This window comes from Passer domesticus, chromosome Z (assembly GCF_036417665.1).
Source record: "Passer domesticus isolate bPasDom1 chromosome Z, bPasDom1.hap1, whole genome shotgun sequence".
Classification (NCBI taxonomy): Eukaryota; Metazoa; Chordata; class Aves; order Passeriformes; family Passeridae; genus Passer; species Passer domesticus.
In genome coordinates this window covers 14,351,485-14,423,335 of record NC_087512.1, presented here as the reverse complement: position 1 = coordinate 14,423,335, position 71,851 = coordinate 14,351,485, and the positions used below count along the sequence as shown (strand labels likewise).

Sequence of the window (71,851 nt, the reverse complement as noted above, 5' to 3'; positions counted from 1 at the left end):
ATTCAAAAAGACTGATGAACTGCGTAAGAAAAAAGTTTAGAATCATAACATGTCTTGAAGTATTTTAAGAAATTTGTAAAAGTTAAAAATTGTTAATAAGTAATTCTGGTTAAGTCGTCCCAACTTAGTACCAAAGACCCCAGGTTAATCTTCTCCAGAGTGCTCCCCTAGGAGAGACCAAATTAGCAGGGACAGATCAAGAGAGGTTTAACCAGAGGAGCAAGAGACTCTAAAGAGCTTGGAGACTTCTTCTCAGTAAAATCCTCAAGAGGCAAGGCTGGGTGGGCAGGCTGTGCAAGATGACCCATACCAGACTCTTGGGAAGGGTAGTAGTTATGGCTCTGGTTGCTGGTGGTGCTCTGGAGAGCCCAGGAGAGCTATGCAATGACTACTACCAACCTCTCTATTGAGAAAGAAGTAAGTTCCTTGCTGAGAGTCTACAACAATTATGTTAACCTCTCCCAATTGATCCTTTATCAAGAGAATAAGAAAATATATTGGATGGCCCGGAACACTGCCACCTTTAGGCAGCCACTCCTGGGAGAGCACCCTGTAGGAGAAGCCTGGTGGAGCTTTGAACGTGATACTACTAAAGCAAGCCAGGTAAATCTGGTCAAAGGAAAAAGTATTTCTAAATATTGGGAGGGCACGAAAAAAACTAATATCTTTCAGGAAACCCCTAAACACCTGTTTTGGGTCAATGGTACCACAACATCCACTGAATTGCCAAGAGACTGGTCTAGTGGTGGCATCATTAGAATTATAAAACAAACTGTCTTTATAATACACAAAGAATCTGGATCAAGTTTAAGAGTTCCTATATATGAGGATTTGAGAAAAACAAAACTGAAGAAGCAATATATGTTAAACAAAATTTTGAAACTACAATCAGAATTAGAAGTAATATCTAATCAGACCGCATTAGCTCTTAATCATATTAATGACCAACTCAACCAAACCAAAACAGTAATTTATCAAATCAAATTAATTGTAGCAGTCATTAGAAACACTTTAAACGAAATAAGAAAACTAGCATATTTAAAATCTATGGACTTTCAAAAAAAGTTGGAAAACTATAACCTTCACTGTGGGTACACTTGTTAGTCTGTTCTTATTTCCCTGTTTAACAAAAATAGTGATATCTGCTGTACAGAATAACCTAAAGATCTCTAAAGAAATTAACCTGAAAAAACCAAAAAAGGTAATGAAGTTTGGTAAATATGATCACCAGAGTGCTCAGGACATGTATAATCAATACAAAAAATATGTTATTCTGTGTTAATGAGCCAAAAATTAGAAGTTGATGCAAGCTTAAGCTTAAGCCTGATCAAAGGAAAAAAAGGGGGGACTGTTATGAATAGAAAGTTGTAATTTTTTTTGAGTTTCAGAGTTAAAAAAAACCAAGTCAGACTTCTTTGGTTTCGCTGCCAAAGAAAAGATCCTTAATTACCCGTTAATGGCTGCTGATTAACTATTGTTTCCCTGATGCTGGCCGCTTGCCAAGAAGACACCAGGACAGACCCTCCAAGGTAAAGAGGAGTGACATCAGAGCCAGTATGCAGATGAGAAATGCATTGCGCCCGGAATTTTTGCAGTTTTTACAAGAAAAACCCCTAAAATCACGAGCCAACAAGTGACTTAAGTGACGTCTAAGGATGGGAGCGTAGTCCCGTACATGCTTGGACCCTTTTGCTTCTCACCCTAACCTGAAAAGATACTGATTAAAGAGACACCCCGGGGTGTTAGACAAACAAGCCAGGAATCTGCGACTCTCCCGTGAGGACGGAATCCTCAGCTCTGTCTGCAGACCAGCGGACAAAGCTGCATCATCCTCCTTCTCCATGCCACGCCTGGGAGCAGCGGCGGCGTGGGCGCAACCCGTCGATTTCTCCCCACCTGAGCTGATTCTTCTTAATAAAGGCATTAAAAAGGAGAAAGATCTCCTGCCCATTTATTTCATTGGTTAGTACCTTTCCACCAAGAAGAACAGGACAAATATTTTTGACTTTTCTTTTATTCAAAGTTTGTAACCAGAGACATATTAATACCTACTTGAATGAAAGGACAAATTAGGTTAATCCATGTTCTGAAAAATATATATTTATCAAATAACCTATTCTGCAAATTAAATACAATAAATAAAATACTCCTACAAATAAAAGTGGACAGTAAGGCCCAGAGAAGTATATAATAATTTTGTAATACCTATATTATCAAAATACAAATTGTCAGAAATTTTCCCTTTTCTTAACAGAACTGTTGCCTTCACACTCATCTGTGAAAAAAAACTTAAATGGAAAATCTAAATCAAGACCAACCTCCATTTTTTTTGTATATAAATTTCAGTTAACAGCTTGGAAACATTTCAGCTCACAGGCTGAAGGAAAAATGCAGGGGAATTTGCTTTTTAAAATTAAGTGACTCAAATTCCCAGATTTTTGTACTTTCTGTTTGTGCAGACACAGTACAATGATCTTTTTTATTGAAACAAGTTCATTTGTGCTACCCACACAACAAAGAAAAGTTAGTTATATGCAGCAAGTAAGTTGAAAGTAAAGAGACATGAGCCAGGCTCTGAAGATGAAAATTTGCTATGGAAACTTTCCAGCCTGACCATTCCCGAGGCTCCGGCAGCCTCACTCCCAAGGTCAGAGACTTTCACTGCTGGGACCAAAGCCCCTCCACCATCAGCAGCTCCGGTGCCCCGAGGGGTCCCTGCTGGGCTCCTGCTCACCCCCTCGGTCAGACCAGGCTTCCTCACTGGCTCCACCCTGCATGTCCTCGGGCAGAGTCTCGGATGTCTCATTCCATGTACATTTATTCACAGCACAGAAACAGCTCAAGCTGGTGCTGCCAAGGAGGACCCCAAACAGAGGAACTCCTGGGCTTTTGCACAATCTACTCAAGTGCAAGTCTTGCTCTTCCTCCTGAATCTTCGACTCCTACCCACCTGTCCATATTCATCCTCCTTGCTGGCAGCTCCCATCTTCATCTCCTTGGTTATCCAAAAGGTCAGTGATTCCCAGCTCCTGCTGTCTCAGTGCCCACTCACCCGGCTGGCCTCATCCATCTTCAAGCCCTTTGTTGTCCCAAAGGCTGGCAATTCAGGGCCTCTTGTCTTGGGCTTCCACCCAGGGTTCAGTCTGCATTTCAGTCTTGATCTCAACCTGCAGCTTGTGGGTCCTGCTACCCAGATCAGATGTAGGCCTCCACCAGTTTAATAGAATAATAAGATTTTTATAGGCTGAGATTCAAAAGGAAAATTCTCAATGATTTCTAATTAATCCTGTTCACTTCTTTAGTGAGTCACCCTCAGATCTCCTCAAATGCATTGCACTTGAAAGGCAAGAGGTTCCTGTCTTCCTTTCATTAGCTCAAGTCACTCATAAGGGAACAAAAAGCTGTTGCCATGAGCTTGCAGAGATGTGATCGGACAAACTGACAGATTTCATGTATTCTGTTATTTATGCAGCAGTGATATCACTTGTTCAAATTCCAATTTCTGTTACACTGACAAGTACAAAGAGATTTTGTATAGATAAAAAGGTTTCTTATGATTTACAAGTACAAAAATGAGAAAAATATCTGCCCCAACAGAGAACTAAAAGTAAGAAAAGAATGCTGATAAATGTTTAAAGGCAAAAGGAAATTTTAAAAGACACAAAAACATCTCAGTCTCAGGGGCCTCAGATTAAGGTGTGGTGTCCTAATTAAGACATTAGTGGTCATTCAGTCTTCCGACAAGCTTTCAAACAAAACTGAACAGCAACATATAGGTGTACTAACATTTGCCCACAGTGTGGCAATACAAGAACTATAAAGACTGAAGAGCAATTGAAAAAGCTTTGGAAAGAGAATTTCTGTGCCTGGAGAAATGGAGATGTATAGCATATAACACAAAATGATGAATTCCATTTAGGCAGCAAACATAATCAATACTATTTTTAAATTTATTTTTTTAAATTTAACTCAGGTGCCAACAAAAGCTGCCCAGCTCTTCTTTCACAGTGGAAAAAATATACCTTTCATCTATAAACACTCTTGTTGCATCCTAATTTAGGTAAGGACATAAATATTACAATCCCCGCAGGAAGATTAAACTTAGAAGGAAAGAGAAAATTTATCTCAGTTGGATTTTGTGTTTCTTTTTTCCACTTTTCTGAAAAAAAAAACCACACTGAAAGAAGCATCTTCCTTTGTTATGAAAATGCAGATTTCTTCAGCAATCTTGACTTTGGCAATAAACAGCTATTCTTCAGACGGTGTTTTCTAAAGGATAGATATTAGCAATATCATCTGCTGCTGCCTGTTCTAGTTGGAAATTCAGTTTATGTACCCAATTCTGTTCCCAACAGATTTTTTTAATGACTCATTAATCTAAGTGTTTGAAAAAGCTAAATTTCATATGAGTCATACCTCTTCCTTTCAGAACAGATTAATACTCATGTTTATCCACACAGCATATGCCACCCCATCAACAGGAGAAGGGCTTTCCTGGACTTGAATACATAACATTACACTGCCATCAGCCTTTTTGATTTATCCTTTCAGTAGGAAAACACAAAAATGCAAACTGGGAGATGCAGGTCTGCTGATTGACCATTTCTGTAGTCCCCAACTAGCTCACTCTGTGTTTCTCTTGCATCCAGAAAAGGACAGGTGATTCAAATTATATAATCATAGACTCATAGAATTATTTGTAGGCTGTCTTCAAGCACTGGACAGCCACAATCAGCTCACCCTGGCACATTTTCTTCTCCATGCTGAACAATCCCAATAATCTCAGCCTTTCCTCACAGGAGAGGTTCTCCAGACCTCTGATCATCTTGGTGGCCTTCTCTAAACTTGTTCAAATGGGTGCACTCCTTTTCATGCTGGGAGCCCAGAGCTGGATGCAGTGCTCCAGGTGGGTCTCAGCAGAGCAGAGCAGAGGAGCAGAATCCCCTCCCTGCCCTGCTGCCCACAGGGGCTCTGGATGCAGCCCAGGACACGTTTGGCTCTCTGGGCTGGCAGTGCCATGGCCGGGGCATGTGCAGCCTCTCACCCACAGCACCCCCAAGCCCTTCTGGGCAGGGCTGCTCTGGGGCTGTTCATGCCCAGCCTGGGCTGGTACCAGGGGTTGTTCCTACCCAGGTGCAGCGCCAGACCTTGGCCTTGTTAAATCTCATCAGATTCCCATGGACACACTTCTCGAGTTGTCCAGGTCCCTCTGGATGGCATCCTATCCTTCAGGTGTGTCAACAGCACCACTCAGCTTGGTGTCATCTGCTAATTTGCTGAGGGTGCACTCGATTCCTTCATGGATTCCATTATTGAAGATATCCAATAACACAGTTGCAATACAGACCCCTGAGAGACATCATTGGCACTGATGTCCATCAGGATCCAGAGCCATTGACCACTACCCTATGTCCAACTGCTTTCTCATCCATCTAACAGTCCATCCATCAAATCCATGTCTCTCCAGTTTAGACAGAAGAATGTTGTGGGGGACACTGTTGAAGACTTTACAGAAGTGCAGATAAATCTGCAGCCCTTTCTTGCCCACTGATGTGGTCACTCCATCATGGAAGGTCACTGGGTTGGTCAAACAGGACTTGGTGAAGCCATGCTGGCTGTCTCAGATCACCTCCCTATCCTCTAAAGTTTAGCACAGCTTCTATGAGGATCTCTTATATGATTTTCCCAGGCACAGACATGAGGCTGGAAGGTCAGTCATTCCCAGGGTCACCTTTCAAAGCCTTATAAAGATAGGTCCAGTGCTTGGGACTTCACGTGACTACCATGACTTCTCCTATATCATGGCAAGTGGCCTGGTAACTACATCAGCTAACTCTCTCAAGGTATCAGCTTCCTGGGGCTTATTTATGTTCAGAATCTTCAGGTCACAAACCTGATCTTTACTGACATTGATGTTGTGGTTAAAGCCCAGTGTGAAATTAAACAATATGCAGCTACTCATTCAAGCCCCCTCTCTCCCCTGCCAACCTGATGGCATATAGAGAAGAGTCAAAGCAAAACTTGTAGGTCACGATAAGAACAGTTTAATAATTGAAAAAAAAGTAAAAAATACAGTAATAGTGAAAATAATAATTATAATAACAAGGGAAAAACAAGTGATACCCAATGTAATTGCTCACCACCCATTGACAGATGCCAGATCCCCTTCCCTAACCCAGGCTTGCCACTCTTCGGGGTAATTGGCCCCAGTTAATACAGAGGGCATGACATTTTATGGTGTGGAATATCCTTTTGGTCAGTTCAGATCACCAGTCCCAGCTAGGCTTCCTCCCAGTTTCTTTTGTGTACCTCCTCACTGGCTGAGAAAAAAAGTCCTTGACCTAGCATAAACACAATTAGCAAAAACCCAAAACATCCGTGTGTTATCAAGACCATTTTCATTCCAAATCCAAAACACAGCACCGTAATGGCTACTGAGAATAAATTAACTCTCTTCTAACCTGAAATCAAGACAAGTGGGAAGTACTTTGCTTGGCCCCATCCCCATAATGGTCAGCAGCCCTCTAAAAGAGAACCAGCAAAATTTGATCTATGCAACAGGTCCTCATCATCTGCAGGCATACAAGGGAAAAGCAATTCAGTTCATGAAGCTTGTTCTTATCTTTGGGAAAAGGGCATTTCTCCATAAGCCTTTGGAGGGTCTTAAATCCTTTGGTGGGTGGGAAAACAACAGAGCATTTTAAAAGAGCAATCCCTGTCCCACTGGGAGAAAAGGGGTTTTAAACTTCTGCTTTTAGGCTAATACTCTGAATTTCACACCTTAAACGGAGATGGAAAGTAATACCTGTCTAACTATATCATATGATAAATTCTGAACAGAGATGTATGCAGAAATTTGGCACAGATCTTCATTATACTGGACTCTGGATCCAAGTTAACTGTATAAAAATCACATACTGCAACACACAAGGTTGTTTTTTGGAAATCTATCCCCAGATTTATACATTTAATTGTTTCTAATACGGTTTACTCTGTTTACAAAATAAATTGCCCCACAGAAAGTTCTTCAGCACATTTTAGATGTGGTCAGTCCTCTCGGGACAGATGCAGCCAGCAGCTAAAGCACTTAATTGTCCTTGTCCTTATTAAGCAGAAAGACTCCACACTTAAACACATACACAACATTAAAATATTGCATAACTGTTAGGAAGCTATGACTAGAGCCTGTCCTTTGCAAGCTGTTTCTCTTCCCAATAACGTGGACCTCTACCTCCCCAGGCAGAAACTCTACTTTGCAGGTAGAAACCACCTTCTCTCTTAACAGAACCTGCTGCCCTGGCACAGTGTATACATTAGAAAAGAGATGGAAAACAACAGCCTAACACACGTCTGAGGATGGGACACAAATGCCCCAGTTCCTGATTATTGAAAGTCATGGGAACCACGGGACATAGAATTTATCACGTGTACTAGACGGCAATTCAAACCCCAGGAGAGTTATGAGTGAGACCTGGAGGAGTCTTCTTACAGGATCAGTGGTGCTCAGTATATACACATCTACCAGTTCTGCAGAAAATGCTCTTATTTTTGGTAACATGTGGGCATTATTTAGCAAGATATCTTCATTTCTTAATATGTATGCTCTGGAAAGAGACTGCTGAAGGGGCTTAGGCAACTATACAGGAAGAAATTAAAATCAACATAAGGAACAAAAAAATTTGTTGGTTGTCACAGAATGATAGAACGCTTTGAGTTGGAAGGAACTCAAAGGTCATTTAGTTCCAATCACCCTGCCATCCTTCCACTAGAAAAGTCTGCTCAAAGATGGTCATGACCCTGATCTTCATTTACCATCTGTTATTATTACCTTTGAGATGTGATGCAATTGTTTCTGTTTAATTCTTGAGTTTGCAGTAGCCATACCAGCCAAAGTGGTACAGCTCATACATACAGCCCACTCACTGCTTTCACAGACAGACCTCTGGATGTATGAATGCTCAAGACTTGTTAGCTATTAAAACCAGTCACAGGTACCACCTTATTGAGAAGAGAAATTTTCTAGATAAGGTTTGAACATTCTTGGTATTGCCACTACTTTTACAATCCCGTAGTTTTCCTCTCTTCCTTTTGTGGTACAATTTAGCCTACATTCACATCTTTAACTGTACCATTTTATTATGCTCAGCATTTTCTTTATTTATCCCATACTTCTGAATGCATGCCAGTTAATCAGAACCATGCACTGAACTTTGAAAACTATTCTGGAGGATGCATCTATTCCATTTCCTGTATGCTTCATAAAAAAAACCCAGTCTGCAGACATATGCAGAACACACAAAAAATCCCCCCAAACAGCCACTACAAACAACCCCCCTCACCCCCTCCCAGCTCAGCATCAGACACAAACCAGATTGGTTTTAGGCAAGTTTTCACAATACCCCAATACCACAAAACCCAATATAAGATAACACAGGAAAAAGAACTTAACATTCACAAAGAACTCTTTTCAACATATTTGTGAAGTGGAAAATTTTGCAGCACTGAGCAAGAAAATGGACTACTTGAACACATCAGTTGAGAGACACCCAACTGGGAAAGGCTGAAAAATGGAAGAAATAAAGGTACTGATGCTTTGAAAATTAAAATATGTTCAATATTGGAAAGGGCATGAACAGGCAATGTATTTGCAGCAACTTGGATAATAGCTATAGATGTTCATTATCCCTATAGATGTTCATTATCCCTTTGCACAACCATAGCCCGTGGTAAGTGATATTAAATTTTTATGTGTTAGGTGAAATAGCATGAATAAAAACTGAGCTGCATAACAAATATATTTGTTAACACCTTAACTCAAACTTTAGCCACATGATGGTGAACAAGACATCTTTGGGATGTGCCTCAGCTACTTGCTCTCCTCACAAAAGCTTTGAAAATTCTTTACTTTCTGGGAACACAGCAGAGATCAGACAAAATAATGTGTGTGAATGGGGAACTGCTATTGAATATTTCTTAAAATAGAAGAAATAAATAATGCTGTTCTCTGAAGTTTCACTTCAGGATGTTTGATACAGGCTATAGAAATAAATTCTAATTACACTGAAACAGCTGATAGAATTCACCCTTCCAGCTCATTGAGGAGGCCAAAGAGATTGGACCAATTCAAGGAATACAAATCACTTACCCCTACTAACCCCCAGTTTGGAGTGTCCCTAAGCCACTGACTGCATAAAGCCAGGGAACACAGCACGGAAAAGACCATCCATGGCTGATCTTAAGTTCTCTAATAACTTGCTGCTAATGGAGACCAGGATAATTTACAACTGCTCGTTAACCAGATCAAAATGAGATTATATAGTAACAAAAACTTCAAAAGGGAGAAACACATAAAATTCAGAAATCCAACACAGAGCAAACTATCTGTTTGCTAGCGCTCCCTCAGCAGAATAGCTTTCCGAAGTTCTGCTTTCAAGGTTTACTGTCATTCCCAGTTCATAGACTTGGACTGAGAAAACAAAATGAGCACAAGTCTTTCTACAGTCTGAAACCACCTACTTGCATTCAGCATTTTGGATTTAAATCTGTAAAGCAGAAACTGAACCACCACACATGAAAATTAAAATGCTTTATGTGCATTAAATACTATGAAGTAGTCAAAATGGAAAAATTCTTCAACCTTTTTGCACTTTGCTTAGCTTGAGTTAACATCTTATAAATTCTTTGAGCCTCTCCAATTGAGACTGAGCCAAGGTCCAGCATAATTTTGCAATGGCCACAGGTTGGCTGAAAAAGCACATTCCAATCCAGATATTCAAAGATGGTATTTTTATTTTTACAGTTTAACTACAGGAAGTGTGCAGTGGCTTCCCCATTTATAACCATGTGGAGGTCATCTTGGTTGCAGTAGTAAGGAGTATATCCCATCTGATTGCCACTCTCTAAAACTATAGTTGGACAAAGTGATGTGTCTCTACTATCAAGTTCTCTATAAAACTCAGTGTAAAAAGCTATTGTTTAAGTACTTATAGAAAGGAACTTGAGCCAAATAGTCTTGAAATTAGTTACTTTTAGTATATGTGATTTTGCTATAGAAACACCTGGGAAGATTTCCTCCAAAATTAAAACCAATAAATATTCAAAACTTTATATGCTTTCAAAATAGACAGGGAAGTAACAGCTCTGCAAAGAGTAGAGTTCAGAGATGTCAAGCAATTGGTAATATCTTTTTTCTATTATCCAATCAAGGAGTAGAAGAATACTCCACAGTACTGAATATCTTGCTTATTTTAAAGTTGCACATTATGCTGCAAACAAAGCATCATCTCTCTTGCCCTCAGCTTCCTGCCTACTCACAAGACAAAACTACAACAACCATATAACCCAAATTGTATGTAATATGAAAGAAAAGAGCAGTTACTGAGATGGTTTTGCCTTTGTCATCACGAGCTTTATTAAGATACCCTGGTCTGATGAGAAAAATCAGAAATTGAAGTTCTAAACTGCAAAGAGATCCTCAGAAATTAACATAATCTACATGTTGCAACACCTAGGTTTTTAAAATTTTCTCTTCAGGTCTCATTCATACTTTTAACACTGCTCATTTCAATAAAGGGTAAGATTTTTTTTAATAATTATTTACTTCAAGATGTGTTTAATATTACAAACTTCGGAAAAACTCAGCCATTAGGGCCACATACTTCCCATGCTTGGTATGCAGAGTAATAACTGGTACATCCAAAAAAAGACAGCTAAGGGTCTAAGAAGAGAGTATAGAGGCAGCTGAGGCTAGGTTGGGAAGCCCAGAAATCTGTGCATAACTGAAATGTAGTCATGAACTTTAATCTTTTCCACATGGAATTCCAAAAGCCTACTCATATTTTATTTAAAAAGTATGAAATATGTTTGCTCAGTACATCAATAAGCTCAATTACAAAAGCCATAATAAATACACCAGAAATTGTATATTCATGATGTGCTGCAAACCTGGTTTAACTGGCTCTGAGTAGGCTTCTGCCAAAAGGGCACATTTCCTTGTCAGGAAGAATTTCTTCACTGAAAGGGTTTTTAAGCATTTGAACCGGCTCTCCAGGAAGGGAGTGGAGTCTCCATCCCTGGAAGTGTTCAAGAAATTACTGGATGTGGTGTTTAGTGCTCTGGATTAGTTGACCATATGATGTTTGGTAAAAGGTTGGACTTGATGATCTTGGAGGTCTTCTCTAACCTTAATGATTCTGTGATTCTTTTCTATTCCTCTATGTATTCACTTGGGCTGGCAGCAGTGCTCAGGTGGACACCACATCCAGCTTCTAAAAAGGCTTCAGTTTAATTAAATTCTGAAACTGTACCCCTACAAGGATTTATTAAAAAACAGATTCAAAGTCCCAATTTCTTTAATCAACAAAAAAAAGACATAATTTTGCTTTCCAACGTGTAAATATAGAAATGGTTCCCAGTTCACATAATGCATTTTACTGGAAACAGGCACCTACAGAAAGTGATTCATGTCTGTCCTGGTTTCAGTTAGGATAGACTTCATTTCCTCTCAGCAGCTGTTAAAACACTGTGCTTTGGATTTGGAATGAGAATGTTGTTGATAACATACTCATGTTTTGGTTTTTCTCACTCATGCTTATTCTAAGTCTAGGAGGTTTTTTCCTTGCCTCATGCTCTGCCACTGAGGAGGTACACAACAGAAACTGGAAGACAGCTTTAAACTATCTAAATTCTGAATTTAGAATAGAATTCCAGAGTTATTAAATCCTATGGTAATGACTTGATGTAGGAGGTTGACGAACATTGCATACTGTCAGAAAAAAAATTGTGGCTTTACTGACAATAGGTTAATTGGTGAAATTCACTAAATGCTACCAAGATTGGAATTCCCTTTCAAATTTACTTGCACTATCCAGAATACCTTTCAAATTTCAGTAAAAAAAGTTTCCTCATTGCCTTTCCTTCTAATTAGGGGGGCAGTCAACTGTTTCCACAACTGATCTTGGATACAACTGGGAGTGTAAGAGATACTGGTTTGTGCTGCACCTAGAGCACTCACCACTATTATCAAGTGATTCTTTTCATCAATGCTTCCCCACTGAACTAATATAGCTGATGAGAGCCATTGATTAGTTCCTAATGCTGATAGCAAAGATCTAAATGGATATTCTAACTGGTATAAATCTCTTGTTAGTGAATTTATTTAGTTTGCTAGGAGTTCAGCATTCATCTTATTAATACTCCTAATCCTTCCCAGGATGCCTGTCACATCTCTCCTTGATAATTTTGGAAAGGTGAGGGTCAATCCATGCAACCATGCTGGCCATCCTGTGCAAGATGTGCTCAGGAGTGGTGAGTAGGCAGGTTTAATTGCAGACATATTAACCTGTGCTGATAATTCCACTCATTTGAGAGACCATAAAGGACAAAATAGCACTTGTTGCTGGCCTGTATTGTTGATGGCATAGGGTTCAATTTTAGAAATTTGTGGAAATAAAAGTTTCAATACTCTTATAGGGGGTCTTAGAGGTAGTGGAAGGCACTGTGTAGATGATGTTAGTCTCCATTGTGTCGATATACATTATGCCAATATACATTTATCCCAGTTACAGTTGTGCATATATCTTCACGTGTATGCTACTTCCTACAGCAGCTAGGCTTGCAAGTTTTTGGGATATCTTCCCTCTAGTTGCTATCCTCATTTCTCTGAACTGAGGGTCCTCTCAGAACCATGTGAATTAGACCCTGGATAGTGCTGCTAGACTGTCTCTGAATTACAGCTCTTGGAATGCCTAATGCTGAGACTTCATTACACAGCTCTCTCCACCTCCAAGTCTTGGATGGATGATCAGGGAGTTTGGGTTCCAGAGAATTTCTTGTCTGACCTTATGACTTGCATTTTCACTGTCACTAGATGCATTATCCCTTCCCATCTTTTGCCCAAAATTTATGATAGCGTGCTTTAATGTTGCCATTATAGGGATTCCTCTGCATAGTAGGGCTTCTCCCTAATCTACAACAATCTCTATTACAACCAACAGAGAGTGCTGAAGTCAGTGTCTATCTCAATTTCATTTTGTTTTGCAATGAGCTAACATTTAAGGATGGCAGGGGCTCCCTCAATTAATGGGTTTAGTAAGTCATAGTTCACAGGCTGAAATAGGAACACTAATAGCATTATGCTTGTGCATGGCCTGGAGACATGTAATAGCTGTGGAGCATTGTAATAGCTGTGGAGAGCCCATTCAAGGATCTAATGGTTATTAACAGAGGCTCTTCTCTCTTCAGCCCATCCACTCAGCCCAATATAGTGCTTTTCTTGTTATCAAGTAGGGAGGATCTGGGGATTTCAGTTCAGAATTTAGACACCATTACCCCAAATCCATTGGATTCTTCACTGTTTAGTAAAATTCTATTTCCTGTGGTTAGACATACTTGCCATAACCATTCATTTTCATTTTTACCTGGCTTACAGCCACAGTGTTCTTACCACCTGAATAAAATCAATGGGATCATTTTCCAGGTGAGATTTCCTGTTCAGCCCAGTGGTTCAGTTGGTACTTCTGTTTTATAATTGAACTGGCTTCATATTCAGGGAGATTTGGAAGATGTATTCCATGCTATACCACCTGGGTTCTTGGAACCATCATCATCATCACTGTCATCATCATATGAAACTCTAGTCCTCATGACCCATACGGCAATTAAAGAGCATATGCCATAAAAAGTGACAGCAGGCCTGTCTTGGTTTGAAAAGACAGGAGCCTGTGAAGGAAGGCAAAAGCCTCCTGTGAAATGGAAAAGGTAAACCCCCTCCCTCCGAATTATCACAACTTCAGAATTAAAAAGGGCTCTCAGGCAAAGATATGGGAACGGGAATAACAGTTCTTTACTAGGAAGAAAAAAAACTAAATAACAATGTAATTTAGCACAAGCAAAAAAACGACTGGCAGAGTGAGAAAAACCTGACACCCTGAGAAGTCAGGGTGCTGATAGCAGTCCAGCAAATGGTGGCTGCTCCTCCTGGAGCGGCGATCTGCAGAAGGGTGTAGATCCCTTCCGAAAATGCGGCGAAGGAGCAGCTGGGCCTTGGTTCCTGATTCCTCTGGGAAATCCAGCGAAGAAGGCTGTCTGTGGTCTCAGAAATGCTTGTTTTATGGTGGCAGGGATGCTTGGCTCCTCCCTCTGGGTGGAGCATCTCCCAATGGGATGATGTAACTAACCTTACCAGCCACAGTGAGTAATTCAATAGCCCATTAGCAGGAGATTATCTTCCTGGCAGTGTCATTGTTCTTGAAAGAGATAAGAAAAACTGCCTAACCCCCAACAGATGGTAAAATAGAATACATGCTTATTTTACAAGCCAGGACAAGGCCTTAGAAAGCGTGAGGCACTTATGCTGACAAAGCTTAAATGCCACTGGATAAGTGGCAGAGTACAACTGATAAGCACAGATACATGTCTAATTGATTACTCTTTACAAACCTATGATAGCCACTACTGACAAAGTGAGAAATATATCGTATATTTTCAATTGTTAGTTACCATTTTTGACTTTTAGGGAAAGAATTCCATTTCAGCCTTAGCAAACATGCTTGTAAATATGTACTTAACTCTTTGTTACCTGCAAAGTTTACCTGGGAACTATATATCCTCTTAATTTTTTTCAGACAATGGTCTATCCGGATTGCTTCATGGAAGTACATCTCACCATTGAAAATATGTAGGAAACAAAGATTACTATGGTCATGTTACAAAAACTGCACTGAAGTCACATTAACTTAAAGAAGGCAAAGCAAATACTCTAATACTGCAGTATTTTTATTTAGGTATATTGAACCCTCTGGACTGCTGCAAGACTCAGCTGGTGCCAAGGCAGGGAGAGAAAATTTTAGTCAACAGTACAGACTCCAGGGGAGCAGTACAGGCATCTATTGCAGAGGCAACCTCTTTCACACTGCTGCAGAGAGGCTTGTGTCAGGGAAGTCAGCACTGCCAGACTCACACAGCTCTGACAGCGTACAGTCAGGATATGACCAAAAGGAACCATACCCTGACCCTGCCACAGGAGGCATATTCCAGTCCATACAGTTCTTTGAAGTCATGCAGGCTCTTCTAAGATATTACTATAGTGTCATTTTCAATTCAAAGTGCCCAAAGGAACGAGGGCTCTGTTGTAACTTGTCAGAGCACTGCTTCCATAAGAGGGAGACAGTATGTGCTGAATGCCCAGGGGTAAAACACGAGAGCACATGAGCATCTAAAGATTCAACAACAGTGGTTAGAGGGCAATTTCCATACTGCCTGCAGCTTTGGTGCATGCTAACCCTTTAGGGTTAGCATGCAGAGCTGGCACAGGTTAGTGGACAGACAGACAGCCAAGGACTGGCTGGCACAGTCGGAGTTGTAATGGGCTGCTTTCTATTGACCAAGCAATGGGAACCATGAGTATTCCAGTGTTCTGTTTTGCTCCTTGACATTTTTGTTTTACAAGATATAGTAAATATCCATGCCCAAGCATCAAATCTAGAGGAAAACTCTCTTTATCTGATAAAGAAGTTATTATTTCTGTAGTTACTATTTACTGCCAAGGAGGCATGCTGCTTCTGTAAAAAGGCCAGTGTCCCAGTTACTCTCTTGACAAACTGCAACTCCAAGGCTGGGAAATAGCTGTAACTGTGTGCAAGGTCCACTATCTCAGCCTTTTGAAACCTTTGACTTGCACATTGGCAACTGCACAAAATTACACCCCTCGCTACATATCAGAAAACTAATAATACTGCTTGCAATCTCTAAAGATCAAAGTTACAGTGGAGTGTTGGTAAAAGTTATGCAGTGTTGGTAAAATGCCAACTTGTGCACCTTAAACAGATTTATCTGTAGGACAGTTTCATCATTTATGAAACTATTGTACTGAAATTCACTTACCTTATGTCACCTTGGTTGGATCACCTGCATATCTATCAGCTTTTATTCTTTTTTAATGCATTTCTTTAATTATATGTCCATATTGCATGGATTAGCTCATGCTATATGACCCACCTAAAAGAAAACAAGTTCCTTTTGCATTTTTTTTCTGTATGGACAATCCTAATTAATTTTCCTTATATGAATGATTTATCTTTACTATTGTAGAAGATAAATATAACATGAATTTACTACAAAACCAAAAATGTTTTTTAAAAGTCCACCTTTGAAAAGAAAGATATTCTAGCAATGATTTTTGCTCCTCCAGTGTTACCTTGCTAGTATTTATGAATAAGATGACAAAAGCAAAGTTTTCATTGTTTTCCTCATTGTCAAGCTGCAAAGTGAAATTCAAATATATGTTTAGCAGAAAGGCCACAAGATATACTCTGTTGCTAGGATAACTGACTGAATAACTTGAATTTTGGTTCTTTCAAAATTTTTTTCAGCATTTGGTGTTCCAATCCTATCACTTTTATGAAAAATATATTATTGCAACCATTAGAATAATGTCTTTATTTAACCATATTAAATAAGTTATTACATGTTATATGTTATTACTTTAGGAAGCTAAAGTGAGGCATAACTGAAAACAACAATATCATTCTGCTCCAAAATTCAAGGAGGAGTGGAGATTTGCAATCATTTGGATAGTACAAAACAAGTTTGGGGCCCCTAAAAGGGAAGTAATTGGAAAACTGTGATATTGCACAGGTTTCTTGAGAAGGCCCTCATACAGAAACAAGGAATTTTTCTTTTAAAAACCTGTTAAGCCTGTTCTTGCCTCCTCATCCTGCTAATCACCTGCCTCTCTAACTATGGAAAGAAATGACAAATTCATTCCCAGTTGAAACCTTGATAGGATGAAGACTTGGATAATAAAACTCAGTTATAGGAGTCTAGACAGGTAACACATATTGACTGGGTATTCCTTTTCAGATTTGGGTTGTTTTGGGGTTTTTTTGGACTTGGGTGGGGGGGCTGTTTGGTGAGTTTGGGGTTTTTTTTCCCATTTGTTTGTTAGGTTTGGGGTTCTTGGGATTGTGGGGTGTGATTTTTTCTTTTTGTTTGTTTGGGCTTTTTTGTGTGTTGGCTTGGGGGTTTTGTTCTTCTTTTTTTTTTATGGTTGGCTTTTTTCAATCCAGTGAAAGGCACATTATTGTAAGAAATATATTTCAATTTCACCAAAACTCTTGAGGAAGACTTATTTTTTTTTTTCAATTTAAAGTGCTAACAATCAATGAAAGAAAAGAAGTGCTATTTATGCAATTGTGTCCAATATCAGGGTATAAAAGGCACTCCTGTAAGGTTCATTCACATAGGGACTGAAATTCTAGAGAACTGAGGTTGTGTATTTGTGCACAATCTATTCACAGGCCTATTGTTCAGTGAGAATGAATAATAAGAACTGCAATCACTGCCTTTTTATGGGACACATCAGAAAAGACAGTTCAATATTAAGAGGTGGATTAGAACAAAAACTGAATTATTGACTGTTCTGAACTCCCCAGTAAGTCACAGTATAGGGAGACCCAAGACTTATGATGATGCACAAAAGTACCAAAAACCCTTCTGTCTGTCAGTGAGCATCTTTGGGTCCATGGAGAAAATACCCAATTGTCTTCCCCACGCAAATACCATGCTGCACTTATCAGCCTTCACTCTTTAGCCACTGAAATAAGAAAAGAAGCTCCAGTTGTGAGTGGTCCCAACAGTCCCACACCAGTGCAGACTCCACAGCCATTACTAGTACAAACTAGCATATGTACAGTGCTGGAATGTTTCTGTAAATACAAGCACTGGGGAAATTCCTTGGCACACGAGGTAGGCAAGTAACAGGTCTGCTCATGGATACATGCTGTGCCCTCCTTAGTTGCACTGGTTCATTTGTGAGCCTTTATTGCACCCAGGAATTCCACTTTTTGATTTCTTACTGTGTGTAAAGTCTTTTAGCACAGGACTACAACTGCATGCCACAGAGTTTCATTCTGTACGCATGGCAGAAGATCCTTCAGTTCTAGTTAAATGCTGAACCAAGGAATGACTCAGAAATTTTCCCATGAATGCCTATAAAACAACCCTGGAATAAGCTCCTTTAGAGCTTACAAATATTTATAGCATCTCTCACACTCCTTTTATCTGGAGTAAACTGATTTGTCCCACCAGTTCTTTGGCCACTGATGTGATCAACAGAATACAGGTTATTTTGATGCACAAGACATGTAAATAATAGCAAAGCATGACCATCACACTACCATTTCATGGGATGTGAAAGGGATAGAAAGATGTCCCCAAAATCTGATACGTGACAGAGAACCACTACCCTGCACAAGACACCACTGCCATCTCAAGGTGCTGCCAAACATTCTCCAGCAGCCTATAAAAAGGATTCTGACAGTGGCTGGTCAGAGTGAATCCATAGTGATTGTGCAGGCAAATGGTGCCATGTGTCAACACTCCCCGGAATGAACCAAAGGTTCATTCCAGACCACTACATTATTTATTACCACTAATGGTAAAAGACTCTGTGTTATTGCTCTGTTCTTTCTTCTCGTGCTGTCTTTCCTTCCTTCCTAACATTTATTTCTGCATCTTATAAATATAGAAAATCTTATAAAAATGTCCTTATGTATAACAGTCTCATATAGATAACATATTATAAATAATGTTTTCCTCCTGTTTTTGTCAGAAAAAACATTTACTTCTTTCTAGTGGTAATTGTCATTTAAGTTCAGCGTTGTTGTATCTGAATATTAAGTTCTCTATGCTTTGTATGAAACAGTGACAACTAGAGAAGTCGATTAGCCCTAAACCTACTTGCTAACAGCATGACAAAATGTAGGAAAAATTACTTTTGTGTCTGTGTAGACACTAGAATCAAAATGACATTTTATGGTTTTATAATCATAATTCCCTATATTACATAATAAAATGCAAGTACATTTGTAATTTATTAATATATATTAAAATGAATTGAACATTGATGAGTTGGGAAAACAGAGCAAAGGTTTGTTTGCTTCATCTAAGTGATACATTAAATAAACTAAAGCAGACAAAACAAATAGTCTGGCAAAATGCTAACAGTGGGTCTAGAATTCACTGCAACTGCAAATACAGAGAACCTTTGTTAGCAGTGAATCACTAATAAAAATAACATTCAGTTAATGATAAAAAGAAGATAAGTTTAGGGATAAGACATTAAATGTTGTGCAAAAAAATCAGCAATTATGAGGCTCCGACCTGTCTCTAGAAGCCACTGAGGCAGCATTATACATCTGGGAAAAAAAGGACAAAAAATTAAATAGTCAATAAAATTATCTGGAAGCTTAACAAAGACATATGAATACAGAAAGAATTAAGTAAATTAAGAAATCAAATTCCTGAGGACAGAGTATAATGAGGGATGTAATGTGAATATTTCCGTTATCAGCTTCTGAAACTAGAAGATTATTTAAAATTCTGCCCAGTCATCCAGAAGACTACTTTTCCCAGAAAAATTACAAAATAAATCTAGAAGTTGAGTCCACAGTTTGTTTCTCCATTTACGGACAGAAGTAACTCTTGCTAGAAACAAAGACAGTAAAAAGTTTTTCTGTAAAACAGCTTTATAAAAACATCCTAAAACTGCCAATTGCAGTAGGGGAAAAATGAGAAAATTAATAAAACAATATGGGAACAGGAATCAGTGATTTTCAATGAGGAGAGCTGGTGTCCCACAGTACCTGTAGTATGCCAGTCACCAGTCACAGGGGAATCAGATTGGGTGTGTCAGCTGCAATATGGTAAATTGCTTTTGAAGGGGCTCCTCAAAAACTATATATAGACTGTCAGACTATTGTAGACTGACAGACTGTGAAGGACTCAGTGCTGATGAAGTTCAAGGCTACCTCAAATCCTTTAGCTGGTCAGACTTGATGTATGATGATCAGCCAGTAAAGGAGTTCAAAGTGCTATTCCTGAGAGGTTACAAAGAATTGTAAGACTTCATGGTGGGAAAAACCCAGTAACTTGGCAGTTCTCTAAAGAAATGATCCTGCTCAAGCCTCCAGCACTCAGAAAAGTCCCGGTTGCTGAGCATTTTATGATCTTCTGTCATTTGGCACTCACACATTTGTCCTTCTAGAAGAAATATCCCTAGGTAGTGGGTGACATCCTTGCCCATGGCAGGCGGGTTGGAACTATGAAGTCGCTTCCAACCCAAGTCATTCTGTGATTCTGTGAAGTATCAGTCACAAAAATTTTCTCACAGAATGTCTCTAGCTGCCAAAGCCCTCCGCCCACCGAGTACTTCTCCTGGCTGCCTGAGTTTGCTTTTCCCTTCTACACCAAGCTTCGTGTTGTGAATGAAGGAAACTTGCAAAGTTAATTGAAATCTGATTTCACAGATCTTTTGGAGGAAACCTGGAATACAAATCAAGCACTCCATAGTATCTTACCAATCTATTTTAAGGGACCTAATTGAAGGGAAGCCCCAACACTGGAGTAATTCATACTCTGTGCAAAGTTTCCCAAGTGGCAGATGAACTCCAGCAGAATTAAAAAGAGAGCAGCACTGCCAAGCTCACCGATAACTAAGTGGCACATCTACACGTCGTTTGTCTGTCTTCAGGGATAATGATTCCACCACATCCCTGGGCAGCCTGTTCCAGTGCTTCACAACCCTTTCTGTGGAGAAATTTTTTCTGAAATCCCATCTGAACTTTCCATGAAACAACTTGAGACCACTCCCTCTCTTTCTGTACTTGTTAACTAGGAAAAGAGACTCACACCCCACCTCATTACAGGTTTCTTTCAGGCAGTTGTAGAAGGCAGTAAGGGCTCCCCTGAACCTCCTTTTCCCCAATCTAAACAACCTCAGCTCCCTGAGCTGCTCCTCACAGGACTTGTGATCCAGACCCTTCACCAGCTCTATTGCCCGTCTCTGGATATACTCCAGCACCTCAGAGTCTTTCCTGTAGCGAGAAGATCCAGAACTAGACGGAGAACTCAAGCTGAAGCCTCAATAGTGCCAAGTACAGAGGGAAAGGCTGTGGTCCTTCTGTCACACTACGGCTGACCCAAACCAGAATTCCACTGGTTTTTGTGGCCACCTGGGCACACACTGACTCACATTCAGCTGCTGCTGACCAGCATCCCCAGGTCATTTCCCACTGGTCAGCTTTCTAACCCCTCTCTCCCAGCTTGGAGTGCTGTCTGTTGACTGTGGTCTTCCATTCCATTCAGCATGGATGCACGCACCCATGTAGAGTTAATTAGGACTGATATAGCCTCCCTGATATAGCCCACAACTATAGTAACTTTATGAGAAAATATATTTTATCAGTGAGAATTGTCTGAGTCCTCATCACTGGTCTTATCACTTTTTTTTCTATTTTGTTTTATTTTTTACATGTTGCACCCTTAGAGTCTGTTCAGTAAGGCCACTGATCTGGCTGCACGAGGGCCATAGCTGGTCTCTTCAGATGGAGTGTGTGCAATGCTGCTATGAACAAGTCCAAGTGGCAGTGTTCCCTGTAGAGCACTGCCCTCTAGTTTGATTTCATGTCAAATGCCATTTGCACTCAACATTTACACTTTCTGCTTTGCCAAGACCGATTAGTTATATAGTATGTTCTGATGATGGTGTTGTGAAAAAAAATGGAACACTTACTGCTGGCACATTACTCAGATATACTGTGATCTTAAAGAATTCTTTAATCAACAGCTCAATTCTCTTCCACATTTTTGAGGAACAAATATTTAAGAGTTTTATTAAAAGCATATCAGTTTCACCAGGATATGGAAAGGCACAGTTGCAATAACATGATGGCAGAAATACATAACCAGAAGATAAAGGTACAAAGCAAGGAGCTCTTGGTACATGCATGACTTGGTATTATATTTATGCAATTGCTAAGGGGCTGTAATACCATTAACATTAGTGCTAATGACAGGAAAAAATATTCCCAACTGAAACAGGTCAGAAGCATTTAAAGTAACTTTTGGCAAGTAATAGTGACAGAATATTTTGTTGAAATTTATGATACATTAGAGTGGAGAGAAGGATGAACACATCAGTATGAATATTATTCCAAATTCATCAGATTTTAAAACATGGTCATACCGCAGTGTTGTGGAAATGTGTTTTTTCTGACTATGGATGACACGATCATGAGGGCACCAGCAGGCTTTATAAACCAATCCAGCATTAACTTAAAATCTCCTTCACCCCTGATTGTAGCTTGGGATCCTATTTGACACAGTCCAGAGCCACATATCCATGCTCCTTCCTGACTGGGGACCTTGCTGAATGCAATCCCTACCCACAGGACAATGTCCTGACCGATCCTCAGCTCTATCCTGGATCCAGGAAAGTGCCTGATGTCCATGACTGGGGCTATCCAGCTCCCTGGCTGGCTGCTGGGATGGGGCCTGGCTACCAAGCTGCTGCACTGCCATCCTGGGGATCCTTTGCTTCCCTGTGGAGCTGCCAACCTGTGCAGTGTCACTACAATTCAAGTGCAAAAACCTTTTGGAGGAAACCTGGAATACCAGTATTTCACAACAAACAAACAAAATATATTACCGCAGAATTACCTATGCATAGATTTGCATGTTATAAATGTATATGTCATAATTTAATTAGTTTTTACTAACCTCTTTCTTCTAAAAACCAAACAAATAGCACACACTTTTATGTTATTCTATTCCAACAGTGTATATTACTAATAATAATTCCCAGTAAAAAATATGATTAGTACATACTATTGCATTCTCCCCACAAAATCCTTGAGGCATTATTGCAACTTTAACTACATATTTACATCTATTTCATACATACTAACATCTTTTCTCTTTCTATATTTTACTGATGAAATCTAAATGACAGCTCCAATCACTTAATACCTAGATAAGTAACTTGATTTCATTCTTTTACTCTAAGCAGTTACTATTGCATTTCAAAAATCTCGAATTTATATAAAAGAACATGCAATGTCAATCAAGTTTTCATCTACACAAAGCAAAATGTACTTCCCTTCACAAGCTACCTTCTCAGAAAATTTTTTAATATTGCCGGAGACAATGGAATCAATGGCATAGATCTGAGTACAATAGGGAGCATTTGTTTCAGTATTATGAAACTTCGGGCCCCTGTGCAAACCTGCAATAAAATTAAGCATGGGAAGTTTAAGCAATATTTTAGAGTTGCTTTTCATGTCCTTCAATTCCTTTGATTTCCATGCATATAGTCTCCCTCTGGATCTCCAGTCTTGCATGAAAAAAACCATAAAACTTCAGTTCTGAACATATACATCTACTTTTTTCTCCTGCTTCCCCAACTGATACTGAAAGCATCCCACTGAGAAATAGTTACATGTCAGTACACCAAAAATCTCAGTACAAGCAGATCCAGACGTGGGAGTATAGAAGCATGCGACAGGCATCTTAAGATTCAATCCTTTGTTTTAAGCAGTCCAAAAGCAAGTAAGCATTTTGTACTGCTTTCTAATAAGAAAATGAAACACAGATTGAAGGTATCAAAATCCATTTAACATTATTTTTTTCATAAAACCATTTTACCAATCGAAATGAAATTACCATTCCCTTTCTAAATTATTTGAGGAATACAAGTATGTCACATGTCATACTATTAACATTGAATTGGGCATCTCTTCACAGTACTTCCTATGATACCACAACTCTGCAAGCCTAAGTTCTTCAGAGTAGGTTAACTGGAACATATTTAATACTTTCACTGTTACAAATCTGAAATATTTCTAGGTTCTAGCAACATGAGCATTACACCCACTGAAATTTTAGTTGGACAAAATGACAACTTATATCCTGATATCTTATGGAAATTTAGTGAAGATGAGCAGATGTCATCAGTCAGCTGATAGGAAATCAGATGCAAAAAACAGTTTAAAAGAGGCTGGTTTCCAATGCTGGATCTTAATCCTAAAATCCAGCATTAGAAATTAAGTCTCAATGCTGATGCACTGGGAGCAGCTAGTACTCTATCTTTTAAACTTTCGTCTCCTAGAGACTGTTAAGGAACAAATATCATTTGATACTTGTTCTCCATTCTCATAGAGTTTCTACTTTCCTAGGAATAAAATCTGCTTGCTTCAAGTAACAGCAAAACTGCAACTGATTTGCAGCCAAAACATAAAGGAAACTTTTGATTATTGTAAGGCTCAGTTCTAAAAGATAGAGATAATACTACCCAATTTGGTCAAGAAGAGAAACAGGAACATTAACCCTCAGTGGATTGCCTGGCAATTTGGCAGCCATTCGGTGGCAGGACAGTGATTAAGATGTTTTAGTTCCCTTTCTAAACCCATTTGAATAAGCTGTTTCTGTTTTCACCTGCTGCTTTGAGAAAGTTAGCTGCTTCTGCTGCTGGGCTTGCAGCATGGCCACAAAATGGAGCAATGGAAGCAACACCTTAGCTGTAATAGAGCAGGATAAGAAAGCTCTCCCACACAACTTTCTGCTGAATTTCATTATGAAAAAACTCAAAGGAATTCATACAAAACCCCAGAAATTATTAACTCCTTGTTTTACCAGTTTAAATATATTCTTGTCCTTTTTTTTTTTTTTTTTTTTGATTCATCATAACATTGTGTCCTAACAATAGTAATAAAGAGGTGGAGAAAAGAAGCTGGCTGTAAAAGTGGAACCTCTACAGTAAACAGGAAACTAAATATATCAGTCATGGCAAGAAGGATCCTAAGGGGAAAAAAGCCACTAATCTTTCTTTTAAAGTTCCCTTGTCCACAAATACCTAAAAAACCCCAAAAACTGAAGAGAAAGAGAAGAATGTTTTAGCAAAAAATTTTTGCGATACTTCTTTTATTTTTATAGCAGAAATCTATCTGAATTTTTGTTCATCTATGCTCAGGTTTTCTAGGATCTTTGTTTAAAAGCTACACAGAGAACAATTTTACACTCATTTTCATTGCTATATGAAGCTTCCAGGCTGAAATTGTCAAATTCAAACTGATATTTAAGGTCTTTCCTCAAATATTTTTCATGTCAAATTCACAGCTATTCAGATTGAATCATCTGTTCTACTTCTCCAAAAACAGACAGTGTGTTTTGTTGGCCATGAGGACATTTAAATTCTCCTGGAATATCCATGTTGCTTATGACATCTGCAAGAATGACCGTGATGATACTCAGACTTTATGCAATTCAGTTACTTGATAAAATCAAAGGAAAGAACAATGATACAAAAAGAGAAAGTGATAAAATTTCCCCCTTTAAATGCAGAAAAATTCTGCTTTAAAAATATGCTGTCTGGACTGAGAATGTCCTACATTCAACCTCTGTCCCAAACTCATTTTGTTATTTTGTTTAAAATATCACTCATGTTGTTGTGTGTTCTGATGCTGCTAACATTCATTATTGAAACTAAATGTTTTCTATTGAAAAGCACGCTTCCTGTCCCTACAGGCTTTATTCTTGGTAAGGAAAAGAACCTTAATGAGGTTTCCTTGTAAGCTAATGCCACTAATAAATGCATGAACTGGGAACAAGAAAGAAATGAGGAGAGACTGCTGATTGTTTTCAAGGTCTTCATTTCAAAACAACATGTTCCCTTTAGTCCTTAAATGCTGTGGTCTCATGAAAAGCCACAAACTTGAGAAACATGAAGGCTTCACAAAATCTCAAACAGGTAACACCTAGTTTGGTCCTTTTTCTGTAGGCCAGGTAGTAAGAGAACCACAGTGTTATTTCAGGTTACAGATGTAGATCCAGTGGAAACTTGAAAAAATATCCCTAATATGTGAAAGTGAGACCCTGGCACAGACCAATCCTTGTTCTAAGACTAAGAAAATGGAAACTGAAAAAAATATTTAACTGTTGCTTGTGATAAAGGTGAGAAGGAAGCAAACAGCATCCAGCTGCCTAGTACACAGATGAAAAAGAAAGACGCATTCTGCAGACAGGTATATTCTGCAGAAGAGAACACCACAAGAAGAAAAAACTCTTCTCTTAAACAAACCAGGTACTTACTTGTGGGCAACAAATTTGAACAGTCCATCTGCATCAACATGCGTTTGCAAGTGGAAGTGAAACAGAAATACTATACATTCTAGTGAGACATTTCCCATCTCGCCAGCTAATGAGACATCAAAAAGTAAAAACAGTATCAAGCAAGGACAGGCCAAACAAGCTATTATATTATGCTAAAGTTTTAACACCACAGAAGATGCAACTGCTTCCGTATATATTTTTTTGATTGTACGTTACTAAAATTACATACAAAGGTCCCTTACAATCTCATCCTTTTCTGAAATTCTGTGAATACTAACAGAAAGTAGGACCTTCCCTTAATATTTTTTCAGTATTCTTTATCACAACATGCTTCTCAGCACTATCAGAGAGCACATAAAGTGCTAGTGTTTCAAGGGGAAAATGGATTAAGTTTGTAGGCCAGAGTTATGTAAATATGGAGGACAGGAAAACATTGACTAAAATGTGTTGGGATTAATCTTGTACCTTGGCAACTTTAATATATTTTTATAAAAATTAAGCTATCTGGCAGCATAAAAGTGCTCTTTTTCAGAGGAAGTATAAGAAAGATCTTGTACATCTCATTCAGCACGTCACAAACGGGAACAATCCAAGGTATGCACAAAAGAATCCAAGGACTGGGCATGAAACTTGGAAGAGCTAAAACAGTATAAGACAAAATATACACATGATCACTGAATTTGAGGGCTGAGGAGCAGCTGGAGATTTGAATCTGAAATAGATATTCTATAAAGCACTTCTGCTCCTATAATAGCTATTCTTCCTGATGCTCTAATATTCAGACAATATTAAGTAAAGAATAAGTGATAAAGCTAATTCTTTAGTGTGCCATATAGCAGTAACTAAATAAAGGCACTAATTAAAACCAGAGTGACATAAGCAGCAGTTCAGTTGCCTTGTTGAGGTCGCTCTTTCTTTTTAAATCCACAGTTTACCCAAAATGGATCATACAAAAGATAGACATAAGGGGAGATTAAACCAGATGCCAGAAATGTAAATCTGATGTATCTTCATCTTTGACATCAAATGAATTCACAGGGCTTTCATAGCTGAGTGCTTGGAAGTTTTAACATCTGTGGGTCTTTATCCATGTGATGAAAAGATTAATTATTTACTTAGCTGCCTCATTTCTACTGACCTGGGAAACCTAAAATAAGAGGGACAGGGCTACAGACAAGATGTAAAGAAATAGAAATTAATTTCTGAATCCTGGCTGCTGGAATATGGTTTTTCTCAAGAATTGGTTACACCAGCTGTGGAACACTAGACTTACGGTAACACAGACCTCTTATTTTTCATATGATCACCAGTTCCACGAGAAATATTGCATTTGTTAGCATGACTCGAAGTCAAAACACAGGTTTATGCCTAATTAATTAAATATTCACATACATTGTCCCCGTGCTAATTTAGAGTAACACTCTAGGAAAAGGACAAACCTGTAACTACTTAGGTGAGCACAAAAGCTGTGCCTGGATGCATTGCACCCTGATTACTGCTATATACTCTTTTCTGACCTGACAAACAACTCTTGTCTTGTCTAATATATCTATCCACAGTGCTTCCAGTACAGCAAAAGATCAAGAAGATGGAAGAATTAATTTAAAACATATAGAAAATGCTATGAATTTCTTGTATGAATTTTTAACACTAACGAAGACAAGTCTTATCTTCATTTTCAAGACCTGTCAGTCCTTGTCCTGGTCATGCAGTTCTTTACTGAGTATGGAAAGCCAAATAGGGAGTCAGCAGTGCCTCCTTCTTCTTTCCAAGCAGTACTTATTGTTTTTCAGACAACACATTTTGAGGAAACTACTCTTACACAGATCCATGCAGTTAGCTTTGCTCTAAACCAGCACTAGCGTAGCTCAAATTGCAAGTATGTAAATTTTTTTCACAGAAGAAAAGGCACAAGTTTCTCCCTTATAAAACCACACTGTGGATGGTAATTGAAATATCCAATCTACAGCCCCTCTGAGGAATTGTGATCTCTGCTATCTGGTCATCATCTAGTTAGGTCTTTCTCTCTAAGACATAACCCCTCACTAACTTTTCATCAGATTGTCACTTGCAAACAAACAAATGGTACAGGTATGTTAACCCACTAAATACACTCTCCCTGGATTTCCTTCTGCTCGGCTTCAGCCAGTTGGATTAGACTGAAGGCTGCCTAAAGTGCCCATATTTTCCTTTTCTCTTTTGCAGTAAGATTCTCCTGGACTCCTGTAGTTGGGGACAGGAAGGTGCTTGAGTGCTCCATGCAAGCGCTGCCCTCTGCAGATAAGTCAAACAGCTCTAAGACTTCAATACCAAAAAGAAGTGCTTTTGCCTAAAAGCTGCTATTTCTCTAGGTATTTACCAGCCTAGTACTAAAAGTTTCAAATATCCTTTTTACATCAGACATGAAGTTCCTCCTCATCAAAAAATCATGTTATTTCCTTTCCTTGAATAAAAACCCATTTCATATATTATTTTTTTCTGGCCAAATTAAGCAATTTCTTTCACAAGGCTAGATGTGAGCTAAAGCCTACCATAAAAGCCCAGGAACATTTGTTCTTTTGACTATGAAATACTGCAACAACATTCAAAACAGCAGTAACAGTATAAATCAGTACGCTATTTCCCCATTCAGTTAATTTTATTGCAGAAATTGATCAGCTGGTACCACACCAGGTTTTCAGTCTTTTGTAGTCTTCCTTTTCTCAATAGCAGAGCGGTTTTGATAACATTCTTGTGTGAAGATATAATTTCTGTATATTTCTCTGATAAAACAGGAGTCAGAGCCATGCCAATTTATAATTGCAGACTTACTTAGTCTCTGTGATATATTTGATTTGCAGCTCCGGGCCCTTGGAAATTCATAAGGGTTATGCAACACTGTTAGCAATTCAGTCATTTACAACACTGAATACTTTAAGAATGGGTGTAGGAGGTGGGTGTGAAAAACTTACCACAAGGATGCCATTGGAAGAGTCACTGATTTAACTTAAAGCAAGTCTCAGCAGTAATCTCCCATGAATCCTTGTGAAAAGTATGGTAATATAAATTGGAATAGCAAATGTTGTGTCTGCCTCCATCTAGAATGTTCTTAGTACCTCAAGTGTTCATTGGTTACTCACCTGAAGTCACTCCCCGCTCAACTTTCATTGGGTTGCCCTGTATTACCTCATCCTAACTCCTCTTCCCATCCCTTTCCCCATTGGACCATTTACATTGTAATCCCTCCTACCCTAGCCCAAATATATACCCTGGAGCCTCCCTCAACGGGCTGGACTCTTTCCCCAGTGTCCTCCTGCTTGGCTGTCTCCCTGTTAAGCTGATCCTTCTTCTGCAACCCTGATCTTTCCTACACCTTGGATCCTACATTAAAAACCTCGTTGGATCTATCTGGGACTGAGTCACCTCCTTTGACCCTGGTGGGCAAGAGCTATCCATCTGGGACTGGGCGGAAGGTGGGCTGAGAGATTGTGTCAGTGGGTGAAAAGGGGGCACTCTTCATCCCTGTGGCGTCTCACCAGCACCGGCCCAGGGATTTTCCCCGGTGGGGTGGCGACAAGGTTGCTCCCCTCTCAAGCGGGACCCCGCAAATGCGGACGAGTTATTTGTGAGCTTCTGCTTGGTACTTGTTGTGCACATATTGCTCCTCTGTCCATTGCCTTTTTTCCAGCACTTTGGTGTTGAGGAATGAATTTGGTGTAGTTAGATCTGGGTGCAGCTGCCGTGGAGCGGCAGGTTGAGCTCTGGGTGGCAGGGAGCGTAGGCAAGAGGCCATTAATTGCCCGCTTTGTGGTGGGGTGAGCAGCAGTCTAGCAGGCACTGTTGGTTCACAGAAGCCTCCCACGGTGACGGGATTCCAGCAGTGAAAGTCTTTGGTGGTGTGAGTGCGACCCCCAGAGTGCCTCCTGAATGGTCACACTGGGACGTTTCCACATTCGCCAGTTTGCTTGAGGCCTTACAGATTACTCTTAGAATCTACTGCTCAGGTGAAGTTTTCATTTTGTTGTAATTGCTGTTCACAACATCTGTTTATGTACAAATAGTTGGGGTGAAAAAGCCAGTCATGGATAATGTATTCTTCATTGTGTTCCTTTACATGTCTCTGGATGTGAGCTCTGGAAGATGATGATACTGTTGTATTATGTAGCAGATACAGAAGTAGTATCTTGGCTCATTTGCTGAATTTTATAGCTCTTCCCTGGCTTTGAAAAGGCACTCCCCAAACTTTTTGAAGTTTTTCCTGTATGGTAATCCAAGTGAACATCTGGACTGGGAAAATGTAAGGGTATAGGCCAACATATGTCAGGACTTTCTGGAGAGCTAATGACATACACAGTGTAGTTCTGGATTTTCTATCATTTAGAGTTTTACATGCTTGTGTTCTAAGTAGTCAAAAAATATTTGAGGACACCCTTTCATCAAGTATTTTGGCAGTTGCTTGGTAGGGCCTTATACAGCACTTGGTAGGACCCCACTAAATGACACTTCATTTTCCCTGAGCGAAGAAAAGCCACCTCCTTGTACGTGTTTTGGATGGAACAAGACCAACCGGTCTTTTATAGTTTACGTTTGGTTTGTGCTTTGTATTTTCTCACTGAACAGACCCCACCCTGAAAACAGTTATACCTGACCTGAAAATAGGGTAGGAGAGGGCAAGTCTGACCAGTTAAAAGATTTGAGGTAGTCTTGAACTTCACAGGCGCTAAGTCCTTAATAAAATCTGCCAGGTTTTAAATAGCTTTTGGGGAGGCCCTTCAAAAAAATTTACCATATGGCAGACGACAAACCAAATCTGATTCCCCCATGACTGGTAGCTGGCATTCTGTGGGTGCTGCAGGCATCAAATCTCCTCAATAACAAATTAGTTTGCTGACTCTTTTTCCATGCCATTTTATTCAGTCCCTGATTTTTCCTCTCTTTTCCCTTCCACTTAGCAAACTAATGTATTTTACTGTCCTTATGTGTAACAAGAGTTTCTTCTGTCAGCAAACGGAGAACCTAAGCTTCTGGGTCCAGTTTCTGGCACCTCATCTAGAAAAGAAAATGTAACCAAATGAAACTTCTGGCAGCCTCTTCCATAAGATGAAATACAGACAAATATATATAAAAAACCACTGTGACTTCCCATTTTATGAAATAAATAGGCCACATTAGAACAGACCATTTTCTGTGAAGGTCTGCAAAACTGCATTCAGGTAACAGGAATTAAAAGATTCCTTGAAGTGTGAGCTGAATATATCTCTCTACAAGGGGCTGCTGCTCATTTCAGCCAGGTTAGGCAAATGCTTTCTACGACTGAAGAAAATTGAAAATCATTGCAGCTCACAGTACGTAGCTGAAAACAATGAAGAAAACAGCCTCATTAGGCAGTGTGCTGGACAGTATCACAATATCAGGCATGAGTGATTGCTTAGGCTCTTACCCACAGTATTCAGACTCCTGCAGGCTAACTTACTACTTGTAAACACAAAGTTTTAGCCTCCAGAGAGTTCTATCAAACACATGGCACTGAGACTCAGGGTTTCTGTCAGATTAAGCAAGAGCACCGGGTTTGCTCAGCGCCTTGCAGAACTGAAGTCTTTAGAAGAGGTGAAGCCCTGAAGCCACAGTAGGTGAGAAATTAGGAGAAGATGGCAATAAAAAGAGCATTTAATTTTATTTTCCAAAATAGGTCACACAAGACTCTTAGTCTCAAGTCAGACCTGGTATTCTGATCATCAGACTGGGTGAACAGGTTGTTTCTCTCATCTACTACTGACTACTCTGCCCTTTTTTCCCCTGTGTGGAACACTGTAGTGTTCCTTGGTCAAGACTCAAAAAAACCTACTACTGTTACAAATGCATTAGCCAAATAGAATGTTTTAATAAAACCATATGAGGCACCAAAAACTACACCAGTTACTGAAAAGCAATCCACAACTTGCTGTATTCATAATTCACAAAGAGCAAACTGTAATGCCTTTGGAATGAAAAAAAATAGATAACATTTCATCTGAATTACAGCATCTGATCTGCAGCTGAAATCCTTTGATTCAAACAGATTTAAACCAAAATGAAGCACCTAGTCTTTAAACATGGCAGCAGGGTACTCTTTCTGTTCCATTAAGTGCATCTAATTGCAGTCCAAGGCTGCACAGGCTGCTTCATCAATATATAATTTCTTTTTCAAAGCATTCTGAAGAGAAAGAGAGTGAGTCAGAGAAGACCAAAAGACATGCTGATTGATCCTCAAATCAGTATGTTTTAATGTTCACTTAGAAGAGGGAGTTTGAAGGCAGATACTGCATAATAAATACTTTCCTTTCTTACTTCTTTTTTTAGAGCATTACCTGATCTGACTCAGAGCAGCACCAATAAAACGAAAGGTGAAACAAGCAAACAAAAACCTATTTGAAGTACTTTTTGCACTGTTTGGAAATACTTCATTAAAGACCTACCATCTTTGACAGGGACAGAAAGATAGGGCAATTCCAGACCTCAACTGCAAGAAGACAAATAAAAGTAATAAGAACAAGGGGAAAGAAAAAGTTAACACCATTAACACCAGTATTAACCTTTCCTTCAATTAACTGAAAGCATAAACCATCCCAGTTTGTTCTCACCTTCAAGTACCTCCTTTATCAGAATATTTGCTGCTTGAACTGTTCTATTAGAAATGTTGTGAGAGAAACTGCCTTTGAAACTATTTACTTGTACTTTATCTATACTGCAGTTAATTCAGTGCTCAAAACAGTATCCATGGAACACTGGGGAAATTCCTGATTTAAGTTAGCTATTATTGATACTAGTCTTACCTTAAATACATGGAATCTAAAAGGGCTGATTTAAACAAAAATGTCTGCCTCAGCTAAGTCTACACTAAACTTCTAGATAATTTACATTATCTTAAAGGAGGAATGACTTCTTTTCATTTGGAACTTGCCATTCAAGAACTGATCCAAATATCTAGTTTATTTTTCTGCTTGAAACAGAGGAAACAGTGAATGTGCCAAAAGACTGCAAGAATATCAAACAAAGAAAGCATTATGACCTGCATGAATCTCATTCTAATCTCTCAGACCGGTTTCAGCTCAGTAATGTGGAGCTTCATTTATCTGACAGTTGTCTCCAACGATGATTACCCCAGGTAATTATTACTTCTGTATATATTCAGTCCTTTGAAGCATAATTATACTTTTCTAATATAATCATATAGGGGTACCAGTTTCTTGTATCAGAATTAAATTAACTGTTTTATTGATTTCTTGTGATAGTGAGCTCCATTGTTCATACAGATGTTAAGATTACAAGGTGTTAAAAAAAGGAGTTAACATAGCAAATTCATCATAGAGAGAAGACACAATGGCCTCACGAGGGCTTCCTGAAGGTTCAGGTGAAGTTCAAAGCATCTCAGTGGGAACACTTAGGTTAAACACCTATTAGATTGAATACACAAGACTCTTGTTTCCACTAGGTGTTGCTTTATATAAAGCATGATACATCCACCTCATGTTGTTGAATATTGTGAGCTAGATTTCTAAAGTAAGAATAAATGTGCCAGGTTAAATGTGATCAGTAGTACATCTTTCACAAAACAGGCAAGATGACCACATGAGTACAAAATTTACTGCCATTTGTAAAATTGCTTCTAAATATGAAATGCACGTGAAGAAGATTCTGAAATATTGAAGTGGTGAAATTTTTGTTTGATTGAATAAATAAATGTATAAGAACAGCATAGGTTGGTGAATTAAATTTCTATTTTTATTCAAATCCTTTGCTTCTGCTTTCATTTCTACTAACTTCATTCTATGCAAACAACTAAAACCAAATTATTCTCTTTTAATATGCAAACTGAATGTGGAGATTAAACTTGTATATAAAGCTTTATAAGACTGGAATTTTCTTCTTGGGCAGCAACAACTAAGTCAAGATCTTACTCCATTACTTCTTCTATTAATGTATTAATGTATTCTTATAATACATCCATATGTAATTAAAAATGTCACCTGTCTTGCATTTATCCTCTAAACTTATTTATTATTGAATTTACACTCTAGAAATACTTCCCCTTTTTCTTTTAAAAGGACTTCTGCTGGTCTTTGGGGTTTTTTTGCTAATCCTTTTACTGGTTATACTGTCTTGAAAAATGAAATATATTTGTTCAGTGAACTTCACTAAGCGTATTTTCATTATATCCTAGTATTTTCCTCCAGGTCTCCTCTACTTTTTTTTTTTTTTGACTTATAATGTTGAGGTATTTCTAGAGGTGGGCTGTATAAGTGAGTGCTAACACTAACAATTTAGTGTGGGTCTCCCAGAAATGCCTACAGTCACATACATACTCCATAATACACACAGAATTAAAATTGTTATGACATGAACTAATAAATTATTGAATAGACATGGTGAATGAAGCTGTCTTACATTTGCATTTCATTGGGTCAGAAGTTAGGTCCAATGGCTGATCTGTGAGTAAGAGCTTCCTCTGCTTCTCTCTGTGGAAGACAACAAATGTGTGAAGACATCAAAAATGTATTTCCTGTATAGCAAAAGTTTTTTTATAAAAAACACTGAAGAGTAATAAGCATGATTGCCTTATCACCATTAATTATAGTAATCTTTAACAGGCTTTGAAGAAATGTACTTACACCACTGCAATGTGATCTCAATGTTTTTCACTGACTTGTAATTTAAAAAGCATCAGTAGAAAGACCCAAAACTACTTCATAGAAATAATCCATTTTATATCATTTTTAAAAAATTAACCTGAAATTTTCCAAAGGTATTATCTAGCTAGCTTGTGCTCTCAGAAGCGATGTCTAGGTAGATGTGAGGAAACAATTTTTATTTTTTCCTCAACATTACGTGAAGACTACCCGAGGGGTGTGGGGAGGGGCTGCACCTGTTCTGGCAGCCATTCCACGTCTCACATGGAATAGGCAGTATCCAGCAGGAAGAGCACAGCAACAAGATCACTGCCCTCTAGAAAGGCTTTCCCACTGATGGGCAGAAAGTCTGCACTAGCGGACTGCAGTCAAACACTTCACTAGCCAATGGTCTCCAGCCAGCAAGCAGACCTTGGGAGAAGCCCTGGGGGATAAAAGTAACTGTACCAAAAGTTGCAAGGCACAGCACTTGGCTTGCTGACTTCACTTCACTGACTGACCACCTGAGACCACTGAGCCTTGTGCCTAACTCGTCCTGCCCTACCTCTTCTCCCTCTCCTGCTCCAGCCTTTGCTTGTCCTACCTCCCTGCATACATTCCTGACACCCCTGCCTGCTTTCTCCCTGCCCACCTGGTCATGCCTGAGTCACCTGCTTCCAACACTGCTTTGCCAATCCAGCCTGCTACCACAATCCCATTGCAACCCTGTCCAGGGATCTGTACCTCCTGCCCAAGTACCCCCTTTCCTCATGTCTTGCCTGTTGATGTGGAAGCTGTGCCTTCTTTCAAAGCTGCACCTCTCTTACGGCCGCACAGGCTTTCCCTAGCGGGTAGTGTGCACACATCCCCTGCCACTAGGATGTCAGTGGCACACTCCGAAGTTCTGGTGGCAACGCTCACTTTTTCTCTCTGTCTCTCCCCTCTGTCTTTGTCCCGCTCTACTCCTTTTCCTTCTTCCTTCTCTGCCTTTTCTCTTCTTTAGTAGGGCAACACATGGTTTGTTACCAATGAACAATGGTTGCCGGGTTTGTGCTTAACTTTGTCCTAGAAAAATCTTTTGTAAAAGAGCCTTCCAAAGTTTCCCACTGTGCAATGTAACAGTAGGATAATTTTTATATTTCAGTGCTGAAAGAGAGAGTACAAAGAGGGCAGAATTATAATATAGACTAAACAACCATCTGATCCTAGAATATAAAATAAATATTTCCAGAGAGAATTGATTCCTTGGATTAGAGGGTGAGGAACAAAAGTGAAACCCAACTTTCCTACCTTGAGGATGACTTCACAAGTCATTTAGTATTAAACATAGAATCATCAAGGTAGACACTTTCAAGATCACCAGTCCATTCATCTGCCCAGCACTGCCCCATAACTCTAAACCACTAAACCACACCACCCAGAGCCAGAAGCCTCTTGAACACCTCCAGGGATGGTCACTCCACCACCTCCCTGGGTTACCTATTCCACTGACTGACCAGCTGAAATATTTTTTTTTTATCTGATCTGAATTTATTAGATTCTCTCTCTCTATCTTTGATGACATCCCATGTTAGTAGGAATAACGTCATGAACCCATTTTATCTGAAGAGTCACCCCTCTTGATGGCATCAGTTAGTACAATTCCAACCCTTTTCCAAAACTCCTCTTTCAAAATGTCTTGTGGGATGATAGTGGGGAAACTAAAAAGGACCATTTAACAAACCTCTTCAACTGTCTTGTAGAAAAACTTACACCCCCCTCCCTCAGGGTCCCCACAACTTGGAGATAAATTTCCTTTTGCTGCGTAGGCAACCTGGCACCCATCCTGGCTACCAAGCTTGATTCCACCCACACTCTACAGGAAAAATAAGGAAAAGAAAGAAAAAGAGCCCTGAAAGCCAACAGTGTGGGCTGACCATGCCCTTGCGTGTCCCCTCCCTCGGTAAACAGCCACCTATGGCTGGCTATTACCCTCAGGGCAGAAGCCCAGCGGGGAATGCCGGCCGGCCAGGATAGCTCAGCGGGGGGGCCAGGATAGCTCAGCAGGGGGCTCAGGCAACCCAGGCAGGCTATAGTGATTTGCAGTCAGCTCTTTAGTGATTTCAGCTCTTTTAGCTTGCCTGGTGCCGTCGGTACCGCCGCCGCAGCAGACGCAGAGAGAGAGGGAGAAGCGCTGTATGGGTTCCGCAGGGTTCTTTTATTCGGGTCTCCGCGAAGGGTCCAGTGACAGCTCTTCTCTCCCGAACCGGGCAGAGTTAGGGGTTTTTATACCCTACAGGGGTTTTGAAAACTGTCCAATAGTAAGGGTCAAGGGAAAGTAACCTATGGATATACAGGGAGATAACAGTGTCCAAAAGGCGGAAGAGAGGGGCTTCTAAAGCCTTAGTCATGCTGACTTTGGTATTTCCTAGCTCAGGCCTCTGACCGCCAGCGTGTCCCCATGCTGGTGCAGGAAAGCTTTGTGAACGGCCACTGCTGGCAAAGCAGGCTGAGGTGGCACAAGCAGCTCCTGCACTGCAGTGCAAGTTTCTCAGAGCTCCTGTCACAGCCCCAGCCCTGCTCCCAGCTCTGTGCATTCTACCCCAACAGAAACAGCCACACCAGGCAAGAATTTACTGCTTCTGGAAACATTTTTATTTATCAATATCAAGAAAACAATCATTATCTGCTAATACCAAGTATCACTATCACTAAATGTACCACTATCACTAAAATAATCACCATCCTCTAATATTAACTATCACTATCGCTAATACAATCACTGTCCTCTAATATCAAATAACGCTATCATTAAAACAATCACTATCCGCTACTATTAACTATCACTATCATTAAAACAACCACCACCCTCTAATATCAAGTATCCCTACCACTATCCCTAAAAGAATCACTACCACTATCACTATTTATCATTACCACTATCACTATGTATCACTATCACTATCACTAATACAATTACCCTCCTCTAATATCAAGTAACGCTATCATTAAAACAATCACTATCCTCTAATATTAACTAACGCTATCATTAAAACAACCACCACCCTCTAATATCAGGTATCCCTACCACTATCCCTAAAAGAATCACTAGCACTATCACTACTTATCACTATCACTATCACTATCACTAATCATCTATCACTATCACTAATCATCCTCCTCTAACAGATAATAGTCCTGCTGGTGTTGGTAGGAGGGGCAAGAGGATGCTGTGGGCTGAGGTGACTCCAGGGAAATCCAGTGGTCCCGTGAAGAGGCGTTGTCAGCCAGAGCACAGAAGGAGCAGGTGGGCAGAGGTGACGGGTCTGCGCCCATGTTCTTGTAGCGCTGGGCGAGCTCTGCTGCAAAGAGCTCAGGAAACAGGCGGCAGCTGTCCCTGAAGCCCTTGCCTTGGGCTCTCTCGCCGCTTGCCGCTCCTTCTCCTGACTCTGCTTCACCTCTAGGCTGACCACAGCTTTCCCAGGAAGAGTGCCAGTCCTGTCCTCTTGCCTCTTTGTCCTCCTGGCTCCTCCTGTAGAAACAGATTTCCAAGAAGACTCCTCACAGATAGGAATTTGGAGCACAGGTTCCTCAGAGCCCTGCGAGGAGCCGCCTGGGTGCTCCTGCATGCTGCAAAGACTTCCTTGCCAATGGCAGCAATTAATAACTGACCTGTCTCTCTTCAGCAGCTGATGCATGACTAGATACACAGACACTGCCCCAAGCAGAAGCAAAGCTGAGGCTGCTACTGTCCCTACTAGGATGTAGTACTTGCCGGGGTCACGGTGTCCAGCAGTCTGGGCTTTTTGCCCACCGGATGACCCTGGCAGGAGAAGAGACAATGCAAGAGTCAGCGTTTGTGCTCTGCACTAGGCATAACCCCACAGTGTGCTTCAGATGCCCAAGGACTGGCACTGCTAGTGGATCAGAACTGACATCTGATGTTGTTTTCAGAGATGGGTTCCTCTGCCTCTGGTGTCTTAGCATCAGGGACCAAGAGGGATCCCATCAAGCTCTCATGCACAAGAGCCCAGTGTGTGCCAGGGAGCAGCACTGCCCCATCTACTCCTCCGGGCTGCAGGCCCGGGCTGCGTGCTGGGCACCTGCAATTCACCCATGGAGAGCACTGCAGGGATACAGCAGAAATGCTGCTCTTTGCCCAAGACAGCATCTAGCAAGCACTCACCTGAATATTGCTCAGGCTCAGCAAGTGTGCTGGTGTCCTCTATTGCTTCTCTTTTTTCATGTGAGCCTGGCACACTGTCACTTTCTTCCACAGCTAAGGTCTCCGGCACAGTCTCAGAATCTGTCTCTTCAGAAAAAAACAAAACAAAACATTGCACACATTAACCAGAAGCCACTGCCCCTCAGCACAAGCACGGTACCATGGCCTGGGCATTCCGGCAAGCGGCGCTGACGAGGCCGCTGTCCCCCTCAAGACAGGAGGAATGGACAGCTGGATTTTCTGCAGTGCAACAAGAAGTGCAGACCCAAACCAGCCAAGACTTAATCAACCAAATGACCCACAGAAGGAGTACCTTCAGGTTCCCCCTCACCCTTGGACTCCAGCTTCAACCCGTCCCTGAGCCTGAGCTTTGCAAGGGGCAGCCAAGGCTTGCTCTGATGTTGTTGCTGCCTCCATGCTGTGCTGAGCATGTGTCGAACCCAAATTCAGCACTGGCCTTTGCCCAACATCTGGATGCCAATGTCTGCACAGAGCAGCCCTGGCCAGGAATGCTACAACTGCAGCAGCAGCTGGAGAAGGCCCTGGCAATCATCTGGAAGCACAGCTGCAAGCAGAGGCTGTGTTGGACCATCTCTAGGGCTCCCGGCAGGAGCTGTGAAATGGAGTGGGCCTGCAGCAAGACTCTGACTGAGTGCTTCTGGCTGTCCAGGACACAGCACATGCCTACAGGAAGCAAAAGCTCAGCTTGCCGGCTGCCAGGGTTAACAGAGTGGGATATACTAACCAGATGGGGCTTCATGCAAGGCTGCCAGGAGCTCCTCTGGAACATCCGGCAATCCTTCAGGGAACTCTTCAGGAACCTTGTCATCGTTCATCCCTACTGTTAGATTTACAAAAGCACGTTAACCTATGACGGTATTTTTCTCGTGAATAAAATAGGGCAAAGGGGCGCTCCTTTTTGTGAAGGCAGGACAGACTGACTACTCACGCTTCAGGTACCAGCTTGGAATCAACACGGTATCTGCCCCTCGCTCAGGGGTTAAATGGGCACTCTCTGTGTCCACAACTACAACCAAACACCCACAAGAAGTTACCATCACATGCACTGCCCTGATGGGCACACCTCAAGGCCTGGATGTGGAAGGCACTGATAGGGCACGCTCAGGCAGCTCTGCATCCTCACAGCTGCAGGGGGGTCTGGCTGCCCTTGGGATACTGACCTGGCAACTCCCACATGAAGGGAAAAGCCGTGGCGTGCCCACATGGATCTGTGTGCGGGTCAGCCCTGGAGCCGGGCCACAAGGCTGGACAACCAGAGCGGAGGGACGGACAGCCACTGCTGAGTGATGGAGAACTGGTGCTGAGCTTCCGGGCCTGACCCTCCCCTCCCCACATCCTTGTTCCTTAGGAAGCTCTCTCCATGCTGCAGCCTAAAGCAGCTGCAGCCCCTCACACTTCCCCTGGAGCCTCTGCCCCTCTGCCTGCCCCGTGCTGACTTCCTGGCTCAGCCATCCCTGCTCCCGGCCCTGCTGCTGCCAGCCAGGGCTGTGTGCTGGCCCCTGCCTGCCTACCTGCTCCCTGCCCAGCTGATGGAGCACTCTGGGCATTCTGGGCTGGCAGGGCCACGAGAAAGAGCAGCAGGAGATAGCGGCTCAGGACCATGATCCCCCCTGCTAGCAACACTCTGCTGCTGCTGCTGCTGCTGCTGCTGCTGCTGCTGCTGCTGCTGCTGCTGCTGCTGCTGCTGCTGCTGCTGCTGCTGCTGCAGTGTTGCCCAGAGCGAGCACTGAAGAGCACAGTGGGGCTCTGGAACCTGACATCAAACAGAGCTCTGTGACCTCATAAAAAAATGATGGCTGTGAAGGCCCCAATGTACGCCCACGTTGCCTGTGAATTCCTGCACCTCCCCTCTATTGAATTTCCTTATTCTGCACAGGAATGGAAGGAGCCAAATGGAGAAGGGCTGGAGTATTTTGGAGGCAGCATTGTGCATGGGAATGCAGAGGCACTCACGTCTTATTCCTCAGAAATTCCCTATAAGAAGACCTGGATGAAGTCTGCTGTAAAAAGCCCAAAGTCAAGAGTGTTTCTTTGGTATTATTTTTGTCTGAAAGAATTGTGGCAAACCCCTGCTTTTCCCATGACTTCTGCTACAGTTTCATGACCTTTGATGGCAGCACTGCTTCCATCCTCCACTGTCACGCAAACATGGCTGTGCAGCGCTCACGCATCTCCCCCGTCAGCCTGGTTTACTCCCTTTTCCACTTCCAATGCTACTTAAAGCTCTCTCAAGGAGCCCTGCTAACTCTGGAGCCAAGAGCCTTTTTCCCTTTCAGGCACATGTAGCCCATGTGCCACCATCAGGCCTGCTGTCCTGTACACTAACCCACGCTCAAACTCCCACACTGCTGCTGGGAACACCAGGCTGCCGCCTCTTCACCTCTAGAGCCTTCCTGGGTCTGGCTCACTGCACGTGGCGGAAGAAAATACCACATGCGGCCCAGATCCCTCAAGCAGTCATCCAGAGCCCCTCAGCTCCCTCTGGCTTGTTCTCGGACACCATCAGGCACCGCCCACCACGGGACACACACAAATGTCTTGGTTGCTGCAGATATCAGTTAACACTGCTGGCCTTTTAGCCGAGCAGCTCTTCTGGCAAATAAATATGCATGACTTCTGTGTGCCAGGCAACCTACGCTCAGAAGCTCTTGGACAGCCTTCTAGAGCACCTTTGGTACAGTTGTCGCTGAAGCACCACTTAACCCCCAGGTGTTTTGAGCTGCAAGCAAAGAGGCACTGACAGATTTCCACCCCTCGGGTCTCTCTCCAAGGCTCGTAAGAGTCCTATGCAGCTGACAAGCTGCAGAAACTCGGCCCATGGCATCCTCTGGAATCAAGCACACATCACTGCCCACCGTCAAGGCCGCAGCACATAATGAGCAGAGGGCCAGAGCAGGCTGGACGCTGTCTTGGTGACATCTCCTTCCTACGTAGGACCCAGGCAGGCTGCCCAGCTGCCTCGGCCTTGGCTCTGAGCGCCATCTCGGGCCCTCCATTCCTGCCCGAGGAGAGGCACCGATGAACACGGCCCTCCTGTGTTCCTTAGGCGGCTGCACGCCCAGGCTCTCCCTTACCGCACTCCGCGCCACTGTGCTGCTCGGCAGCTCGTCACCAGCTGTGGCACCAGTGTCCCCAGAGCTCCTGCAGTGCTGCTGCTGAAGCCGCCCGCGGCGTGTGGCCCGGCAGGGCGGCTGTGCTGCCCGCAGCCCGCGGCCTCCTCGTCCCCTGCTGCCGCCATTGCGCACGGGGCCCTGAGGGGCGGGCACGGGGCTGCGGGGCTGTGCCGGCCCCGCTTGCCGGGCCTCAACCCCAGCTGCTGCCGCTGGCTGGCAGCGACCACTGCAGCAGGAAAGCACCTCTGGATTTACTGGAGTGCATACAAAAACTGCCCCTGGGCACTTCTCCTTGTGTGTTGCTCTAGCCACTTGCCAGTCCCTTGCTTGCCCGCTATAGCCCTGTTCCTTTGCCACTCACTCTCTATTTTGTTGTCCCTCCAAAGCTTCTTCAAGAGTCTCCATCCTGCCCCAGCCCAGACTGCGCTCTCTCCTGCTCCCTCCTGCTCATTCTGCGTCTCTTCCTCTGTCCCTGCTGCCCCTTCCCGCAGCTCCGCTCCCGTTCCCTGGCCCTCTTTTGCTCCCGTTGTCTCTCCGTTCTGCTTCCTGCCCCTGTCTCTTCCCTCTCTATTTCTCGGCTCCGCTCCCTGGGCCATGCTCGCTTCAGGCTCCCAGGCGAACCGGCCCGGCAGCCGCTCTCTGCAGCCGGGACACGGCGGGGAGCTCTCCTGCAGCGCCACGACAGCGGCCAATCGGGCCCGGCACCGGCGCCTCGGCCCTCGCGCCGAAGCGGGGCCGCTCCGAGGCAGCGGCGGCATCTGGAGCTGCGGCCCGGGAAGCGGGGCCCGCACAGCCCCACAGCCCCGGGCCCGCCCCTGCCGGCCCCAGGGGCAGAGAGCAGGGATGAGGTGGCAAACCAAGGCACTGGCGACTGGACAGAGCAACACACAAGGCAAATGCCAGGCACGGTTTTTGCCGGACCCCATTGAATCCACAGGTGTTTTCCTGCTGCAGTGGCATGTCAGCTCCCTCAGAAGCAGCCGAGGCATTTCAGAAAGGGCACTGCAGGGCATGACCATGCACATGTCCCACAGCTCTCAGTTGTGCATCTGGAAGGCTGCAGGTGTGGGTGTCTATATGACAAGAGCTTGTGAGGCTTGGTTCAAGGGTTGAGGCACAGCTCTCTTCTGAACAGAGCCCTGGGCTGCCCTCTCAGGAGGTGGCTATCTCAGAGCTGCTGGTATCTTAGAGAGGCCCATGAGAGAGGGCGCAGAGGCGCAGCCGGAGCTGCTGTGGAGAGCAGAGGAGAGGAACAAGGGTGAGGAGCTTAGTGGTTCCTCTTCATCACTTCAAAGGGAAGAGCATTGTCTTGGGACAGTCTTTACCGCCCGAGCAAGAAGTAGAAGGAGCCCCCCAAAAGCCCCTTGTCCAGAGATGCCTTCAAGCATCTCTCTGGCAATTGCTGCCGGCAATATCCTCCCCGCACACTGCAGGCAACAGTTAGCCTCAGCAGCAGCTGTGCTGCGTTTCTTGGACAGCAGCTTTGCTGCACTCACACCTCCAGCTTTGGCTGCAGATGGCCCAGCTGGAGCAGGCATGGGCAAAGGCCTGCAGGGCCACTGTCAGTCGGACTCGTGAGCCCAGGACAGCAGTTCCCTGGCATGCTGGTTTCTTGCAGTGCCTCGCTTGCTTCATCTGAGACAGGCACTCCGTCACTTCTTTCCACCTGCAAGGCCTTCCTACATTGCATCACTTGAGAAATCGAGCAGGATATATCCCAGTCTATACTGCCTGAGTATTCATCTCCCTGAACTAAAAGTTAAGTCAAGTCCAAAAACAGGAATAAAGGAGCCTGCAACTGCCACACTCGCTCAAGCAAAAGATCACATCAACGTTCTGTGTTGTATTCCAGCTCTGGGCTTTTTTCCCATACTGCGTGCGACAAGACTGTAATTTCTATTATAATTATAGTCGCTGTTATCCATCTAATTTTCAAGAAGGCTCCTGTGATTGATAGGACATTCCTTCCCCTCTCACACAGCCCGGCTCCAGCTTTCCGCTCCTTGATGCTCCTCTCTTGAAGCTCTTCAGGGAGGGACTGCCACCACCTAAGTCACCACCTTGCGTCTCCTTGATGTGCTCGCTGCTGGACAGCCATCCCTCGCAGAACATCTTTCCCTCTCTGCCCAGACCTTCCTGATTCAGGGCAGCATCCCAAAAGAGCTCCCAGAGAAGCTTCTGCATGTCACTGCTAGCCAGCGTGTCCCCATGCTGGTGCAGGAAAGCTTTGTGAACGGCCACTGCTGGCAAAGCAGGCTGAGGTGGCACAAGCAGCTCCTGCACTGCAGTGCAAGTTTCTCAGAGCTCCTGTCACAGCCCCAGCCCTGCTCCCAGCTCTGTGCATTCTACCCCAACAGAAACAGCCACACCAGGCAAGAATTTACTGCTTTTGGAAACATATTTATTTATTAGTATCATTAAAGCAATCATTGTACCCTAAAACAAAGTATCAGTACCACTATCACTACCATTATCAGCATCACTATCATTAAAACAATCGCCATCCTTTAATATCAAGTACCCTTATCACTATCACTAAAACAATCACTACCTCTATCACTATTTATTGATATCACTGTCTCTAATCATCATCCTCAAAGAGACAGTATTCCTGCTGGTGCTGGTAGCAGGTGCACCAGGATGCTGTGGGCTGAGGTGACTGCAGGGAAATCCAGTGGTCCTGTGAAGAGGCGTTGTCAGCCAGAGCACAGTAGGAGCACGTTGGCAGAGGTGACGGGTCTGCGCCCATGTTCTTGTAGAGCTGGGCGAGCTCTGCTGCAAAGAGCTCAGGAAACAGGCGGCAGCTGTCCCTGAAGCCGTTGGCTTGGGCTCTCTCACCGCTTCCCGCTCCTTCTCCTGACCCTGCTTCACCTCTAGGCTGACCACAGGAAGAGTCCCAGTCCTGTCCCTTGTCTTCCTGGCTCCTCCTGTAGGAACAGATTTCCAAGAAGACTCCTCACAGATAGGAATTTGGAGCACAGGTTCCTCAGAGCCCTGCGAGGAGCCGCCTGGGCGCTCCTGCATGCTGCAAAGACTTCCTTGCCAATGGCAGCAATTAATAACTGACCTGTCTCTCTTCAGCAGCTGATACACCACTAGGTACCCAGACACTGCCCCAAGCAGAAGCAAAGCTGAGGCTGCTACTGTCCCTAGGATGTAGTACTTGCTGGGGTCACAGTGTCCAGCAGTCTGGGCTTTTTGCCCACCGGATGACCCTGGCAGGAGAAGAGACAATGCAAGAGTCAGCGTTTGTGCTCTGCACTAGGCATAACCCCACAGTGTGCTTCAGATGCCCAAGGACTGGCACTGCTAGTGGATCAGAACTGACATCTGATGTTGTCTTCAGAGATGGGTTCCTCTGCCTCTGGCGTCTTAGCATCAGGGACCAAGAGGGATCCCATCAAGCTCTCATGCACAAGAGCCCAGTGTGTGCCAGGGAGCAGCACTGCCCCATCTACTCCTCCGGGCTGCAGGCCCGGGCTGCGTGCTGGGCACCTGCAATTCACCCATGGAGAGCACTGCAGGGATACAGCAGAAATGCTGCTCTTTGCCCAAGACAGCACCTAGCAAGCACTCACCTGAATATTGCTCAGGCTCAGCAAGTGTGCTGGTGTCCTCTATTGGTTCTATTTCTTCATGCGAGCCTGGCACACTGTCACTTTCTTCCACGGCTAAGGTCTCCGGCCCAGTCTCAGAATCTGTCTCTTCAGAGAAAAAAAAACCAAACATTGCACACATTAACCAGAAGCCACTGCCCCTCAGCACAAGCACGGTACCATGGCCTGGGCATTCCGGCAAGCGGCACTGACGAGGCCGCTGTCCCCCCCAAGACAGGAGGAATGGACAGCTGGATTTTCTGCAGTGCAACAAGAAGTGCAGACCCAAACCAGCCAAGACTTAATCAACCAAATGACCCACAGAAGGAGTACCTTCAGGTTCCCCCTCACCCTTGGGCTCCAGCTTCAACCCGTCCCTGAGCCTGAGCTTTGCAAGGGGCAGCCAAGGCTTGCTCTGATGTCATTGCTGCCTCCATGCTGTGCTGAGCGTGTGCCGAACCCAAATTCAGCACTGGCCTTTGCCCAACATCTGGATGCCAATGTCTGCACAGAGCAGCCCTGGCCAGGAATGCTACAACTGCAGCAGCAGCTGGAGAAGGCCCTGGCAATCATCTGGAAGCACAGCTGCCAGCAGAGGCTGTGCTGGACCATCTCTAGGGCTCCCGGCAGGAGCTGTGAAATGGAGTGGGCCTGCAGCAAGACTCTGACTGAGTGCTTCTGGCTGTCCAGGACACAGCACGTGCCTACAGGAAGCAAAAGCTCAGCTTGCCGGCTGCCAGGGTTAACAGAGTGGGATATACTAACCAGATGGGGCTTCATGCAAGGCTGCCAGGAGCTCCTCTGGAACATCCGGCAATCCTTCAGGGAACTCTTCAGGAACCTTGTCATCGTTCATCCCTATTGTTAGATTTACAAAAGCACGTTAACCTATGAGGGTATTTTTCTCGTGAATAAAATAGGGCAAAAGGGGCGCTCCTTTTTGTGAAGGCAGGACAGACTGACTACTCACGCTTGAGGTACCAGCTTGGAATCAACATGGTATCTGCCCCTCGCTCAGAGGTTAAATGGGCACTCTCTGTGTCCACAACTACAACCAAACACCCACAAGAAGTTACCATCACATGCACTGCCCTGATGGGCACACCTCAAGGCCTGGATGTGGAAGGCACTGAATAGGGCACGCTCAGGCAGCTCTGCATCCTCACAGCTGCAGGGGGGTCTGGCTGCCCTTGGGACACTGAGCTGGCAGCTCCCACATGAAGGGAAAAGCCGTGGCGTGCGCGCATGGATCTGTGTGCGGGTCAGCCCTGGAGCCGGGCCACAAGGCTGGATAAGCAGAGCGGAGGGACGGACAGCCACTGCTGAGTGATGGAGAACTGGTGCTGAGCTTCCGGGCCTGACCCGACCCTCCCTACATCCTTGCTCCTTAGGATGCTCTCTCCATGCTGCAGCCTAAAGCAGCTGCAGCCCCTCACACCTCCCCTGGAGCCTCTGCCCCTCTGCCTGCCCTGTGGTGTCTTCCTGGCTCAGCCATCCCTGCTCCCGGCCCTGCTGCTGCCAGCCAGGGCGGTGTGCTGGCCCCTGCCTGCCTACCTGCTCCCTGCCCAGCTGATGGAGCACTCTGGGCATTCTGGGCTGGCAGGGCCATGAGAAAGAGCAGCAGGAGGTAGCGGCTCAGGACCATCATCCCCCCTGCTAGCAACACTCTGCTGCTGCTGCTGCTGCTGCTGCTGCTGCTGCTGCTGCTGCTGCTGCTGCTGCTGCTGCTGCTGCTGCAGTGTTGCCCAGAGCGAGCACTGAAGAGCACAGTGGGGCTCTGGAACCTGACATCAAACAGAGCTCTGTGACCTCATAAAAAAATGATGGCTGTGAAGGCCCCAATGTACGCCCACGTTGCCTGTGAATTCCTGCACCTCCCCTCTATTGAATTTCCTTATTCTGCACAGGAATGGAAGGAGCCAAATGGAGAAGGGCTGGAGTATTTTGGAGGCAGCATTGTGCATGGGAATGCAGAGGCACTCACGTCTTATTCCTCAGAAATTCCCTATAAGAAGACCTGGATGAAGTCTGCTGTAAAAAGCCCAAAGTCAAGAGTGTTTCTTTGGTAGTATTTTTGTCTGAAAGAATTGTGGCAAAAACCTGCTTTTCCCATGACTTCTGCTACAGTTTCATGACCTTTGATGGCAGCACTGCTTCCATCCTCCACTGTCACACAAACATGGCTGTGCAGTGCTCACGCATCTCCCCCGTCAGCCTGGTTTACTCCCTTTTCCATTTCCAATGCTACTTAAAGCTCTCTCAAGGAGCCCTGCTAACTCTGGAGCCAAGAGCCTTTTTCCCTTTCAGGCACATGTAGCCCATGTGCCACCATCAGGCCTGCTGTCCTGTACACTAACCCACGCTCAAACTCCCACACTGCTGCTGGGAACACCAGGCTGCCGCCTATTCACCTCTAGAGCCTTCCTGGGTCTGGCTCACTGCACGTGGCGGAAGAAATACCACATGCGGCCCAGATCCCTCAAGCAGTCATCCAGAGCCCCTCAGCTCCCTCTGGCTTGTTCTCGGACACCATCAGGCACCGCCCACCACGGGACACACACAAATGTCTTGGTTGCTGCAGATATCAGTTAACACTGCTGGCCTTTTAGCCGAGCAGCTCTTCTGGCAAATAAATATGCATGACTTCTGTGTGCCAGGCAACCTACGCTCAGAAGCTCTTGGACAGCCTTCTAGAGCACCTTTGGTACAGCTGTCCCTGAAGCACCACTTAACCCCCAGGTGTTTCCAGCTGCAAGCAAAGAGGCACTGACAGATTTCCACCCCTCGGGTCTCTCTCCAAGGCTCGTAAGAGTCCTATGCAGCTGACAAGCTGCAGAAACTCGGCCCATGGCATCCTCTGGAATCAAGCACACATCACTGCCCACCATCAAGGCCGCAGCACATAATGAGCAGAGGGCCAGAGCAGGCTGGATGCTGTCTTGGTGACATCTCCTTCCTACGTAGGACCCAGGCAGGCTGCCCAGCTGCCTCGGCCTTGGCTCTGAGCGCCATCTCTGGCCCTCCATTCCGGCCCGAGGGGAGGCACCGATGAACACGGCCCTCCTGTGTTCCTTAGCGGCCGCACGCCCAGGCTCTCCCTTACCGCGCTCCGCGCCATTGTGCTGCTCGGCGGCTCGTCACCAGCTGTGGCACCAGTGTCCCCAGAGCTCCTGCAGTGCTGCTGCTGAAGCCGCCCGCGGCGTGTGGCCCGGCAGGGCGGCTGCGCCGCCCGCAGCCCGCGGCCTCCTCGTCCCCTGCTGCCACCATTGCGCACGGGGCCCTGAGGGGCGGGCACGGGGCTGCGGGGCTGTGCTGGCCCCGCTTGCCGGGCCTCAGCCCCAGCTGCTGCTGCTGGCTCGCAGCGACCACTGCAGCAGTAAAACACCTCTGGATTTACTGGAGTGCATACAGAAACTGCCCCTGGGCACTTCTTGTGTGTTGCTCTAGCCACTTGCCAGTCCCTTGCTTGCCCGCTATAGCCCTGTTCCTTTGCCACTCACTCTCTATTTTGTGGTCCCTCCAAAGCTTCTTCAAGAGTCTCCATCCTGCCCCAGCCCAGACTGCGCTCTCTCCTGCTCCCTCCTGCTCATTCTGCGTCTCTTCCTCTGTCCCTGCTGCCCCTTCCCGCAGCTCCGCTCCCGTTCCCTGGCCCTCTTTTGCTCCCGTTGTCTCTCCCTTCTGCTTCCTGCCCCTGTCTCTTCCGTCTCTATTTCTCGGCTCCGCTCCCTGGGCCATGCTCGCTTCAGGCTCCCAGGCAAACCGGCCCGGCAGCCGCTCTCTGCAGCCGGGACACGGCGGGGAGCTCTCCTGCAGCGCCACGACAGCGGCCAATCGGGCCCGGCACCGGCGCCTCGGCCCTCGCGCCGGAGCGGGGCCGCTCCGAGGCAGCGGCGGCAGCTGGAGCTGCGGCCCGGGAAGCGGGGCCCGCACAGCCCCACAGCCCCGGGCCCGCCCCTGCCGGCCCCAGGGGCAGAGAGCAGGGATGAGGTGGCAAACCAAGGCACTGGCGACTGGACAGAGCAACACACAAGGCAAATGCCAGGCACGGTTTTTGCCGGACCCCATTGAATCCACAGGTGTTTTCCTGCTGCAGTGGCATGTCAGCTCCCTCAGAAGCAGCCGAGGCATTTCAGAAAGGGCACTGCAGGGCATGACCATGCACATGTCCCACAGCTCTCAGTTGTGCATCTGGAAGGCTGCAGGTGTGGGTGTCTATATGACAAGAGCTTGTGAGGCTTGGTTCAAGGGTTGAGGCACAGCTCTCTTCTGAACAGAGCCCTGGGCTGCCCTCTCAGGAGGTGGCTATCTCAGAGCTGCTGGTATCTTAGAGAGGCCCATGAGAGAGGGCGCAGAGGCGCAGCCGGAGCTGCTGTGGAGAGCAGAGGAGAGGAACAAGGGTGAGGAGCTTAGTGGTTCCTCTTCATCACTTCAAAGGGAAGAGCATTGTCTTGGGACAGTCTTTACCGCCCGAGCAAGAAGTAGAAGGAGCCCCCCAAAAGCCCCTTGTCCAGAGATGCCTTCAAGCATCTCTCTGGCAATTGCTGCCGGCAATATCCTCCCCGCACGCTGCAGGCAACAGTTAGCCTCAGCAGCAGCTGTGCTGCGTTTCTTGGACAGCAGCTTTGCTGCACTCACACCTCCAGCTTTGGCTGCAGATGGCCCAGCTGGAGCAGGCATGGGCAAAGGCCTGCAGGGCCACCGTCAGTCGGACTCGTGAGCCCAGGACAGCAGTTCCCTGGCATGCTGGTTTCTTGCAGTGCCTCGCTTGCTTCATCTGAGACAGGCACTCCGTCACTTCTTTCCACCTGCAAGGCCTTCCTACATTCCATCACTTGAGAAATCGAGCAGGATATACCCCAGTCTATACTGCCTGAGTCTTAATCTCCCTGAACTAAAAGTTAAGTCAAGTCCAAAAACAGGAATAAAGGAGCCTGCAACTGCCACACTCGCTCAAGCAAAAGATCACATCAACGTTCTGTGTTGTATTCCAGCTCTGGGCTTTTTTCCCATACTGCGTGCGACAAGACTGTAATTTCTATTATAATTATAGTCGCTGTTATCCATCTAATTTTTAAGAAGGCTCCTGTGATTGATAGGACATTCCTTCCCCTCTCACACAGCCCGGCTCCAGCTTTCCGCGCCTTGATGCTCCTCTCTTGAAGCTCTTCAGGGAGGGACTGCCACCACCTAAGTCACCACCTCGCGTCTCCTTGATGTGCTCGCTGCTGGACAGCCATCCCTCGCAGAACATCTTTCCCTCTCTGCCCAGACCTTCCTGATTCAGGGCAGCATCCCAAAAGAGCTCCCAGAGAAGCTTCTGCATGTCACTGCTAGCCAGCGTGTCCCCATGCTGGTGCAGGAAAGCTTTGTGAACGGCCACTGCTGGCAAAGCAGGCTGAGGTGGCACAAGCAGCTCCTGCACTGCAGTGCAAGTTTCTCAGAGCTCCTGTCACAGCCCCAGCCCTGCTCCCAGCTCTGTGCATTCTACCCCAACAGAAACAGCCACACCAGGCAAGAATTTACTGCTTTTGGAAAAATATTTATTTATTTATTAGTATCATTAAAGCAATCATTGTACCCTAAAACAAAGTATCAGTACCACTATCACTACCATTATCAGCATCACTATCATTAAAACAATCGCCATCCTTTAATATCAAGTACCCTTATCACTATCACTAAAACAATCACTACCTCTATCACTATTTATTGATATCACTGTCTCTAATCATCATCCTCAAAGAGACAGTATTCCTGCTGGTGCTGGTAGCAGGTGCACCAGGATGCTGTGGGCTGAGGTGACTGCAGGGAAATCCAGTGGTCCTGTGAAGAGGTGTTGTCAGCCAGAGCACAGTAGGAGCACGTTGGCAGAGGTGACGGGTCTGCGCCCATGTTCTTGTAGAGCTGGGCGAGCTCTGCTGCAAAGAGCTCAGGAAACAGGCGGCAGCTGTCCCTGAAGCCGTTGGCTTGGGCTCTCTCACCGCTTCCCGCTCCTTCTCCTGACCCTGCTTCACCTCTAGGCTGACCACAGGAAGAGTCCCAGTCCTGTCCCTTGTCTTCCTGGCTCCTCCTGTAGGAACAGATTTCCAAGAAGACTCCTCACAGATAGGAATTTGGAGCACAGGTTCCTCAGAGCCCTGCGAGGAGCCGCCTGGGCGCTCCTGCATGCTGCAAAGACTTCCTTGCCAATGGCAGCAATTAATAACTGACCTGTCTCTCTTCAGCAGCTGATACACCACTAGGTACCCAGACACTGCCCCAAGCAGAAGCAAAGCTGAGGCTGCTACTGTCCCTAGGATGTAGTACTTGCTGGGGTCACAGTGTCCAGCAGTCTGGGCTTTTTGCCCACCGGATGACCCTGGCAGGAGAAGAGACAATGCAAGAGTCAGCGTTTGTGCTCTGCACTAGGCATAACCCCACAGTGTGCTTCAGATGCCCAAGGACTGGCACTGCTAGTGGATCAGAACTGACATCTGATGTTGTCTTCAGAGATGGGTTCCTCTGCCTCTGGCGTCTTAGCATCAGGGACCAAGAGGGATCCCATCAAGCTCTCATGCACAAGAGCCCAGTGTGTGCCAGGGAGCAGCACTGCCCCATCTACTCCTCCGGGCTGCAGGCCCGGGCTGCGTGCTGGGCACCTGCAATTCACCCATGGAGAGCACTGCAGGGATACAGCAGAAATGCTGCTCTTTGCCCAAGACAGCACCTAGCAAGCACTCACCTGAATATTGCTCAGGCTCAGCAAGTGTGCTGGTGTCCTCTATTGGTTCTATTTCTTCATGCGAGCCTGGCACACTGTCACTTTCTTCCACGGCTAAGGTCTCCGGCCCAGTCTCAGAATCTGTCTCTTCAGAGAAAAAAAAACCAAACATTGCACACATTAACCAGAAGCCACTGCCCCTCAGCACAAGCACGGTACCATGGCCTGGGCATTCCGGCAAGCGGCACTGACGAGGCCGCTGTCCCCCCCAAGACAGGAGGAATGGACAGCTGGATTTTCTGCAGTGCAACAAGAAGTGCAGACCCAAACCAGCCAAGACTTAATCAACCAAATGACCCACAGAAGGAGTACTTTCAGGTTCCCCCTCACCCTTGGGCTCCAGTTTCAACCCGTCCCTGAGCCTGAGCTTTGCAAGGGGCAGCCAAGGCTTGCTCTGATGTCATTGCTGCCTCCATGCTGTGCTGAGCGTGTGCCGAACCCAAATTCAGCACTGGCCTTTGCCCAACATCTGGATGCCAATGTCTGCACAGAGCAGCCCTGGCCAGGAATGCTACAACTGCAGCAGCAGCTGGAGAAGGCCCTGGCAATCATCTGGAAGCACAGCTGCGAGCAGAGGCTGTGCTGGACCATCTCTAGGGCTCCCGGCAGGAGCTGTGAAATGGAGTGGGCCTGCAGCAAGACTCTGACTGAGTGCTTCTGGCTGTCCAGGACACAGCACGTGCCTACAGGAAGCAAAAGCTCAGCTTGCCGGCTGCCAGGGTTAACAGAGTGGGATATACTAACCAGATGGGGCTTCATGCAAGGCTGCCAGGAGCTCCTCTGGAACATCCGGCAATCCTTCAGGGAACTCTTCAGGAACCTTGTCATCGTTCATCCCTATTGTTAGATTTACAAAAGCACGTTAACCTATGAGGGTATTTTTCTCGTGAATAAAATAGGGCAAAAGGGGCGCTCCTTTTTGTGAAGGCAGGACAGACTGACTACTCACGCTTGAGGTACCAGCTTGGAATCAACATGGTATCTGCCCCTCGCTCAGAGGTTAAATGGGCACTCTCTGTGTCCACAACTACAACCAAACACCCACAAGAAGTTACCATCACATGCACTGCCCTGATGGGCACACCTCAAGGCCTGGATGTGGAAGGCACTGAATAGGGCACGCTCAGGCAGCTCTGCATCCTCACAGCTGCAGGGGGGTCTGGCTGCCCTTGGGACACTGAGCTGGCAGCTCCCACATGAAGGGAAAAGCCGTGGCGTGCGCGCATGGATCTGTGTGCGGGTCAGCCCTGGAGCCGGGCCACAAGGCTGGATAAGCAGAGCGGAGGGACGGACAGCCACTGCTGAGTGATGGAGAACTGGTGCTGAGCTTCCGGGCCTGACCCGACCCTCCCTACATCCTTGCTCCTTAGGATGCTCTCTCCATGCTGCAGCCTAAAGCAGCTGCAGCCCCTCACACCTCCCCTGGAGCCTCTGCCCCTCTGCCTGCCCTGTGGTGTCTTCCTGGCTCAGCCATCCCTGCTCCCGGCCCTGCTGCTGCCAGCCAGGGCGGTGTGCTGGCCCCTGCCTGCCTACCTGCTCCCTGCCCAGCTGATGGAGCACTCTGGGCATTCTGGGCTGGCAGGGCCATGAGAAAGAGCAGCAGGAGGTAGCGGCTCAGGACCATCATCCCCCCTGCTAGCAACACTCTGCTGCTGCTGCTGCTGCTGCTGCTGCTGCTGCTGCTGCTGCTGCTGCTGCTGCTGCTGCTGCAGTGTTGCCCAGAGCGAGCACTGAAGAGCACAGTGGGGCTCTGGAACCTGACATCAAACAGAGCTCTGTGACCTCATAAAAAAATGATGGCTGTGAAGGCCCCAATGTACGCCCACGTTGCCTGTGAATTCCTGCACCTCCCCTCTATTGAATTTCCTTATTCTGCACAGGAATGGAAGGAGCCAAATGGAGAAGGGCTGGAGTATTTTGGAGGCAGCATTGTGCATGGGAATGCAGAGGCACTCACGTCTTATTCCTCAGAAATTCCCTATAAGAAGACCTGGATGAAGTCTGCTGTAAAAAGCCCAAATTCAAGAGTGTTTCTTTGGTAGTATTTTTGTCTGAAAGAATTGTGGCAAAAACCTGCTTTTCCCATGACTTCTGCTACAGTTTCATGACCTTTGATGGCAGCACTGCTTCCATCCTCCACTGTCACACAAACATGGCTGTGCAGTGCTCACGCATCTCCCCCGTCAGCCTGGTTTACTCCCTTTTCCATTTCCAATGCTACTTAAAGCTCTCTCAAGGAGCCCTGCTAACTCTGGAGCCAAGAGCCTTTTTCCCTTTCAGGCAGATGTAGCCCATGTGCCACCATCAGGCCTGCTGTCCTGTACACTAACCCACGCTCAAACTCCCACACTGCTGCTGGGAACACCAGGCTGCCGCCTATTCACCTCTAGAGCCTTCCTGGGTCTGGCTCACTGCACGTGGCGGAAGAAAATACCACATGCGGCCCAGATCCCTCAAGCAGTCATCCAGAGCCCCTCAGCTCCCTCTGGCTTGTTCTCGGACACCATCAGGCACCGCCCACCACGGGACACACACAAATGTCTTGGTTGCTGCAGATATCAGTTAACACTGCTGGCCTTTTAGCCGAGCAGCTCTTCTGGCAAATAAATATGCATGACTTCTGTGTGCCAGGCAACCTACGCTCAGAAGCTCTTGGACAGCCTTCTAGAGCACCTTTGGTACAGCTGTCCCTGAAGCACCACTTAACCCCCAGGTGTTTCCAGCTGCAAGCAAAGAGGCACTGACAGATTTCCACCCCTCGGGTCTCTCTCCAAGGCTCGTAAGAGTCCTATGCAGCTGACAAGCTGCAGAAACTCGGCCCATGGCATCCTCTGGAATCAAGCACACATCACTGCCCACCATCAAGGCCGCAGCACATAATGAGCAGAGGGCCAGAGCAGGCTGGATGCTGTCTTGGTGACATCTCCTTCCTACGTAGGACCCAGGCAGGCTGCCCAGCTGCCTCGGCCTTGGCTCTGAGCGCCATCTCGGGCCCTCCATTCCTGCCCGAGGGGAGGCACCGATGAACACGGCCCTCCTGTGTTCCTTAGCGGCCGCACGCCCAGGCTCTCCCTTACCGCGCTCCGCGCCATTGTGCTGCTCGGCGGCTCGTCACCAGCTGTGGCACCAGTGTCCCCAGAGCTCCTGCAGTGCTGCTGCTGAAGCCGCCCGCGGCGTGTGGCCCGGCAGGGCGGCTGCGCCGCCCGCAGCCCACGGCCTCCTCGTCCCCTGCTGCCGCCATTGCGCACGGGGCCCTGAGGGGCGGGCACGGGGCTGCGGGGCTGTGCCGGCCCCGCTTGCCGGGCCCCAGCCCCAGCTGCTGCTGCTGGCTCGCAGCGACCACTGCAGCAGTAAAATGCCTCTGGATTTATTGGAGTGCATACAGAAACTGCCCCTGGGCAGTTCTCCTTGTGTGTTGCTCTAGCCACTTGCCAGTCCCTTGCTTGCCCGCTATAGCCCTGTTCCTTTGCCACTCACTCTCTATTTTGTGGTCCCTCCAAAGCTTCTTCAAGAGTCTCCATCCTGCCCCAGCCCAGACTGCGCTCTCTCCTGCTCCCTCCTGCTCATTCTGCGTCTCTTCCTCTGTCCCTGCTGCCCCTTCCTGCAGCTCCGCTCCCGTTCCCTGGCCCTCTTTTGCTCCCGTTGTCTCTCCCTTCTGCTTCCTGCCCCTGTCTCTTCCGTCTCTATTTCTCGGCTCCGCTCCCTGGGCCATGCTCGCTTCAGGCTCCCAGGCAAACCGGCCCGGCAGCCGCTCTCTGCAGCCGGGACACGGCGGGGAGCTCTCCTGCAGCGCCACGACAGCGGCCAATTGGGCCTGGCACCGGCGCCTCGGCCCTCACGCCGGAGCGGGGCCGCTCTGAGGCAGCGGCGGCAGCTGGAGCTGCGGCCCGGAAAGCGGGGCCCGCACAGCCCCACAGCCCCGGGCCCGCCCCTGCCGGCCCCAGGGGCAGAGAGCAGGGATGAGGTGGCAAACCAAGGCACTGGCGACTGGACAGAGCAACACACAAGGCAAATGCCAGGCACGGTTTTTGCCGGACCCCATTGAATCCACAGGTGTTTTCCTGCTGCAGTGGCATGTCAGCTCCCTCAGAAGCAGCCGAGGCATTTCAGAAAGGGCACTGCAGGGCATGACCATGCACATGTCCCACAGCTCTCAGTTGTGCATCTGGAAGGCTGCAGGTGTGGGTGTCTATATGACAAGAGCTTGTGAGGCTTGGTTCAAGGGTTGAGGCACAGCTCTCTTCTGAACAGAGCCCTGGGCTGCCCTCTCAGGAGGTGTCTATCTCAGAGCTGCTGGTATCTTAGAGAGGCCCATGAGAGAGGGCGCAGAGGCGCAGCCGGAGCTGCTGTGGAGAGCAGAGGAGAGGAACAAGGGTGAGGAGCTTAGTGGTTCCTCTTCATCACTTCAAAGGGAAGAGCATTGTCTTGGGACAGTCTTTACCGCCCGAGCAAGAAGTAGAAGGAGCCCCCCAAAAGCCCCTTGTCCAGAGATGCCTTCAAGCATCTCTCTGGCAATTGCTGCCGGCAATATCCTCCCCGCACACTGCAGGCAACAGTTAGCCTCAGCAGCAGCTGTGCTGCGTTTCTTGGACAGCAGCTTTGCTGCACTCACACCTCCAGCTTTGGCTGCAGATGGCCCAGCTGGAGCAGGCATGGGCAAAGGCCTGCAGGGCCACTGTCAGTCGGACTCGTGAGCCCAGGACAGCAGTTCCCTGGCATGCTGGTTTCTTGCAGTGCCTCGCTTGCTTCATCTGAGACAGGCACTCCGTCACTTCTTTCCACCTGCAAGGCCTTCCTACATTCCATCACTTGAGAAATCGAGCAGGATATACCCCAGTCTATACTGCCTGAGTCTTAATCTCCCTGAACTAAAAGTTAAGTCAAGTCCAAAAACAGGAATAAAGGAGCCTGCAACTGCCACACTCGCTCAAGCAAAAGATCACATCAACGTTCTGTGTTGTATTCCAGCTCTGGGCTTTTTTCCCATACTGCGTGCGACAAGACTGTAATTTCTATTATAATTATAGTCGCTGTTATCCATCTAATTTTTAAGAAGGCTCCTGTGATTGATAGGACATTCCTTCCCCTCTCACACAGCCCGGCTCCAGCTTTCCGCGCCTTGATGCTCCTCTCTTGAAGCTCTTCAGGGAGGGACTGCCACCACCTAAGTCACCACCTCGCGTCTCCTTGATTTGCTCGCTGCTGGACAGCCATCCCTCGCAGAACATCTTTCCCTCTCTGCCCAGACCTTCCTGATTCAGGGCAGCATCCCAAAAGAGCTCCCAGAGAAGCTTCTGCATGTCACTGCTAGCCAGCGTGTCCCCATGCTGGTGCAGGAAAGCTTTGTGAACGGCCACTGCTGGCAAAGCAGGCTGAGGTGGCACAAGCAGCTCCTGCACTGCAGTGCAAGTTTCTCAGAGCTCCTGTCACAGCCCCAGCCCTGCTCCCAGCTCTGTGCATTCTACCCCAACAGAAACAGCCACACCAGGCAAGAATTTACTGCTTTTGGAAAAATATTTATTTATTTATTAGTATCATTAAAGCAATCATTGTACCCTAAAACAAAGTATCAGTACCACTATCACTACCATTATCAGCATCACTATCATTAAAACAATCGCCATCCTTTAATATCAAGTACCCTTATCACTATCACTAAAACAATCACTACCTCTATCACTATTTATTGATATCACTGTCTCTAATCATCATCCTCAAAGAGACAGTATTCCTGCTGGTGCTGGTAGCAGGTGCACCAGGATGCTGTGGGCTGAGGTGACTGCAGGGAAATCCAGTGGTCCTGTGAAGAGGCGTTGTCAGCCAGAGCACAGTAGGAGCACGTTGGCAGAGGTGACGGGTCTGCGCCCATGTTCTTGTAGAGCTGGGCGAGCTCTGCTGCAAAGAGCTCAGGAAACAGGCGGCAGCTGTCCCTGAAGCCGTTGGCTTGGGCTCTCTCACCGCTTCCCGCTCCTTCTCCTGACCCTGCTTCACCTCTAGGCTGACCACAGGAAGAGTCCCAGTCCTGTCCCTTGTCTTCCTGGCTCCTCCTGTAGGAACAGATTTCCAAGAAGACTCCTCACAGATAGGAATTTGGAGCACAGGTTCCTCAGAGCCCTGCGAGGAGCCGCCTGGGCGCTCCTGCATGCTGCAAAGACTTCCTTGCCAATGGCAGCAATTAATAACTGACCTGTCTCTCTTCAGCAGCTGATACACCACTAGGTACCCAGACACTGCCCCAAGCAGAAGCAAAGCTGAGGCTGCTACTGTCCCTAGGATGTAGTACTTGCTGGGGTCACAGTGTCCAGCAGTCTGGGCTTTTTGCCCACCGGATGACCCTGGCAGGAGAAGAGACAATGCAAGAGTCAGCGTTTGTGCTCTGCACTAGGCATAACCCCACAGTGTGCTTCAGATGCCCAAGGACTGGCACTGCTAGTGGATCAGAACTGACATCTGATGTTGTCTTCAGAGATGGGTTCCTCTGCCTCTGGCGTCTTAGCATCAGGGACCAAGAGGGATCCCATCAAGCTCTCATGCACAAGAGCCCAGTGTGTGCCAGGGAGCAGCACTGCCCCATCTACTCCTCCGGGCTGCAGGCCCGGGCTGCGTGCTGGGCACCTGCAATTCACCCATGGAGAGCACTGCAGGGATACAGCAGAAATGCTGCTCTTTGCCCAAGACAGCACCTAGCAAGCACTCACCTGAATATTGCTCAGGCTCAGCAAGTGTGCTGGTGTCCTCTATTGGTTCTATTTCTTCATGCGAGCCTGGCACACTGTCACTTTCTTCCACGGCTAAGGTCTCCGGCCCAGTCTCAGAATCTGTCTCTTCAGAGAAAAAAAAACCAAACATTGCACACATTAACCAGAAGCCACTGCCCCTCAGCACAAGCACGGTACCATGGCCTGGGCATTCCGGCAAGCGGCACTGACGAGGCCGCTGTCCCCCCCAAGACAGGAGGAATGGACAGCTGGATTTTCTGCAGTGCAACAAGAAGTGCAGACCCAAACCAGCCAAGACTTAATCAACCAAATGACCCACAGAAGGAGTACCTTCAGGTTCCCCCTCACCCTTGGGCTCCAGCTTCAACCCGTCCCTGAGCCTGAGCTTTGCAAGGGGCAGCCAAGGCTTGCTCTGATGTCATTGCTGCCTCCATGCTGTGCTGAGCGTGTGCCGAACCCAAATTCAGCACTGGCCTTTGCCCAACATCTGGATGCCAATGTCTGCACAGAGCAGCCCTGGCCAGGAATGCTACAACTGCAGCAGCAGCTGGAGAAGGCCCTGGCAATCATCTGGAAGCACAGCTGCCAGCAGAGGCTGTGCTGGACCATCTCTAGGGCTCCCGGCAGGAGCTGTGAAATGGAGTGGGCCTGCAGCAAGACTCTGACTGAGTGCTTCTGGCTGTCCAGGACACAGCACGTGCCTACAGGAAGCAAAAGCTCAGCTTGCCGGCTGCCAGGGTTAACAGAGTGGGATATACTAACCAGATGGGGCTTCATGCAAGGCTGCCAGGAGCTCCTCTGGAACATCCGGCAATCCTTCAGGGAACTCTTCAGGAACCTTGTCATCGTTCATCCCTATTGTTAGATTTACAAAAGCACGTTAACCTATGAGGGTATTTTTCTCGTGAATAAAATAGGGCAAAAGGGGCGCTCCTTTTTGTGAAGGCAGGACAGACTGACTACTCACGCTTGAGGTACCAGCTTGGAATCAACATGGTATCTGCCCCTCGTTCAGGGGTTAAATGGGCACTCTCTGTGTCCACAACTACAACCAAACACCCACAAGAAGTTACCATCACATGCACTGCCCTGATGGGCACACCTCAAGGCCTGGATGTGGAAGGCACTGAATAGGGCACGCTCAGGCAGCTCTGCATCCTCACAGCTGCAGGGGGGTCTGGCTGCCCTTGGGACACTGAGCTGGCAGCTCCCACATGAAGGGAAAAGCCGTGGCGTGCGCGCATGGATCTGTGTGCGGGTCAGCCCTGGAGCCGGGCCACAAGGCTGGATAAGCAGAGCGGAGGGACGGACAGCCACTGCTGAGTGATGGAGAACTGGTGCTGAGCTTCCGGGCCTGACCCGACCCTCCCTACATCCTTGCTCCTTAGGAAGCTCTCTCCATGCTGCAGCCTAAAGCAGCTGCAGCCCCTCACACCTCCCCTGGAGCCTCTGCCCCTCTGCCTACCCTGTGGTGTCTTCCTGGCTCAGCCATCCCTGCTCCCGGCCCTGCTGCTGCCAGCCAGGGCGGTGTGCTGGCCCCTGCCTGCCTACCTGCTCCCTGCCCAGCTGATGGAGCACTCTGGGCATTCTGGGCTGGCAGGGCCATGAGAAAGAGCAGCAGGAGGTAGCGGCTCAGGACCATCATCCCCCCTGCTAGCAACACTCTGCTGCTGCTGCTGCTGCTGCTGCTGCTGCTGCTGCTGCTGCTGCTGCTGCTGCTGCTGCTGCTGCTGCTGCAGTGTTGCCCAGAGCGAGCACTGAAGAGCACAGTGGGGCTCTGGAACCTGACATCAAACAGAGCTCTGTGACCTCATAAAAAAATGATGGCTGTGAAGGCCCCAATGTACGCCCACGTTGCCTGTGAATTCCTGCACCTCCCCTCTATTGAATTTCCTTATTCTGCACAGGAATGGAAGGAGCCAAATGGAGAAGGGCTGGAGTATTTTGGAGGCAGCATTGTGCATGGGAATGCAGAGGCACTCACGTCTTATTCCTCAGAAATTCCCTATAAGAAGACCTGGATGAAGTCTGCTGTAAAAAGCCCAAATTCAAGAGTGTTTCTTTGGTAGTATTTTTGTCTGAAAGAATTGTGGCAAAAACCTGCTTTTCCCATGACTTCTGCTACAGTTTCATGACCTTTGATGGCAGCACTGCTTCCATCCTCCACTGTCACGCAAACATGGCTGTGCAGTGCTCACGCATCTCCCCCGTCAGCCTGGTTTACTCCCTTTTCCACTTCCAATGCTACTTAAAGCTCTCTCAAGGAGCCCTGCTAACTCTGGAGCCAAGAGCCTTTTTCCCTTTCAGGCACATGTAGCCCATGTGCCACCATCAGGCCTGCTGTCCTGTACACTAACCCACGCTCAAACTCCCACACTGCTGCTGGGAACACCAGGCTGCCGCCTATTCACCTCTAGAGCCTTCCTGGGTCTGGCTCACTGCACGTGGCGGAAGAAAATACCACATGCGGCCCAGATCCCTCAAGCAGTCATCCAGAGCCCCTCAGCTCCCTCTGGCTTGTTCTCGGACACCATCAGGCACCGCCCACCACGGGACACACACAAATGTCTTGGTTGCTGCAGATATCAGTTAACACTGCTGGCCTTTTAGCCGAGCAGCTCTTCTGGCAAATAAATATGCATGACTTCTGTGTGCCAGGCAACCTACGCTCAGAAGCTCTTGGACAGCCTTCTAGAGCACCTTTGGTACAGCTGTCCCTGAAGCACCACTTAACCCCCAGGTGTTTCCAGCTGCAAGCAAAGAGGCACTGACAGATTTCCACCCCTCGGGTCTCTCTCCAAGGCTCGTAAGAGTCCTATGCAGCTGACAAGCTGCAGAAACTCGGCCCATGGCATCCTCTGGAATCAAGCACACATCACTGCCCACCGTCAAGGCCGCAGCACATAATGAGCAGAGGGCCAGAGCAGGCTGGACGGTGTCTTAGTGACATCTCCTTCCTACGTAGGACCCAGGCAGGCTGCCCGGCTGCCCAGCTGCCTCGGCCTTGGCTCTGAGCGCCATCTCTGGCCCTCCATTCCGGCCCGAGGGGAGGCACCGATGAACACGGCCCTCCTGTGTTCCTTAGCGGCCGCACGCCCAGGCTCTCCCTTACCGCGCTCCGCGCCATTGTGCTGCTCGGCGGCTCGTCACCAGCTGTGGCACCAGTGTCCCCAGAGCTCCTGCAGTGCTGCTGCTGAAGCCGCCCGCGGCGTGTGGCCCGGCAGGGCGGCTGCGCCGCCCGCAGCCCGCGGCCTCCTCGTCCCCTGCTGCCACCATTGCGCACGGGGCCCTGAGGGGCGGGCACGGGGCTGCGGGGCTGTGCTGGCCCCGCTTGCCGGGCCTCAGCCCCAGCTGCTGCTGCTGGCTCGCAGCGACCACTGCAGCAGTAAAACACCTCTGGATTTACTGGAGTGCATACAGAAACTGCCCCTGGGCACTTCTTGTGTGTTGCTCTAGCCACTTGCCAGTCCCTTGCTTGCCCGCTATAGCCCTGTTCCTTTGCCACTCACTCTCTATTTTGTGGTCCCTCCAAAGCTTCTTCAAGAGTCTCCATCCTGCCCCAGCCCAGACTGCGCTCTCTCCTGCTCCCTCCTGCTCATTCTGCGTCTCTTCCTCTGTCCCTGCTGCCCCTTCCCGCAGCTCCGCTCCCGTTCCCTGGCCCTCTTTTGCTCCCGTTGTCTCTCCCTTCTGCTTCCTGCCCCTGTCTCTTCCGTCTCTATTTCTCGGCTCCGCTCCCTGGGCCATGCTCGCTTCAGGCTCCCAGGCAAACCGGCCCGGCAGCCGCTCTCTGCAGCCGGGACACGGCGGGGAGCTCTCCTGCAGCGCCACGACAGCGGCCAATCGGGCCCGGCACCGGCGCCTCGGCCCTCGCGCCGGAGCGGGGCCGCTCCGAGGCAGCGGCGGCAGCTGGAGCTGCGGCCCGGGAAGCGGGGCCCGCACAGCCCCACAGCCCCGGGCCCGCCCCTGCCGGCCCCAGGGGCAGAGAGCAGGGATGAGGTGGCAAACCAAGGCACTGGCGACTGGACAGAGCAACACACAAGGCAAATGCCAGGCACGGTTTTTGCCGGACCCCATTGAATCCACAGGTGTTTTCCTGCTGCAGTGGCATGTCAGCTCCCTCAGAAGCAGCCGAGGCATTTCAGAAAGGGCACTGCAGGGCATGACCATGCACATGTCCCACAGCTCTCAGTTGTGCATCTGGAAGGCTGCAGGTGTGGGTGTCTATATGACAAGAGCTTGTGAGGCTTGGTTCAAGGGTTGAGGCACAGCTCTCTTCTGAACAGAGCCCTGGGCTGCCCTCTCAGGAGGTGGCTATCTCAGAGCTGCTGGTATCTTAGAGAGGCCCATGAGAGAGGGCGCAGAGGCGCAGCCGGAGCTGCTGTGGAGAGCAGAGGAGAGGAACAAGGGTGAGGAGCTTAGTGGTTCCTCTTCATCACTTCAAAGGGAAGAGCATTGTCTTGGGACAGTCTTTACCGCCCGAGCAAGAAGTAGAAGGAGCCCCCCAAAAGCCCCTTGTCCAGAGATGCCTTCAAGCATCTCTCTGGCAATTGCTGCCGGCAATATCCTCCCCGCACGCTGCAGGCAACAGTTAGCCTCAGCAGCAGCTGTGCTGCGTTTCTTGGACAGCAGCTTTGCTGCACTCACACCTCCAGCTTTGGCTGCAGATGGCCCAGCTGGAGCAGGCATGGGCAAAGGCCTGCAGGGCCACTGTCAGTCGGACTCGTGAGCCCAGGACAGCAGTTCCCTGGCATGCTGGTTTCTTGCAGTGCCTCGCTTGCTTCATCTGAGACAGGCACTCCGTCACTTCTTTCCACCTGCAAGGCCTTCCTACATTCCATCACTTGAGAAATCGAGCAGGATATACCCCAGTCTATACTGCCTGAGTCTTAATCTCCCTGAACTAAAAGTTAAGTCAAGTCCAAAAACAGGAATAAAGGAGCCTGCAACTGCCACACTCGCTCAAGCAAAAGATCACATCAACGTTCTGTGTTGTATTCCAGCTCTGGGCTTTTTTCCCATACTGCGTGCGACAAGACTGTAATTTCTATTATAATTATAGTCGCTGTTATCCATCTAATTTTTAAGAAGGCTCCTGTGATTGATAGGACATTCCTTCCCCTCTCACACAGCCCGGCTCCAGCTTTCCGCGCCTTGATGCTCCTCTCTTGAAGCTCTTCAGGGAGGGACTGCCACCACCTAAGTCACCACCTCGCGTCTCCTTGATGTGCTCGCTGCTGGACAGCCATCCCTCGCAGAACATCTTTCCCTCTCTGCCCAGACCTTCCTGATTCAGGGCAGCATCCCAAAAGAGCTCCCAGAGAAGCTTCTGCATGTCACTGCTAGCCAGCGTGTCCCCATGCTGGTGCAGGAAAGCTTTGTGAACGGCCACTGCTGGCAAAGCAGGCTGAGGTGGCACAAGCAGCTCCTGCACTGCAGTGCAAGTTTCTCAGAGCTCCTGTCACAGCCCCAGCCCTGCTCCCAGCTCTGTGCATTCTACCCCAACAGAAACAGCCACACCAGGCAAGAATTTACTGCTTTTGGAAAAATATTTATTTATTTATTAGTATCATTAAAGCAATCATTGTACCCTAAAACAAAGTATCAGTACCACTATCACTACCATTATCAGCATCACTATCATTAAAACAATCGCCATCCTTTAATATCAAGTACCCTTATCACTATCACTAAAACAATCACTACCTCTATCACTATTTATTGATATCACTGTCTCTAATCATCATCCTCAAAGAGACAGTATTCCTGCTGGTGCTGGTAGCAGGTGCACCAGGATGCTGTGGGCTGAGGTGACTGCAGGGAAATCCAGTGGTCCTGTGAAGAGGCGTTGTCAGCCAGAGCACAGTAGGAGCACGTTGGCAGAGGTGACGGGTCTGCGCCCATGTTCTTGTAGAGCTGGGCGAGCTCTGCTGCAAAGAGCTCAGGAAACAGGCGGCAGCTGTCCCTGAAGCCGTTGGCTTGGGCTCTCTCACCGCTTCCCGCTCCTTCTCCTGACCCTGCTTCACCTCTAGGCTGACCACAGGAAGAGTCCCAGTCCTGTCCCTTGTCTTCCTGGCTCCTCCTGTAGGAACAGATTTCCAAGAAGACTCCTCACAGATAGGAATTTGGAGCACAGGTTCCTCAGAGCCCTGCGAGGAGCCGCCTGGGCGCTCCTGCATGCTGCAAAGACTTCCTTGCCAATGGCAGCAATTAATAACTGACCTGTCTCTCTTCAGCAGCTGATACACCACTAGGTACCCAGACACTGCCCCAAGCAGAAGCAAAGCTGAGGCTGCTACTGTCCCTAGGATGTAGTACTTGCTGGGGTCACAGTGTCCAGCAGTCTGGGCTTTTTGCCCACCGGATGACCCTGGCAGGAGAAGAGACAATGCAAGAGTCAGCGTTTGTGCTCTGCACTAGGCATAACCCCACAGTGTGCTTCAGATGCCCAAGGACTGGCACTGCTAGTGGATCAGAACTGACATCTGATGTTGTCTTCAGAGATGGGTTCCTCTGCCTCTGGCGTCTTAGCATCAGGGACCAAGAGGGATCCCATCAAGCTCTCATGCACAAGAGCCCAGTGTGTGCCAGGGAGCAGCACTGCCCCATCTACTCCTCCGGGCTGCAGGCCCGGGCTGCGTGCTGGGCACCTGCAATTCACCCATGGAGAGCACTGCAGGGATACAGCAGAAATGCTGCTCTTTGCCCAAGACAGCACCTAGCAAGCACTCACCTGAATATTGCTCAGGCTCAGCAAGTGTGCTGGTGTCCTCTATTGGTTCTATTTCTTCATGCGAGCCTGGCACACTGTCACTTTCTTCCACGGCTAAGGTCTCCGGCCCAGTCTCAGAATCTGTCTCTTCAGAGAAAAAAAAACCAAACATTGCACACATTAACCAGAAGCCACTGCCCCTCAGCACAAGCACGGTACCATGGCCTGGGCATTCCGGCAAGCGGCACTGACGAGGCCGCTGTCCCCCCCAAGACAGGAGGAATGGACAGCTGGATTTTCTGCAGTGCAACAAGAAGTGCAGACCCAAACCAGCCAAGACTTAATCAACCAAATGACCCACAGAAGGAGTACCTTCAGGTTCCCCCTCACCCTTGGGCTCCAGCTTCAACCCGTCCCTGAGCCTGAGCTTTGCAAGGGGCAGCCAAGGCTTGCTCTGATGTCATTGCTGCCTCCATGCTGTGCTGAGCGTGTGCCGAACCCAAATTCAGCACTGGCCTTTGCCCAACATCTGGATGCCAATGTCTGCACAGAGCAGCCCTGGCCAGGAATGCTACAACTGCAGCAGCAGCTGGAGAAGGCCCTGGCAATCATCTGGAAGCACAGCTGCCAGCAGAGGCTGTGCTGGACCATCTCTAGGGCTCCCGGCAGGAGCTGTGAAATGGAGTGGGCCTGCAGCAAGACTCTGACTGAGTGCTTCTGGCTGTCCAGGACACAGCACGTGCCTACAGGAAGCAAAAGCTCAGCTTGCCGGCTGCCAGGGTTAACAGAGTGGGATATACTAACCAGATGGGGCTTCATGCAAGGCTGCCAGGAGCTCCTCTGGAACATCCGGCAATCCTTCAGGGAACTCTTCAGGAACCTTGTCATTGTTCATCCCTATTGTTAGATTTACAAAAGCACGTTAACCTATGAGGGTATTTTTCTCGTGAATAAAATAGGGCAAAAGGGGCGCTCCTTTTTGTGAAGGCAGGACAGACTGACTACTCACGCTTGAGGTACCAGCTTGGAATCAACATGGTATCTGCCCCTCGTTCAGGGGTTAAATGGGCACTCTCTGTGTCCACAACTACAACCAAACACCCACAAGAAGTTACCATCACATGCACTGCCCTGATGGGCACACCTCAAGGCCTGGATGTGGAAGGCACTGAATAGGGCACGCTCAGGCAGCTCTGCATCCTCACAGCTGCAGGGGGGTCTGGCTGCCCTTGGGACACTGAGCTGGCAGCTCCCACATGAAGGGAAAAGCCGTGGCGTGCGCGCATGGATCTGTGTGCGGGTCAGCCCTGGAGCCGGGCCACAAGGCTGGATAAGCAGAGCGGAGGGACGGACAGCCACTGCTGAGTGATGGAGAACTGGTGCTGAGCTTCCGGGCCTGACCCGACCCTCCCTACATCCTTGCTCCTTAGGAAGCTCTCTCCATGCTGCAGCCTAAAGCAGCTGCAGCCCCTCACACCTCCCCTGGAGCCTCTGCCCCTCTGCCTACCCTGTGGTGTCTTCCTGGCTCAGCCATCCCTGCTCCCGGCCCTGCTGCTGCCAGCCAGGGCGGTGTGCTGGCCCCTGCCTGCCTACCTGCTCCCTGCCCAGCTGATGGAGCACTCTGGGCATTCTGGGCTGGCAGGGCCATGAGAAAGAGCAGCAGGAGGTAGCGGCTCAGGACCATCATCCCCCCTGCTAGCAACACTCTGCTGCTGCTGCTGCTGCTGCTGCTGCTGCTGCTGCTGCTGCTGCTGCTGCTGCTGCTGCTGCTGCAGTGTTGCCCAGAGCGAGCACTGAAGAGCACAGTGGGGCTCTGGAACCTGACATCAAACAGAGCTCTGTGACCTCATAAAAAAATGATGGCTGTGAAGGCCCCAATGTACGCCCACGTTGCCTGTGAATTCCTGCACCTCCCCTCTATTGAATTTCCTTATTCTGCACAGGAATGGAAGGAGCCAAATGGAGAAGGGCTGGAGTATTTTGGAGGCAGCATTGTGCATGGGAATGCAGAGGCACTCACGTCTTATTCCTCAGAAATTCCCTATAAGAAGACCTGGATGAAGTCTGCTGTAAAAAGCCCAAATTCAAGAGTGTTTCTTTGGTAGTATTTTTGTCTGAAAGAATTGTGGCAAAAACCTGCTTTTCCCATGACTTCTGCTACAGTTTCATGACCTTTGATGGCAGCACTGCTTCCATCCTCCACTGTCACGCAAACATGGCTGTGCAGTGCTCACGCATCTCCCCCGTCAGCCTGGTTTACTCCCTTTTCCACTTCCAATGCTACTTAAAGCTCTCTCAAGGAGCCCTGCTAACTCTGGAGCCAAGAGCCTTTTTCCCTTTCAGGCACATGTAGCCCATGTGCCACCATCAGGCCTGCTGTCCTGTACACTAACCCACGCTCAAACTCCCACACTGCTGCTGGGAACACCAGGCTGCCGCCTATTCACCTCTAGAGCCTTCCTGGGTCTGGCTCACTGCACGTGGCGGAAGAAAATACCACATGCGGCCCAGATCCCTCAAGCAGTCATCCAGAGCCCCTCAGCTCCCTCTGGCTTGTTCTCGGACACCATCAGGCACCGCCCACCACGGGACACACACAAATGTCTTGGTTGCTGCAGATATCAGTTAACACTGCTGGCCTTTTAGCCGAGCAGCTCTTCTGGCAAATAAATATGCATGACTTCTGTGTGCCAGGCAACCTACGCTCAGAAGCTCTTGGACAGCCTTCTAGAGCACCTTTGGTACAGCTGTCCCTGAAGCACCACTTAACCCCCAGGTGTTTCCAGCTGCAAGCAAAGAGGCACTGACAGATTTCCACCCCTCGGGTCTCTCTCCAAGGCTCGTAAGAGTCCTATGCAGCTGACAAGCTGCAGAAACTCGGCCCATGGCATCCTCTGGAATCAAGCACACATCACTGCCCACCGTCAAGGCCGCAGCACATAATGAGCAGAGGGCCAGAGCAGGCTGGACGGTGTCTTAGTGACATCTCCTTCCTACGTAGGACCCAGGCAGGCTGCCCGGCTGCCCAGCTGCCTCGGCCTTGGCTCTGAGCGCCATCTCTGGCCCTCCATTCCGGCCCGAGGGGAGGCACCGATGAACACGGCCCTCCTGTGTTCCTTAGCGGCCGCACGCCCAGGCTCTCCCTTACCGCGCTCCGCGCCATTGTGCTGCTCGGCGGCTCGTCACCAGCTGTGGCACCAGTGTCCCCAGAGCTCCTGCAGTGCTGCTGCTGAAGCCGCCCGCGGCGTGTGGCCCGGCAGGGCGGCTGCGCCGCCCGCAGCCCGCGGCCTCCTCGTCCCCTGCTGCCACCATTGCGCACGGGGCCCTGAGGGGCGGGCACGGGGCTGCGGGGCTGTGCTGGCCCCGCTTGCCGGGCCTCAGCCCCAGCTGCTGCTGCTGGCTCGCAGCGACCACTGCAGCAGTAAAACACCTCTGGATTTACTGGAGTGCATACAGAAACTGCCCCTGGGCACTTCTTGTGTGTTGCTCTAGCCACTTGCCAGTCCCTTGCTTGCCCGCTATAGCCCTGTTCCTTTGCCACTCACTCTCTATTTTGTGGTCCCTCCAAAGCTTCTTCAAGAGTCTCCATCCTGCCCCAGCCCAGACTGCGCTCTCTCCTGCTCCCTCCTGCTCATTCTGCGTCTCTTCCTCTGTCCCTGCTGCCCCTTCCCGCAGCTCCGCTCCCGTTCCCTGGCCCTCTTTTGCTCCCGTTGTCTCTCCCTTCTGCTTCCTGCCCCTGTCTCTTCCGTCTCTATTTCTCGGCTCCGCTCCCTGGGCCATGCTCGCTTCAGGCTCCCAGGCAAACCGGCCCGGCAGCCGCTCTCTGCAGCCGGGACACGGCGGGGAGCTCTCCTGCAGCGCCACGACAGCGGCCAATCGGGCCCGGCACCGGCGCCTCGGCCCTCGCGCCGGAGCGGGGCCGCTCCGAGGCAGCGGCGGCAGCTGGAGCTGCGGCCCGGGAAGCGGGGCCCGCACAGCCCCACAGCCCCGGGCCCGCCCCTGCCGGCCCCAGGGGCAGAGAGCAGGGATGAGGTGGCAAACCAAGGCACTGGCGACTGGACAGAGCAACACACAAGGCAAATGCCAGGCACGGTTTTTGCCGGACCCCATTGAATCCACAGGTGTTTTCCTGCTGCAGTGGCATGTCAGCTCCCTCAGAAGCAGCCGAGGCATTTCAGAAAGGGCACTGCAGGGCATGACCATGCACATGTCCCACAGCTCTCAGTTGTGCATCTGGAAGGCTGCAGGTGTGGGTGTCTATATGACAAGAGCTTGTGAGGCTTGGTTCAAGGGTTGAGGCACAGCTCTCTTCTGAACAGAGCCCTGGGCTGCCCTCTCAGGAGGTGGCTATCTCAGAGCTGCTGGTATCTTAGAGAGGCCCATGAGAGAGGGCGCAGAGGCGCAGCCGGAGCTGCTGTGGAGAGCAGAGGAGAGGAACAAGGGTGAGGAGCTTAGTGGTTCCTCTTCATCACTTCAAAGGGAAGAGCATTGTCTTGGGACAGTCTTTACCGCCCGAGCAAGAAGTAGAAGGAGCCCCCCAAAAGCCCCTTGTCCAGAGATGCCTTCAAGCATCTCTCTGGCAATTGCTGCCGGCAATATCCTCCCCGCACGCTGCAGGCAACAGTTAGCCTCAGCAGCAGCTGTGCTGCGTTTCTTGGACAGCAGCTTTGCTGCACTCACACCTCCAGCTTTGGCTGCAGATGGCCCAGCTGGAGCAGGCATGGGCAAAGGCCTGCAGGGCCACCGTCAGTCGGACTCGTGAGCCCAGGACAGCAGTTCCCTGGCATGCTGGTTTCTTGCAGTGCCTCGCTTGCTTCATCTGAGACAGGCACTCCGTCACTTCTTTCCACCTGCAAGGCCTTCCTACATTCCATCACTTGAGAAATCGAGCAGGATATACCCCAGTCTATACTGCCTGAGTCTTAATCTCCCTGAACTAAAAGTTAAGTCAAGTCCAAAAACAGGAATAAAGGAGCCTGCAACTGCCACACTCGCTCAAGCAAAAGATCACATCAACGTTCTGTGTTGTATTCCAGCTCTGGGCTTTTTTCCCATACTGCGTGCGACAAGACTGTAATTTCTATTATAATGATAGTCGCTGTTATCCATCTAATTTTTAAGAAGGCTCCTGTGATTGATAGGACATTCCTTCCCCTCTCACACAGCCCGGCTCCAGCTTTCCGCTCCTTGATGCTCCTCTCTTGAAGCTCTTCAGGGAGGGACTGCCACCACCTAAGTCACCACCTCGCGTCTCCTTGATGTGCTCGCTGCTGGACAGCCATCCCTTGCAGAACATCTTTCCCTCTCTGCCCAGACCTTCCTGATTCAGGGCAGCATCCCAAAAGAGCTCCCAGAGAAGTTTCTGCATGTCACTGCTAGCCAGCGTGTCCCCATGCTGGTGCAGGAAAGCTTTGTGAACGGCCACTGCTGGCAAAGCAGGCTGAGGTGGCACAAGCAGCTCCTGCACTGCAGTGCAAGTTTCTCAGAGCTCCTGTCACAGCCCCAGCCCTGCTCCCAGCTCTGTGCATTCTACCCCAACAGAAACAGCCACACCAGGCAAGAATTTACTGCTTTTGGAAAAATATTTATTTATTTATTAGTATCATTAAAGCAATCATTGTACCCTAAAACAAAGTATCAGTACCACTATCACTACCATTATCAGTATCACTATCATTAAAACAATCGCCATCCTTTAATATCAAGTACCCTTATCACTATCACTAAAACAATCACTACCTCTATCACTATTTATTGATATCACTGTCTGTAATCATCATCCTCAAAGAGACAGTATTCCTGCTGGTGCTGGTAGCAGGTGCACCAGGATGCTGTGGGCTGAGGTGACTGCAGGGAAATCCAGTGGTCCTGTGAAGAGGCGTTGTCAGCCAGAGCACAGTAGGAGCACGTTGGCAGAGGTGACGGGTCTGCGCCCATGTTCTTGTAGAGCTGGGCGAGCTCTGCTGCAAAGAGCTCAGGAAACAGGCGGCAGCTGTCCCTGAACCCGTTGGCTTGGGCTCTCTCACCGCTTCCCGCTCCTTCTCCTGACCCTGCTTCACCTCTAGGCTGACCACAGGAAGAGTCCCAGTCCTGTCCCTTGTCTTCCTGGCTCCTCCTGTAGGAACAGATTTCCAAGAAGACTCCTCACAGATAGGAATTTG

The 71,851-nt window shown here is 47.5% G+C and overlaps 1 protein-coding gene across 1 annotated transcript; it reads right to left on the bottom strand.

The window, feature by feature from the left end:
- Positions 1–37,193: 37,193 nt before the first annotated feature.
- On the bottom strand, positions 37,194–39,746 carry LOC135290657 (uncharacterized). Its single transcript, XM_064404594.1, has 4 exons — positions 39,518–39,746; positions 38,734–38,859; positions 38,220–38,370; positions 37,194–38,079 (listed from the first exon to the last, which is right to left on the bottom strand). The coding sequence occupies exons 1-4, from the start codon at positions 39,606–39,608 to the stop codon at positions 37,716–37,718; spliced, it is 732 nt and encodes a 243-aa protein (XP_064260664.1). The 5' UTR covers positions 39,609–39,746; the 3' UTR covers positions 37,194–37,715.
- Between the last annotated feature and the right edge of the window lie 32,105 nt (positions 39,747–71,851).

Bases quoted from the DNA above. Each gene is read 5' to 3' on its own strand.
- LOC135290657 (XM_064404594.1), bottom strand. From the start codon at position 39,608: ATGAACGATGACAAGGTTCCTGAAGAGTTCCCTGAAGGATTGCCGGAT. The intron at 38,860-39,517 runs GTTAGTATATCC...TTTTTTCTGAAG, and splicing joins CTTGCATGAAGCCCCATCTG to AGACAGATTCTGAGACTGTG. The intron at 38,080-38,219 runs GTCAGTTATTAA...CTGTTTCTACAG, and splicing joins CAGCTGCTGAAGAGAGACAG to GAGGAGCCAGGAGGACAAAG.